General features: G+C 41.3%; 3 protein-coding genes across 3 annotated transcripts; 1 reads left to right on the top strand and 2 right to left on the bottom strand.

Annotated features, from left to right (window-relative positions):
- Positions 1-1,382: 1,382 nt before the first annotated feature.
- syt14a (synaptotagmin XIVa) lies at positions 1,383-28,691 on the top strand (the record flags this gene model as incomplete). The annotated part of the gene is made up of 11 exons (XM_084045940.1): positions 1,383-1,425; positions 13,219-13,371; positions 15,376-15,600; positions 18,650-18,951; positions 20,309-20,491; positions 21,300-21,473; positions 22,437-22,529; positions 22,792-22,984; positions 26,036-26,092; positions 28,124-28,239; positions 28,494-28,691. Exons 2-11 carry the CDS (start codon positions 13,272-13,274, stop codon positions 28,689-28,691), a joined length of 1,641 nt encoding a protein of 546 aa, XP_083902066.1. The 5' UTR covers positions 1,383-1,425; positions 13,219-13,271.
- A 16,168-nt stretch (positions 28,692-44,859) lies between these two features.
- LOC311035804 (H-2 class II histocompatibility antigen, E-S beta chain-like) lies at positions 44,860-50,621 on the bottom strand. Its single transcript, XM_084044262.1, has 7 exons — positions 50,501-50,621; positions 50,125-50,397; positions 49,586-49,799; positions 48,950-49,017; positions 47,657-47,770; positions 47,373-47,403; positions 44,860-45,425 (listed from the first exon to the last, which is right to left on the bottom strand). Exons 1-6 carry the CDS (start codon positions 50,559-50,561, stop codon positions 47,375-47,377), a joined length of 759 nt encoding a protein of 252 aa, XP_083900388.1. The 5' UTR covers positions 50,562-50,621; the 3' UTR covers positions 44,860-45,425; positions 47,373-47,374.
- Positions 50,622-56,183: 5,562 nt separating this feature from the next.
- Positions 56,184-60,588, bottom strand: LOC311035805 (H-2 class II histocompatibility antigen, A-U alpha chain-like). The gene is made up of 4 exons (XM_084044263.1): positions 60,503-60,588; positions 59,149-59,409; positions 56,918-57,199; positions 56,184-56,629 (listed from the first exon to the last, which is right to left on the bottom strand). The coding sequence occupies exons 1-4, from the start codon at positions 60,567-60,569 to the stop codon at positions 56,511-56,513; spliced, it is 729 nt and encodes a 242-aa protein (XP_083900389.1). The 5' UTR covers positions 60,570-60,588; the 3' UTR covers positions 56,184-56,510.
- Positions 60,589-61,507: the final 919 nt, after the last annotated feature.

Genomic DNA, 61,507 nt, shown 5'->3' with positions numbered 1-61,507 from the left:
GAAATCGGATATACTCAAGTAAAGTGTAAATACTATTTTTTTTAACTTAAGTACATGTACGTAAATGTACTTGTGTAGTTACTTTCCACCATTGGTGGTGTGTGTGTGTGTGTGTGTGTGTGTGTGTGTGTGTGTGTGTGTGTGTGTGTGTGTGTGTGTGTGTGTGTGCGTGTGTGCGTGTGCGCGCGTGCGTGCGTGTGTGTTGTATGCCATCCAGTGCATCAATGTACAAACACTCAAGAGTGCTACCAGATTGGTTTGGTTTAGCTTATGATGCCTTTGCTAACATCCCAAATACCCCCTGAATACCCCTGATGTCGTTTTGGTTGATCCCTGTCACAAGGAGGTTCTGATTCTGGAGGTGGGCTGTGTCTTTGATCTATACATGAACCAGGCTTACCAAGACAAGCACTCTAAGTACCAACCGCTACTGAGAATCATAACAAACCTTATGGGTACAGATGCAGATCCTCTGTACTCATATTTGGAAGCCTGGGCCATGTATATGAGCTGACCACGAGCGGCCTAGCAATCGCTGGCATGACAAAAAACTAAGAAATATTGCTCTGTTTCAGCTGTTATAGGCAGTTTGTCTGTGTGGAGGAGGAGGTGCCATGTGTATCCTTAATAGGGACCATGAACTATCAACCCTGTTATATTTGTTTCCCTGAAAATGAACTGTAATTTGTGGATTCAAATAAAGAATTAAAATGTGGGTCGGTGTGTGTGTGGGTGCGTGGGTGGGTGGGTGGGTGGGTGCGTGTGTGTGTGTGTGTGTGTGTGTGGGTGGGTGGGTGGGTGCGTGCGTGTGTTCATGCAACCTATAGTCACTTCTTTTGGGCCTGTTTTCATATCTTATCATAGCTTGTATCGCTCACAAAATCACATGGCAACACAGACAGCAGACTATGGTGGCCTGGATTTAGTGGGGCGTTAACTAGAGACTGTTTATGGAAAACTGGGACGAGCCCTGAAAATATGGTCCTGGCCTGCATGAGGGAACAGTCTGTTCCACCTTGACTTACTTTACACTAACTTACTGTAAACTTAATGTATGGGCTTAGTAAGCTTTCTTCTGAACAAGTGGTAGTAAAGTAAGGAGCCTTGGGAACAGCGATCCTGTCAAAATCTTTGCCTCTTTGAGATGTAGTGGAGAAGTAAAAGTACTGAAAATTTTAAATGCTCCAGTAAAGTAAAAATACCTCAAAGGTGTACTTAAGTACAGTACTTGAGTACATGTACTTAGTTACTTTACACGACTGCCAGAAAACAGCGACATTTAGAATCAGCGACTGCTAAAGGAGCGCTACAACAAATCACAGCACCCCGTCTTTAAGAACCATTGACTTACACATGTCATGCATTGTGTGTTTGCAGGCGGCGAGCGCAACTGTGGAGTGAATGAGCTGATCTGTGTCAGAAGAGGTAAGGACACGTCACACCTGTTTATTGTTCGTTATTATTACATTAGGCCTTATATTACATTTACAATGGCTTATTTTCAAAGTCAAACCCATTAAGACCTGAGAGGCCATTCTTTAAAAAAATCTAAATCCTTTTTTGAAAAAAAGATAAAAAAATATTTTTTTCACGATTTTTCAAAAATAGCAGATCTACAAGGTCGTAGCGCGGCACTCGGTGCCGCGCTATGAGCTTGTAGATCTGCTATTTTTGAATAGCCAAAGAAATCTAAAGTGACACAGTCGCCACGAAACGATGTTTCATTCATTTGGATTCCATAGAAGCCAGCATGTCTTCTGTGGAATCATGTCGTGCAGCGAAAAATAGCCGATCTACAAGCTCTCAATGCGTCGCGCTGCGACACATTGAGAGCTTGTTGATCGGCTATTTTTGGTTATTATTATTTTAGGTTTCATGACATGAAATTTCTATTACATTTTCTCCCCGTTTTTTTTTAAGGCTCAATTACACCCAAAAAAACAAACACTTATGAGCATTCAGTGGATTTTCTGTGGTCTGGGATTTTCTGAATAATTAGGCTCGGGAAAGTGCTATGATTGGCCCGTGGACTTTGACGTCACAGTCCATTAACCAATTAACACCTGAGGCGATTCTTAAAAAAAATCTAAATCCTAACAGTTTTTTGAAAAAAATGATAGAAAATATTTTTTTCATGATTTTTCAAAACTATGAGCTTGTATATCTGCTATTTTTGAATAGCCAAAGAAATCTAAAGTGACACAGATGCGTTCCAGGTCTAAATGGCTTAATAGGATACTTCAATGAGCCACAGTTTATTTTGCATTGGGGAGCCGCTATGCATCGACTCGTCCAACAAACACATCAAACTCCCAACTTGTCAGCAGTGTTGATTTCGTCGACTAAAACTATCACTAAAAATGTTCGTCGACTACTGTACCTTTTTTCACTGACGAAAACAACTAAACAAAAAAATAAAACTTAAGATTACATAAATTGACAATTTCGTCATCAAATAAAAACTAGACTAAAATGTTAGTGAGGGATCTAGTGGAGAAGAGATCCAGTAGAACTAAAAGTCATTTTATGTTTGGTTGCGCTCGGGTGTTGCGCTCTGAAAATAGCAGATCTACAAGCTCACAATGCGTTGCGCTGGGGACGCGGTCCCCAGATGACAGTGAAGTGACAATTTCAGGACTTTTAAGAGCTTTTTTAAATACCTCAAACAAAAAGGAAGAAAGAAAAGAAAAGACAGTTACTGCATCAAAAGTAATCAGCAGACTATACTATAAAAACTGGTTAAACATTGGCCAAATTGTCAAATAATATAAGAGTATAACACGTTGTGAGCTTGTAGATCGGCTATTTTCACAATAGTGATAGTTACTGTATCTGTGGAGCCCAGTCAAACTAATTGTAATGCCTCAACTTCTACTATTCCAAGTGCTTGTCAGGGTTGAGGGTCCCCAGTTCAAATATGATTATTTTGGGGGGTCCCAGTTCAAATATTATTATTTTGGGGGCTCACGGCCTGAAAAGGTCGAGAACATCTGCTCTAGGGCGGTGTTCTCCTCGTTGGCGGTGTTCTCTTCCTCCAGGGAGGTGTACTTCTCCTCTAGGATAAGGATGATAAGGATAATTCCTTTTAACAGGTCGTTCATGAAAGTCCTTGCGGTCTTGTTTCCAATGAGTGAGCAATTAGGGGTTAAGAGTCTTGCTCAGGGACACATTTCTTTTCATCGACACATATGCTGGCCTGGCCTGGAATTGAACCTGGGGCAACCAGGGCCTCTGGCTCCCTAGGCGGGCTCACTAACCACTCTGCTATGGCCGCCCCGGGGGAGGTGTACTTCTCCTCTAGCGAAGTGATCAGCTCCTCAGGCTGCTGTTGTCTTCGTCCATCAGGGCCGACTTCTCTGCCTCCAGGGCGGTGCATGATCAGCTCCTCCAGGGCACCGCTGTCGTCTTTCCTCAGAGTGTTCTACTGTTCCTCCCCCTCCTCCTCCCCCTCCTGCTCCTGCTCCTCCAGCGTGTTCCCCAGATGTTGCCCGATAAAGCCAGCCAACATCTGGAGAAGAGGCTGGCGGACCAGGAGGAGTACCTCCTCAGTGCTTCCATGTCTTATCGAATATGAAATGACAACATTAGATTGTGTCTGCGTTACTTACGTATGATATGAGGATATAGCTAGTAAATTAGAGTTACTGTCTACGCATGCTTCAGTGTAGAAACAAGTACTCTACGTGTTGTTGGTCATGGTTATATAGCCTAAATGACGTAAGCAAAGACGTAGAACAAACTGTTGCCCGACACTTGCCAGCCCCGCGTTGAGCTCTAGCCATAGACAGTGTTGCCAGATTCTGTGACAGAATCAGGTCTAGGAAAACTAGTCCAAAAGAAGGCACTATATGGGCCAACATGAGCACTTTAAAATATACATCAGCTATTTGAAAATAGCAGATCGGCTTTTTTCAAATAAAATCTGGCAACCCTGGCCATAGACTGTAAAAAATATGGACAGCGTTACGCCCATAGACTCTACAGACCATAAATGAAGCCTATTTTCCAGCGATTTCAAATCCACCATCTCGGAAATGTAATGCTATTGTTTTTGGGACCAGAGCGGGGGGTGGGGGAATTAATGTTATTGGTTGTGTAGCTTGTCAATCAAACCATCACAAGGTAGCCACGCCCCTCCTACTGCATACCCTACTTTATCATCCATTTAAAAATAAATGGGAGCATGATTTACCAAAACGCATATCATGGTGATTGAAAGAAGACTTTAAACTATAGCGACTGGAAGCATAATAGTATTTATGACAAGGTTTATTGAGGTAATAAAATCAAGTGTAAAGTTCGGCAAAAAACCCATCCGCTTGAATGGAGCCTAAATGCTTCTGACAGCAGCAGGGGTGAAACAGCGAGACCACAGGCCATTCATATGAACTGTCACTTCCTACACAGCCTCGATGTACAAGCCGGATGCTAGCACCTTGGTTCTAGCTCAACTTTGAGCTGGCAGGTGTCGTGCAGCGGTTTGTGCTACGTCTGTGCTGCTAATCTCTCAAAAACAGATTCTGCTGTCCGCTTGAATCTGTCGGGGGGGGGGGTTCGTCATAACGTGTACGCACTGGCCTACAAGTGGGCGTGCCTTCACATCAGGAAGCAGGCCGCGCTTTACCCAATCAAATGTAGTGGGCGGGATTTACTGTCTGTGCTCTCGCTTCCCACTGAAAACGAACCGAAACTGATTTAACAATAGCGTCCGCGGAGCAGACAAAACCACGGAAAGATATTCACATTTTAACTTGCTCTTTCATCATAGAAACAAGTGGGCTTACAACCAAAACCATCCATGTTCTCTGGGAGAAGTGGTGTTAGTGTTCTGTGTAGAAATATTGTTAGTGGGAATGAAAACATAAGCGCACCACCGGAAGTGGAGCGCTGAGGGCAGACCAAAAACCCCGGTTTCCTTGCGCACGGATGCTCCATTCAGCTCCCCCCAGAGTCAAGTGAAAGAGTAAAAATCACACCCTGTGTGAAGTGAGTGGTGCCTTTGATGAGCCCCGTATTGACCCCGTATTGATGTTGTCATCAATGTTTGTGGACAGACATAGAAAACAGACTAGAAAATGTGCTCCTCGGAGCACAAGTCTCCAGCACTTACCCTATCTTTAACCATAGTTTTCTAGAAATGTTCTGATTCTTAGATTAGAACATCTAAGGATTAGAACATGTTAGCTTGGCTAACATGTTCAATCAGCCAAGCTAACATGTCCAATGTTAGCTTGGCTGATGGCACTGATGTCACATGTAAACAATGTTTCGAAGTGACACACCTATTTATAGGGCTCTATTTCGTCATGTGTCTCGCTAGCCAATCAAAGCACACCCTTTCAACATATTGTCACGTGTCACGTGATGCTTGACCAATGTTAGCTTGGTGGACACACGGACATACATACATACATACATACATACATACATACATACTGTACATACATACGGACACACAGACAAAGCCACGTATAGGAGTGGTTGCCTTCGGCACCACTCAAAAAACAGCAGAGGGCGCTGTCTTTGTCTCCGCCAGGAGACTATGTTTTCGTTCTCGTCCTTCCGTGTGTCCACCAAGCTAACATTGGTCAAGCTTCACGTGACACGTGACAATATGTTGAAAGGGTGTGCTTTGATTGGCTAGCGAGACGCATGATGAAATAGAGACCTATAAATAGGTGTGTCACTTCAAAAGATCATTTATATCTTTTGAAGTGAGGTAAGACAGGATTAATCAGGAACAGTACTGGCGGAGACCTGCGCTCCGAGGAGCACATTTTCTAGTTCCCTTTTTATTTGGCGATGGGTTCCCAGATTGCGTCTGTGCTTACGTCACGGCCAATACTTTGGCCTATATAACCACAACTGGACCTGCATTACGCATAGATTTTAGCTACGTGATACAAGTTACTTTAGAAGCCTTGTAATTAGACTGTCTGTATCTGGGTATTCAGAAGGATATCTATATACTGAGATCCAGCGATTAAAGCTCGATGGCGGAGGAGAAGGAGAAGATCACGGCCCTCAAGCAGGAGAACCAGGCCCTGGACAATGAGAACGCCGCCCTGGAGATGGAGAACATGGACCTCGAGGAGGAGAACATCGCACTGGAAGAGGAGAACATTGTCCTCCAGGAGGAGAACATCGCCCTGGAAGAGGAGGTCGACGAGCTGAAGAAAACCATCACCGACCTCAAGGAACACCAGGAATGACGAGGAGCAGTAAACCCAGAGCTTTAAAGGACTAGTTCACCCCCCCCAAAAAATGCTTATTTTCCATCAATTACACACCCCGTGAAGCCTTGAATTCATGGAGATGTTTTTGTTTTTGTCGCATTCCTGACAGACCGGCGGAGTCTCCGGTATTGACTCAGGGCTGCGACAAAAACAAAAGAAATCTCCTTGAATTCAAGGCTTGGTGGGGTGTGTAATTGATAGAACATAAGTCATTGTTTGGGTGAACAGCAGATCTCTGTTAGCCTGACCCTCAGCCTGAACGTTCATTTGGTTTTACTCCATCATTCAGTCTGAAAGCCCACTCAGTGCAGCCACGCCCCCTGAGATGGGGGCGTGGCCAAAGTGGGACTCTTTGGATTTCAGGGGGTGGAGCCAGGCTAGATCTCTGTAAGACAGTGATTCTCAATCTTTTTTAATTTCAGGGACCCCCCCCCCTCTCAGTTTGACATGCATTATTGGGGCACAGACCCCCTATTTGATACCATTTTTTTATCCCTGGGACCCCATTGTACGCTCTCCGAGCTACAGACCCCCGTTAGGGTCCATCCGCACCCCTAGTGGTCCCCAGACTCGACGTTGAGAACCAGTGCGTTAGGCCACGGACACCCGTTATTTATTGATTCATTTTATCTCTTGGGACCTGTATGTAAAAGTGTGATTTTAACTCAGGTGTACAATATTTGTTTAGAGTTACAGACCCGTTTACTTAGTTGGAAATTGTATGAAATGCATTTTATTGGTTTTATTTTCCCGTATGTCTGATACCTGCATTTTTGTCGGTAAAGGACTACTTCCTTTTTTATATACTGTAGATGTTTTGAATATTTTACTAGAATTTTATAACGGAAGCCAGTGGGGGTTGGGTCTGGCTGAACCATACAGGCAGTTGTGTAACATAAGGCAGTGGTTCTCAAACATTTTAATTTCAAGGACCCCCAAATTGACCCTTATTAGCCCGCGGACCCCCATTTCAAAAGATATGCCAGGGACCCCCATAAGAGTAGATTTTTACGGCTCTAGCAGTGATTCTCAACCATTTTAATTTCAAGGACCCCCAGTTTGACATGCATTAGGGCTACGGACCCCCATTTAATGGCATTTCTATCACTTGGACCGCAATTTATATTGTAAAATCAATTTAACTCTGAGAGAGTACAAATGGAACCAAATGGACCCGTTAGGGTCCATTTGGTTCCATTTGTACACTCTCAGAGTTACAGACCCATAAGGGTCCATTTGGTGCCTAATCTATCATTTAGCTGGGGACCCCCTGGAACTCCCTCAAGGAACCCTGGGGGTCCCTGGACCCCACTTTGAGAACCAATGCCATAAGGACTTAGTTAAAGTACTGACATTTGGAAATACTCCAGTAAACTGGAATATTTCCAATTGTGTGTACTTTTACTACTCCACTACATCTCAGGCAATTATTGTACTTTTTTACTCCACTACAATTATTTGAAAACTTTAGTTACTAGTTACTTTGTAGATTTTGATTATTGTTACAAAACATACATTGCAATATTGCAAGTATTGATACTTTTACTTTACTTAAACATGTGAGTACTTCTACCATCACAGCTGGGCACATGAAGTCTGAGAGCCACGGCGTTTATCAACCATAACCCCATCTTTTATTACGTATCGTAGCTTTGTAGGAGGCAGGCTGTCTAGAAGAGGGTATCTCTGTGTGTGTGTTTGTCCGGGGCTGCAAACCGTTTTAACCTGGACCTGGAACGCATCTGTGTCACTTTAGATTTCTTTGGCTATTCAAAAATAGCAGATCTACAAGCTCATAGCGCGGCACCAAGTGCTGCGCTATGAGCTTGTAGATCTGCTATTTATAATTTAAATAATGTTAATGATTTTTTTCAGAAAACTGTTAGGATTTAGAAAACATTTTAAAGAATCGCCTCAGGTCTTAATGGGTTAACCGATAAGTGCCCACCATGCCTTTATTAAGTTATTTTTTCCGCTATTGTGTATTTTATTTTATAATGGAAGTCAAGTCAAGTTGGACTGGGCTGCATCCTCGCCCACATTTGGAAGTGGAGCTTATGCTTTCGCCCGTGTGTGTGTGCGTGCGTGCGTGCGTGTGTGTGTGTGTCTGGTGCGTACGTACGAACGCACGTACGCGTGCGTTGCGTGCTTGTCTACCCGCTGGACCAATCAGCATTCATCTTTTCATGTATACTGCCAGTAGGCCAAGAAAGACACTCCACCCCAGTTTGGCCTCATGGTGGCGCTATACCAGACCGCCTTACCTTTTGGCCTGGATTCCCTATTAGCTCATGATGCAGCTCACTATGTAACCAGCAGGTCATAATTCCATTTATTTTACTCTATTCTATGCATTTTATTTTTTTTAATTTCCTATGAGAATAGATATCCATCGCTACAGAATGAGATCATTTGCATAGTTCGGTTTTGGAAATACAACTTATAGAATAATTATTAATTATAATTACAGCAGCGAAGCCGAGAAAAAAACACCCTCAATCAGTAAGAATCCCCTGTATTCACACTTTGTTTTCTGAGTATTCGGACTGACAGTAACTCTTTCGTTGCACCATCAAAGCCAGGTGCTAAACTTGTCTCCATAGTCTGTCTCTGTCTGTTGTTGTCTCCGCCAGGAGACTATGTTTTCGTTCCCGTCCTTCCTTCCGTCCTTGGCAAGGTGGACATTATTTCATTCTCAGAAACTAAGTTGGATAATTCCATCAAAGACTTTGAGATTGAAATAAAGGGCTACAATGTCATCAGAAAAGACAGAAATCTCTACGGGGGTGGGGTTTGCATCTATGTAAGATCAGACATTATTTACGAGGTGATCCCAGATATGGATAAAAACCCCACAGAATCGGTCTGGGTCAAAATCTTATACCCACATGCAAAACCACTGATAATTGGCGCCATATACAGACCCCCAGATCAAAATGCATTTTATGACTTGATTGAGGAACATGTTGTGGGTTTAGGAAACACTGAGACGGTACTAATTGGTGACTTTAACACCTGTGTTCTGAAGGAAGACTCAGCTACCTTTAAGTCCCTCAGAAAGTTCTGTGACCTGCACAGCTTTACCCAGCTGATAAAGCATTTTACAAGGGTGGGCATTGCTTCTCAATCAATCATAGACCTAGTGTTGACGACGGACCAGTCCAGAATTTCCAAGAGCGGTGTTATTGAGTGCAGTTTAAGTGATCACAATATCATTTTCTGCACTCGGAAGATTCACGGACCTAGAGCTCATTGTCACAGGACAATCAGCTGCAGGTCCATGAAACACTACTCTAGTGATCTTCTAACAGCAGCTCTTGAAAAAATGGACTGGTCCCATGTCCTAAATTGCACCTCTGTGGAGGAGTCCTGGTCCTGTTTCAAAAAAGCTTTTTTGTGTGTACTTGATAACATCGCACCCACAAAGGTGGTGAGGGTCAAAGCAAGCACAGAACCTTGGATGAAGGGTGATATTTTGAATACCATCAAACTCAGGAACAAATGCTTCTCCGAGTTCAGAAAAAACAAAAGTGAGGAGCTACTTGAAAAGTGCAGAAAACTACGAAACGTAGTTACTAATTTGATCAGAAATGCCAAAAAGAATTTCTTAAATGAGAACATAGAGGCTAACAAAAGCCACCCACAAAAACTGTGGGAGGCACTAAAACAATTAGGCTGCAACGGAAAAATTCAGACAAAATCTACAAACATTTGCATTATTTCAAGTGGCTCGCTCACTACCGACAAGCAATTGGTAGCGGACTGTTTTAACAGTTTCTTCACCACAGTTGCAACCCAGTTGGTAAGCAAACTCCCTCAGCATTCAGGTCTGTATGGCCCCGACCACATTCAAGCTCACTATGAGAAACTAGGGGCTAAGAAAGATTCTTTCTCTTTCAAACCTGTTTTGACTGTTGATGTGCAAAAAAAACTCCTCGCCCTACAGCCAAACAAGGCCACCGGCCTTGACAACATCCCCACCAGATTCCTCAGAGACGCAGCGGTCTCCATTGCTCCCTTAGTAGCCCATATTACAAACTTATCCATAAGTCAGTGTCATGTCCCACAAGAATTCAAGTTGGCAAGAGTAATCCCTCTATTTAAAAAAGGAAGCAAACTAGATCCTGGCAACTATAGGCCTGTTTCCATCCTTTGTTCCATCTCAAAGGTTATAGAGCGATCAATCCAAGAACAAATCAACAGCTACCTCAGCGAGCGTAAGTTGTTGTTTGAATTCCAATCGGGCTTCAGAACATCCCACTCCACTGACACATGCCTACTGTACTTGACCGATCACATCAAACGTGAGGTAGACTCGGGCAAATACTGCGGCATGGTCATGCTGGACCTCCAAAAGGCATTTGACACTGTAAACCACGAAATTCTACTTGATAAGCTGAGGGCGATTGGTTTTGATTGCACATCACTAAATTGGATGAGATCTTACTTGGAGGGTAGAGAACAAGTGGTTGACATCAACGGAACCATGTCCTCATCCCTCCCGGTGAGCTGCGGGGTTCCTCAAGGCAGCATTCTAGGGCCGTTACTGTTTCTTCTATACATTAACGACATGAATGCTGCCTGTAACTGCAAACTGTTCCTGTTCGCTGATGACTCGGCACTCCTGATTTCGGGAGAGGACAAGTTGCAAGTCGAGGAAGCTCTCAGCTCTGAACTCTCAAAAATCCGTACCTGGCTTACCGATAACAAACTGTCACTACACCTTGGGAAAACCGAATCCATCCTATTTGGGACCAAACATTCCCTCAGTAAAATGAAGGTAAATGACTTCAAGGTCAAAGTCGATGACACAATCATCACTAGCAAAGAAGAGATTACCTATTTGGGATGTATTCTTGACAAACACCTGTCAGGTGAAAGCATGTCAACAAAGGTATTCAAAGGAGTAAACCAGAGAACCAGATTTATGGGCAGTGTTTCCTCCTTTGTCAACCCTCAGGCACTCAGGACCCTCTCGGGGGCCCTGATTCAGCCCCTTTTTGACTATGCTAGCTCCTCTTGGTACTCCAACACCTCAGTGTCACTGAAGACTAAGCTTCAAACCTCCCAAAACAAACTGATTCGACTACTTCTCGGACTGGGGCCCATGACCCACCTCTCTCCCACTCACTTTGCCAGCCTAGGCTGGCTCAGGGTGGAAGACAGGGTTATACAACTAAAAATGGGACTGGTCTTCAAAATTGTAAATGCAGATCTGCCCGAAATGCCCCCTATACCCGCATATCTGTATAAGTACCTCGAAAAAGTTAGTGACACCCACAGTCACAAAACTAGAGGGAGCGTAAACAATAATCTGGTAACACCCACCCATAAAACAAACATGGGCAAATTCTCCTTCTATAGCACTGCCACCAAGGAATGGAATAGTCTAACCCCATCCCTCAAAAAATGCAGTTCGCTGGGCTCATTCAAAACAGCCCTAAAAACTCATCTTTCTGGAGGCCTAAAGAGGAGCTAGTACCAGTTTCCCTGTAGACAGACGACCCCCCCCCCTCCCCCTTTTCTTGTACATACTTTTTATTTTATTTTCTAATGTTTTTTTTTTTTTTTTTTTGTATATATATTTTTTTGTACATAATGGTATTTCTTTCCCCCTCTGTATTCTTATGTTGATTATTGAATTGTTTGGTTGCTACTATATATGTCTATGAAATTAATTCAAGGACCCCAATGGAAACAAGCCCGCAAGGACTTTTTTGGCCGGACCTTTTAGACAAAAGTATTATAAATGTAACTGTGTTGTTTTACATTCTTTTTGCCTAATAAAAATTTCAATCAATCAATCAATCCGTGTGTCCACCAAGCTAACATTGGTCAAGCTTCACGTGACACGTGACAATATGTTGAAAGGGTGTGCTTTGATTGGCTAGCGAGACGGATGATGAAATAGAGACCTATAAATAGGTGTGTCACTTCAAAAGATCATTTATATCTTTTGAAGTGAGGTAAGACAGGATTAAACAGGAACAGTACTGGCGGAGACCTGTGCTCCGAAGAGCACATTTTCTAGTATTATCTTTTTTGAGTTACTCCTCCTACGTTTGGATCACTTTATAAAACCTGAAGAAGAGAACGTAACGTTTCCTCTGTCAGTTTAACTTGATTTTGTGTTTAATACATGTTTTATTTGGAGGTGACATACTGGACCAGACAAACAAAGGGAATAATGTTGGAAAGGTTACCCCATGGAAATGGAACACAGATTTTGGGGGCTCCCCATATGACAGTGAAGTAACCATTTAAGGACCTTTTTAATACCTGCAAAAAAGAAAAAAAGACCATTACTGCATCAAAAGTAGTCAACACACTATACTATAAAAACTGGTCAAACATTGGCCAAATTGTCAAATAATATAATACTAAATTTGAAAATAGCAGATCTACAAGCTCACAACGCCTCGCAATCTCAGAGGCAAATATTGTACTTTTACTCCACTACAATTATTTGAAACCTTTAACTAATAACTTTGTCGACTTTTATTATTATTACAATTACATTAACAACTTCAGCCCTATATACGTTTCGTCATTTGAAAATAGCAGATCTACAAGCTGCGATGCGACGACATTGTGACCTTGTTGATCTGCTTTTTTCAAAATATTTGTATATATACGAAAACTTGTGACATTCTGCATTATGAGTACTTTCACCGTTGGTACTTTAAGTACATTTTTATACCAATACTTTTGACCTTTAACTCAAGTACATTTTTAATTCCGGACTTTTACTTGTAAGAGTATTGATACTTTTACTTAAGTAAAACATTTGAGTACTTTTTCCACCACTGGATTTTACTGTGCCAAATTGGAGTTCCATGGTTTTCTTTTTGAACTGAATTCTGGGTATTGCAGTTTCTAAAAGACCACAGACAGACGCTGTAATAATTACCACTGTAGCTGCCAGGCTACTTAAATAACACACACAGTAAGTCTGTCGTTGATGTGTCTCCTTCTCCTACAGTCTCCCCAGAAGCTCTGGGCTTCCTTGCAGCGGTTGGAGTCCTCATCGTCCTCATGATCGTCCTGTTTGTTTACCTCAACAACAAGCTGGCACAGGAGAAATCTGCAAGCCTGCAGTGCCTTGATGACTTCAGGAACACCAAGGACACAGCAGGTGAACATGGATGTAAACATTTATCTGAGGGGTCGTGGTGATTGTGACAGAATGTTTTGATTTTGTTTTTAGTCACAGTGTTTTGAATCAAATTCCATTTAGTTTTAGTCATATTTTAGTCATCTGAAATGTTTTACTGTTAGTCTAGTTTTAGTCGACTAAATATACAATTATAGTCGACTAAATCTACGGTTGATTTAGTCGACTAAAATGTATTTTGGCGGTGCCTTGATGGCGTCGTAATGGCTGATTTTACACTTGGTTGCAGACGCGTTGTGAGCTTGTAGATCTGCTATTTTCAAGGCGCAACACCCGAGCGCAACCAAACATAAAATGACTTGTCTTTCAGTTCTATTGGATCTCTTCTCCACTAGATCCCTCACGAGCATTTTAGTCTAGTTTTTATTTGTTGACGAAATTGTCAATATATTTAGTCTTAGTTTTAGTCATCATAGCTTAGTTTATATTTAGCTTTTATTTAGTTTTCGTCAGTGAAAAAAGGTAGTCGACGAAATCAACACTGTGGAGGTGTGGTGAATTGTGGACAGAGTGGTCTTTTAGGGTGAATTGTGGACAGAGTGGTCTTTTAGGGTGGTTTTGGATGAGGACAGGGAGTCACACCGTTTGATGTCTTGTGGTAGGGGGGCGTTTCATCATTTCATGTGTGTGGTGAATTTGTAGGGTACGAGATCAGTGGAGCTCCCTATGGTGTTGTGCCTGTGGGCGTCTCTTACTCTTGTAAAGTAGTTTGACGGTTACATGGACACTGATCCCCTGAGCATCTTGAAGACAAGGCCCATAGCAGTGTTGATTTCGTCGACTAAGTTATGATGACTAAAACTAAGACTAAATATATTGAAACAAATAAAAACTAAACTAAAATGTTAGTGAAGGACTAGTGGAGAAGAGATCCAATAGAACTAAAATATCTACAAGCTCACAACGCGTCGCAGTTGTAGATCGGCTATTTTCAGCATGCAACCAAGTGTAAAATGAGCCATGAGACAGTAAACAGTGGGGCGTGTTCTCTCCTCCACGTCATCGGCGCCCATACCCTAGGTGGGGTTGGTGAAAGGGCCTACTCTGTGTGGAGTTTGCATGTTCTCCCCGTGTCTCCTAGGGTAGTTAATACCCTCACAAAAACATGTAGTAATCCTGGTCACTATACTGCCTCCCCCTGGTCAGCCGGGGCGCCTGATGGAGGAGAAGGGAACTGGTTGGAATAACGTGATCCTTCCACGCGCTATGTCCAACCAGGGAAACTCCCCCCTGTCGGGTGATAAGAAGCGGCCTGCTTGCTCCTCATGCATTGAAGGAGGCATGAGCTTCAGCTTGGGCTCTCCCTAGGCTGGCAGAGGGTAGGTAGTGCCCAGGATTACATAGGCAATTGGCACTGGGTGAAAAAATGTGGGTTACAAAATCGTGGGATAAAAATTATAAAAAAAATAAATAAAAAAAAAGTCAGTAAACAGTGAAACATTTCAGATGACTAAAATGAAAAATAAAGGGAATTTGATTCAAATATGACTAAAACTAAATCAAAATTTGCTGTCAAAATCAACACTAGCCCATAAAAAAAAATGAATTCCAATCCAACACATCAACCTACCATCAATCTATACACTAACTTCTTCAACAGGGGGTCCTCGGAGTTACTACAGGGGGTCCGCCAAATCTTTGTGTGATATGATTTTTTCTTTTACCTTAACCACTTGAACCCTAGCATCCCTTTTCTGAGGAGAAATTTAGCCAAAAATAGCAGATCTACAAGCTCACAACGCCTCGCACTACGAGGCGTTGTGAGCTTGTAAATCTGCTATTTTTGGCAAAGAGGAATAGGTGTAGAGAAAAAAAAAAAAAAAGAACAGTACGTAAACAAAAACAAGTTGAATCTAAAACACAATACAGGGGGTCCCTGCTTCATCTCTCTCTCAGCTAGGGGGTCCTTGGGCTGAAAACGTTGAAGACCCCTGCACTAACTAAATCATGTGGTTCTTGTTGTAGGGAGCGGAGCGGTGACGACAGAGAAGTCGTGCTCCAACGCGGAGCAGCCGGGGGGGGGCTCCTCGTCGTCCGACAGCGAGGAGGAGATGGTGGGTCAGTACCAGGACGCGGCGGCGGGGGTCCGCTCCTCCAGGTCCCTGGGGAGGAGCTGGGACACGCGGCCCATGTACAGCCCTCTGTCTGCCGTCTACGATGGCTACAGCAGCGAGGCCTCGGCCCAGGACGGTAAGGCCACCGTAATAGACTGGGCAAAACCTATAACAATTCGATAAAAGGGTGTACCAAAGTTTTCTCAATTGATTCTTATGTGTTTTTTCCCGTAGAATCCATTTCTGCTGTATACATTTTTGTATTGTGCATACTTAATGAGATAATTAGCACATTTGCTGCAATATACTGATTATCTAATTAATTATGCGCAATACAAAAATGCACTCGGCAGAAATGGATTCTACGGGAAAAAACACATAAGAATCAACTGAGAAAAGTTTGGTAAACCCTTTTATCAAATTGTTATAGGGGTTTCCCTGTTATAATTTCCCATGTGGCAAATAATTTGCCACATGGGCGAAAATAACAGGGAAAACCCTATAACAATTTGATAAAAGGGTTTACCAAACTTTTCTCAGTTGATTCTTATGTGTTCTGTTGCCTAAACACACAATTCTGTCTGCCTATTGCCAACTTATCCACACAAATGTATTGTACAACTATATCCGCCCATGTGTCAATTAGGCTGCTTATCCAATTAAAGGTATACGCGGGAGTTCAGAGGTAAATAAACACCAGCAGTACTTTTCCCTGACCACCAGGGGGTGACGCAGGAGGGAGTTCCATAGCGAGGTACTGAGGAAAGGGATGGTGCCCGAAAACAGGTTGCTTTATTGGGATACAATATGCGGAAATTCCCGCCCTGCTGGTTCTCTGAATTTTTATTTTTAAATAGGCTCTTTCATGATAAATTGACCACATATATGAAGTTAAACAACTAAATTCTATCCACACGCTATCTTAAAAGTAAATTCTGTGCCTCAAAAACGAAGTTTGAGAGCGTTTTAAAACCGAAAGTAAACGTTCATACGGACACGGACGCGCACGGACGCGCACATGCGTGCGTTAATTTACGTCCCGGACATAAACATAGAACACATAAACATTAGGGAAAATACGGATTTCAGAAGGAGGACTGTGTTTCAATGGAGGAAAACACCCCAGCATCATTATATAGTGGCTGATAGAGGGGAAAAAATGCAAAATATATATATATATATATATATTTTAAATTTAGGCTTAATGTTCCCTACAATACCTTTAAATATGCACAATACAAAAATGTATATTGCAGAAATGGATTCTACAGGAAAAAACAGATAAGAATCAACTGAGAAAAGTTTGGTACACCCTTTGTTATAGGGGTTGCCCTGTTATTTCCGCCCATGTATCAAATATGCTAATTATCTAATTAATTATGCACAATACAAAAATGTACATGGCAGAAATGGATTCTACAGGAAAAAACTGATAAGAATCAACTGAGAAAAGTTTGGTAAACCCTTTTATCGAATTGTTAGGTTTTGCCCAGTCTATAACGCTCCACATGTAGTTCCTCATCAAGAGCCATTTGTAGTTATCACGTTACTTAGCACCTAACTTGCAACATTGCAAATAGGCTATGTTAGATTTGAATTGTCACTTGGAAATAAAATAGGCGTGCATATCCATGATGTATGCCTTTATAAAATGTTATATTTTCACAGGGATTAATATGCATTTTGGAGTGGATACATGTCAGATGGTCAGACAATGCTTTATTTGAGACAATGATTATTTTGTACTTTAGCTATTTAAAAATAGCAGATCTACAAGCTCCTAGCGCGGTACTCGGAATTATTTGAAAAAATCTCAACAGTGTTTGAAAAAGTGTGAATACATTTAGATTTTTTTTTAACACAAATCTTCTATTTTGGGGGTCCCTGGCACAACATATTTTGAGATGGGGTTCCGTGGCCAAACACATATAATTTTGGGGGTCCTTGACATGAAAAAGTTTGAGAACCACTGGCGTAGAGTTCTACAAGAAAACAAGAGAGCAGGAGTTTGTCCTCCGATAGCAGTGGTAAAGTGTAAATGTAGATCTAGTTCAGTGGATAAGTTTGAAGTCCTACATGCATCTATCAGAGAGTTATCCAGGCCAGCAGAGGGTCAGATAGAACCGCCAGAAGCTCCTCTCCATTGTTCAACATTTTATTTATTATCCCGGAGGGGCGGTTTGTAGTCCAGTCAGCAGTAACCACATCACCCTCAGGCTTAAAATAAAATATAAATAATGAAAGCAACCTTAAAAAAGAATGCAAGTACTGTAAGTAAGTGGCCTTGAGATCTACACGCTGACAAGGTGTGGCCAAGCCTCTAGATCAGCTACTTAGATCTGCTTTTTTTGAAAAATCTTGACACAATTGTGGAAATCTTTAAATATATATATGTATCAGTGTTGGAAAGTAACTAAGTACATTTACTTAACTACTGTACTTAGGTAAAACTTTGAGGTATTTGTACTTTACTTGAGTATTTCCAATTGTCAGTACTTTTGCTTCTACTCCACTACATCTCAGAGGCAAATATTGTACTTTTACTCCACTACAATTATTTGAAAACTTTAGTTGCTATTTACTATGCAGATATAAATTATTACATTACAAAACGTACATTAACCACTTTAGTCCTATTTTATACATAGGCTATTAGAAAATATCCGATCTGCAAACTCACAACGCGTCGCATCGCGATGCGTTGTGAGCTTGTAGATCTGCTATAGCAGAGCTTGTAGATCTGCTATTTTCAAACATTTTAGCGCCCCTGGAACAACATATTTTTAGATGGGGGTCCGCTGCCAAATACATGTCATTTTGGACTTTTTCCTTGACATGGAAAAAGTTGACCACTGATATAGCAACATACTGTTATGATTTAGAAAACATGTTTAGATATGTATTTGGCCGCGGACCCCCATCTCAAAATGTTTTATTCCAGGGACCCCCCCCCCGGAGCAAAGATTAGAGATAAAAATATTATTTAAAAAACATATGTATTCAAAGATTTGCCCACATTTTCACGCTTTTCCAAAGATAGCAGATCTTCAAGCTTGTAGATCTGCTATTTTTGAATAGTCCAAAGTATAACATAATGGTTCAGGTGGTTACACTTTTAACGCTTTAAAAAAACAAAGGAAATGCTAGTATAAACACAACACTATGCTATGTTGCCATGACAACAGCCAGCTACATCCAGAGGATGAGACGCACCCCTCCGCTGGACGAGCTGCAGCCCCCTCCCTACCAGGACGAGGACAGCTCGCCACACATGTCCTGCTGCACGCCCTCCGACCTGGGGGGCAACGCCAAGTGCGGGGGCGGCGGCATGTCCCCCGCCGGCGGGGACAGCCCCCTGCTCCTCTACGCCTACGGAGACAAGTGTCCCAGCGACAGCAGCGGCATGCAGCAGGACATGGAGCGCTACCTGCACAAGGCCTACGAGGAGGATGCACCCAGCGACAGCACCGCCGTGCTCAGCGCCGAGGTATAAGACCTATCGCATTATTATTCACTTTATTCCTGGTGTTCTCCAGGGCGCCGCCATCGCCTCTTACCAGTGGTGTAAAGTAACTAAGTACATTTACTTAAGTGCTGTTCTTAAGTACACTTTTGAGGGATTTTTGGGGCGGTGTAACCGCCCCCTATAAGTGAGGTTTGGACACTGACCAATCCTGCACCGTGATTGGCCAATAGTCTACAACGCAGTCTACACCCCTAACCCTTCCACAGTCAATGCAAATATATACTTTTGCAAAGTCAGCCAATCACATTACAGCTAGTGTCATCACCACTAGCTGTAATGTAATTGGCTGACTTTGCAAATTCAGGACTGTGATTGGCTAGCGAAACACATGACACATGTGCAGCCCTATGAATAGCAGTATGGACTTAAAAAAAAAAGAACAGCACTAAGTGAGTCATGTTGTGATGACCACACACCGCCCATTTCACACTGGGTGTGATTTTTACTTTACTTTTACTTCTACTCCACTACATCTCAGAGGCAAATATTGTACTTTTACTCCACTACGATTATTTGAAAACTTTAGTTACTAGTTACTTTGTAGATATAAATTATGATATTATGAAACATACATTAACATCTTTAGTCCTATTTTATACCTAGGCTATTTGAAAATAGCCGATAGCCGGACCCCCAAAATGATATGTATTTGGCCACGGACCCCCATCTCAACATATTTTGTTCCAGAAGCAAATATTTGAGTAAAAACATTTCCCTTTAAAAATATACATAAATATTTGCACACATTTTCACGATTAAAAACAAAATGGCAGATCTACAAGCTCATAGTGCGGCACTTGGTGCCGCACTATGAGCTTGTAGATCTGCTATTTTTGAATAGCCCAAAGAAATCTTAAAATGACACAAGAAGCTTTCCTGGTCTTAATGGATCAACACTTATTTTAACAAAGAAATAATAACAATAATATTAACACATCGGGTGCCAGCATTTTATAATAACAGATTACGTTCGGTGCGGAAATCTCACCGTTGAGCTGTGCAGCGCTGTTTAAACTGTAGACTCCACGACGTGCAATCCATGAGAAAAAAAGCATGCCTCCATTTAGCCGATGGTCCTGGCTAACGCCTGGAACGATAACATCGCTCACGCGAGTAACAATGGCGGAGCGATCGTGCATACAAAATGAGTCATTTTCCCCAGCGTAAAAAGTTTCGGAGTTATAGGGGTTTTAGAGAAGGAGATAGAGCGGAAGCGGATGTGCGCCATGTTTTTTGACACGATGATGCATCTGGCCCATCAGACCGTGATCGGCACCCGATGTGTTAAGATTGCTGTGTTGTTGTTTTTTTCCTCCAGGGCATTTCAGCCAATGGCTGGGAGGCTCTGTTCCCTAAAGGCTACGAACCGGACCCGGACGCCAAGTACGGCACGCTGGACGTTCTGCTGGACTACGAGTCCAAAGACCAGCGTCTGGCCGTCACCATCACCGCCGTCACCGACATACCGGCGCTCAAACGCAACGGCAACTTCTCCTGGCAGGTCAGAGGGCTGGACAGTAACCAAAGTACATTTACTCAAGTACTGTACAAGTATTGTACCGTTTTGAGGTACTTTCCTTTTATTCTTATTTTCAATACTTTTACTTATTTACTCCATACGTCTCAGAGAGGCAAACATTGTACTTTTTTATTTATGTTTATTTAGTAGGATTTATAAGGACTGACGGAGTTGACGTGTCATGGTTGGGATACAGCAGATAGTATTATTATTTAGTGCAAATATGAAAAAATAAAAGCTTTCCCGTCTTTCTTTTAATCCGGAAGTGAGACAGGGGACCTTAGAATATAACAAAAACCTGTTTATGCCTGATTAAATTATGTTTTTGTAGAAATCTGAGGGAGTTGACAATGATCTTGGACACAACTTTAAAGGGCAAAAACTTTTACAAAAAAACAAAAGTACTTTCTTACACATGTTATCAATACACATGGTTAGTTTTTTTTAAATGCTTTTAACAAAAAAAAATTAAAACAATGTTTGAAGATGTGAATCCTTGTCTTAGACAAGGGTGTTTTCTGGCACAATGCAAGTATAGATGTAAAAAAAAAAGAAAGAAAACCAGACCACAACATTGTATAAATCTTATATAATTCATATATGAATAATTTAAGAATATATTTTCACCAGTTTCTTTTTTAAATTAGTGTGCTTAATAAATAATAATTTGAAATGTTTTGGTAGGACATGATTTGTCCCAATTCTCAACAATGGGTGATATAGCAACAAGAAACAGTGGTTCTCGAAAATAGTAGATCTACAAGCTCATCTGCTATTCCATGATGTGCAGGTGCACATGATCCTGTTGCCGGGCAGGAAGCAGCGGGCCAAGACGGGCATCCAGAAGGGCCCGTGTCCCATCTTCACCGAGACCTTCCGCTTCAGCCACGTGGAGGCCCAGACCATCGGAGACTACGCCATCCGCTTCCGTCTGTACAGCGTGCGCCGCATGAAGAAGGAGCAGGTAGATTTCAACTATATACAGTATATATACAGTATATATATATATATATATATATATATATATATATATATATATAGCAACAAAAAACTCTTAGGGTTTAGAACAGTGGTTCTCGAAAACAGCATATCTACAAGCTCGTCTGCTATTTTTGAACATTCTTTTGAGAAATATTGAAAGTGTTTTTTTTAAAACACAAATCTTCTCGAAAACACCATGCATTCAACTGCCAATAACTGGCTCGCATCCAGTTTAAAACCCAGGGCAGTGAAAGGAACAGCTCCTTCTTACCTCCGGGCTATGGTCGATGCCTACACCCCTGCACGACCACTTCGGTCTGCCACCTCGGGGCTGTCTTCAGGAAACACTACCCTTCCTCTTAGCCTTGCCTACTTGTTGTCAATTATTTGTACGAGCTCTTGCTTTATTGGATCTTGTTTATTTGATACACTTATTTGTTTTAGCTCTTGCTCATTTGATTTAGTCTCATCTGTTTATGAAAGTAGGTAGATGATATATTGCACTTTTACCTTAGCACTAGGTATACTCTTAGTTGCTTGTTTTAGAAGAGAACGCACTTAAGATTAGTCGTTTTCTTGCCTACCTACTGTATGTTGAATGCACTTATTGTAAGTCGCTTTGGATAGCGCCTGTTAGCCTGCTAAATGACCGTAATGTAATGTAATGTAATGTAATGTAATGTAATCTGCTATTTTTGAATAGCCAGAAAAATCAGAGAGCAGAGGCGATGATTGACAGGCAAAATCCCTCAACAGCGACACCCGCAGGCAAAGATTTATTTTTTCATTGCAGTTGAAAAGGCTTTAGAAATGTGAGAGAAAAACACCTGCCATGGATCACTGGAGTGGAATTTTTTGAAGGACCATGACCAAGACTTTTAATAAGTGGTAAAACTGAATGTCATGAAACCTTTAATGCCCATACATGGTACATTGTAACTTGTAGGTGCTGGGAGAGAAGGTGTTCTACCTGTCCAAGCTGCACCTGCAGGGCAGAATGTCCGTACCGGTCATCCTGGACCCGTGCTGTGCTCTGCCGGTGAGTAGATCCCTAAATTGATATACATTTGGCCGGCGGACCCCCATTTGAAAAATGTGTTGTGCCAGGGACCGCCAGAAGCAAAGATCTCAGTTAATCAGTTTCGCTTTCAAAACATTTTTTTTTAGCTAGGGGCTATCTAGTGGCTAGGGGCCTAGTATACAGCACTGTCGGACACCGGTCGACAGAGTATACTGTAGGGTTTAAATGACTGAATGTGAATCATTTGAAAAAGGTCTATGCTGCTGGTCAATGTTCTCAGGTGGGGAACTCTCAGGTCACGGTGTCGGACGTGTCGTGCAGCGAGGAGAGCGCCTCGTCCTTCCAGTCGGTCTACCAGAGCTCCACCCCGGAGGTCCTGCTGGGTCTGCTCTACAACGCCACCACGGGCCGGCTGTCTGTGGAGGTCATCAAAGGAAGCCACTTCAAACACCTGGCCACCAACAAGCCCCCACGTAAGTACTGAAAACACATCATATAGTATCTGTCCAGTTTACACCGGACGCAATGCAATGATGACCCGGAACGCAAAAAAAGCTCATAACTCATAATGTCTGTGCTTCTGGGGGGGTCCCTGGAACAACATATTTTGAGATGGGGGTCCGTGGCCAAATACATATAATTTTGGGGGTCCTTGACATGGAAAAAGTTGAAGCGCCACCAATATAGCAACACACTGTTAGGATTTAGAAAACATTTTTAGATACTGTATGTATTAGTTCCAGGGACCCCCCAGAAGCAAATATTTGAGTTACAAATGTTCGCTTTATTATGCATATTCAAAGATTTGCAAACATTTTCAAGATTTTTCAAAAATAGCAGGTATACAATCTTGTAGATCTGCTATTTTGTGAATAGCCAAAGAAATCTTAAAAATGTGTTCCCGGTCTTAAAGGGTTAAATGAGGTAATTTGGCCACGCTACACAAGCACCCACGGGGCGGCTGCAGGTTTTATGGAAAGCCGATAAGGTCGTAATTTTATCTAATCTCTCCTTAAAATGGCCAACGTGCGTTCATCAACGCTGCTGTAATCATCAGTATAGGCATTTATTAATACCTTGATATGATCTCCCAGTCCGGACATAATTTGTTGGCTTTTCATTGACATGTCAATAATTTTTATACCTCTCTTTAAACGAACCAGCTGGAATTGATTAATGAACGCCGTTGTGATCATGGGTGTGCAGCAGCGTTGATTTTTAGTCTATTTTAGTCACCTGAAATGTTTTAGTTTTTGTCTAGTTTTAGTCGACTGAATATCATAAAATTGTAGTCGACTAAATCTACAGTTGATTTAGTCGACTAGAATGTATTTTGGCGGTGCCTTGATGGCGTAGTAATGGCTGATTTTACACTTGGTTCCGTTCTGAAAATAGCCGATCTACAAGCTCACAACGCGTCGCGCTGCGACGCCTTGTGAGCTTGTAGATCTGCTATTTTCAGAGTGCAACACTTGAGCGCAACCAAACATAAAATGACATGTCTTTTAGTTCTACTGGATCTCTTCTCCTCTAGATCCCTCACTAACATTTTAGTCTAGTTTGTATTTGTTGTTAATGAAATTGTCAATATATTTAGTCTTAGTTTTAGTCATCATAGCTTAGTTTTTATTTAGTTTTCGTCAGTGAAAAAAGGTAGTCGACGAACAATTTTTGTTGACTACGGCACCCCCCCCCCCCCCTAAAAATAGCACCGTGGGTGTGTTAAATGCTGTCAGTCAGGACCACACCAAAGACTATTTAAAAAAATACTGCTATACTCATGAGAACCCAATAAGGTTTAAGCCATGGGTCTTCAACAGGGGGTCCGGGACCCCTAGGGGTCCTCAGAGTTACTACAAGGGGGCCGGCAAATGTTTGTGTGATAGGAACTTTTTTTTTACATTAACCACTTGAACCCTAGCATTCCTATTCTGTGGGGAACCTTAGCCGAAAATAGCAGATTTACAAGCTCGAAACACCTCGCATTGCGAGGCGTTGTTAGCTTGTAGGTCTGCTAGTTTTGGAAAAAAGGTTTGGTGTAGAGGGAAATAGGAGCAAACCAAGTACAGAGCCTAAGGTCCAGTTTACTATGTATTGAGGGCTTAAGTGGTTAAATGTAAAACAAAAATATATATATGACAGTTGCTGTCAAACGAGTCTATGAAGCTAGCTATGAAATCTATGCACAGGTTTAATCTGCAACACAATTTCATACATGTAGTAGGGGGTCCCTGTTTCATCTCTTTCTCAGCTAAGGGGTCCCTGGCCTGAAAAAAAACAACGTTGAAGGCCCTTGATTTAGGGCAAAAATCACAGAGCAAGTTCATTTAGTCACAGGTCTGTGAAACTGTCCCTGAAATAACTGTATAACAATGTATCCAATGAACATTTATTATACAGTATAAAGTGGTTTAAAAAAGGGTTAACTGATACATTGATGGTGATTCTGAGACCAAACCGGTTTGTTTGCATATTTGCACTTTTTCATGAATAACACAAAATGGATCAAGAGTATATATACTGTACTAGTGTGCAATTAACCCTTTTGATAAATGTATGATTTAACTTTTGATAAATAACGACTGGGTATGTGATTATAAATCCATGTGTATTGTACCTGTATACCTGACCTGTATACCTGTATACCTGTATAACTGTATACCTGTATACCTGTATACCTGTAGACCTGTATAACTGTATACCTGTATACCTGTATACCTGTATACCTGTAGACCTGTATAACTGTATACCTGTATACCTGTATACCTGTAGACCTGTATACACACGTCTGCTTTGCAATATTTAATTTGGATGATGCTTTGATTGCATTGTTGATCGCCCTTGACCCCAAATGTCAAATGACGATTCATGATTTCAAAAATACCCCCAAAATGTGTCATGTTGTATTTGATGACATTCAAACATGGCAGTTTGAACACTTATACTGTACCTCTGTGTCGCTGTGATGACCTTTCTATGCAGGACATGGTGTATGGAAGCCCATTTCTACCAAAAATGTGAAACTCTTTTCACAAGTTTTTCCCCCACAAACTGCCCATCTCATATTTGTAGGAGAAAAATCCCCTTATTCGGGCATTTTATCCTACGGTGAAATGGTCTTTCACATTTTTCTTCAAGTTCCCCTTTGTTGTGATCCCTGATCACGCATGCACACACGCACGCAACTCAGGCATGCAACGCAGGCACGCACACACGCACGCACACACACACGCAACTCAGGCATGCAACGCAGGCACGCACACACGCACGCACACACACACGCACACACACACGCAACTCAGGCATGCAACACAGTCGAGCACACAACGCAGTCACACACGCAACGAACGCACGCACACACGCACGCAACGCAGTCACGCAGCGCAAAACGCATTCAAAAAGAGCATCCTGTCGACACACTTGACCTTCTGACCCCTGTTCTCTCCCTGCTCGTTAGTGTATTGACGTCTGATTGGTCCATTGTATTTCCTCTCCTCCCTGCTTTCCTCCCTGTTGTCGGGCAGACGGGCTGTTCTGTTGTCTGAAGCATTTGATAGGTGGACAGGTTTATATTATCAGAGGTGAGTATTCAAACTGTTCCCGACACAGAACACGGCTGTCTTCCTGTCTGTCTGTCTGTCTGTCTGTCTGTCTGTCTCTCTGTCTCTCTGTCTCTCTCTTACAATGTATGCTTTTCGTGTAGAACGATGTGTCACGCGACCAAAGTGACGAAACGGAGGACCTTCGTGTTGTAGCTCTGAAAAAATGACATGACATCTAATTTATGTAACGCTTTTTTACAAACTCAAAGTCACATAACTTTATTATAACTAGTTAAAAGAGTAAAAATCATTGAAATTAAAAGGCAAAAGGGGGATGTGAATTAGGTGGGGGAATGCAAATCTGAAGAGGTGGGTTTTGAGGCTGGTTTTAAAACGGGGGCGCATTCAGGGGGCTGACACTTGTCACGGGCAGGATCGTGGCTTTGTCTTATTGGGGACCAAGACGTTTTGGGAAGATGAAGTTAACCCATTCAATCCGGGGACGCATCTACAAATGTCTTCTAATCTCCTAACAGTTTTTTGAAAAAACATAATTATGTTGCTACTGTATAATATCAGTGGTGCTCAAACTTTTTCATGTCAAGGACCCCCAAATGATATGTATTTGGCCGCCGACCCCCATCTAAAAAATATTTTGTTCAAAGGACCTCCCCAGAAGCCAAGATTTGAGGTACAAATGTTCGCTTTCAAAAATATATATATTTTCACGATTATTCAAAAAATAGCAGATCTGCTATTTTTTGAATAGCTAAAGAGATCTAAAAATGACACAGATGCGTTCCCGGTCTTAATGGCTATAAGCTCTGTTACCACAGAGATTACATTCGGTTCCTTGTGGCGACAACGTTGTCCGCAAGTCGCAGACGGTATGTGAATTATCCGAAACTCAGAGTGTCGAGACGCATCGTTCCAACACTTGTCGCTTAAGGCATGAAGTGACCTTTACCGTCTGCTTGTCTCTGACTGTAACGACTTCATTTTCAACTGACACACAGCCTTCACATTGTTCAGTTGAAAACACCTCATTCTTGTCGTGCAAAGTATACAGCCTTTGTTCTTAATAGTAAGGAGTGAGAGCACTTGGGAATTATGCCCATTATGAATGCTGTTCTCACTTCACTTTATATCAGATGCATTTGTGGCTTCCAGTTGATGTCTCTTTTTTGTGTGTGTGTGTGTGTGTGTGTGTGTGTGTGTGTGTGTGCATGCAAATAGAAGATGAATGATGTATTAGTGTTTGTATAGAGTACAGAAGTCCTGACGTCACTCGTTCATCCCCTGGTTCGTAAAGTCATTTCTCTATGGAGAATAACATTGGGTCATCATAGAATCGTCTCATATAAGAATTATGGTCCAAAAATAAACAAACTGTCCTGGCGATATTGTCAGGGAGGAGGTTCTGTATCGTTTATGATAGTCAGTCACTTATATTTGAAACAGTCTGTTTCTGGCAAAAATGTAACTAATTCGGTGGAAGTAACATTATCGTTTTCTCACCGTCAGTTGATGCTTCATATCCATAAGAGTCAAACCGCCGGGGTCATTAGTTTATTTTTGGAACACAGTTCTTATTTGACGCGATATTAAAGACGTCTCTGGGGATTCAGAACGGGGGTGGAAAACCGCGAACCAGGTAGGATGCGTAAATTACGTCAGACTTCGGTGCTCTATTAGTGTTTGTATTAGTGATGTATTAGTGCATTTTGATTCTCTTCATAATACTGGTGCTGGATTTTCATTTTGGGTTTTTGTGCAATGATTAAAGAATGCTTTTCAGAATAGTAACAATCAGCTATTAACGAGAGGAAATCAACTGGGGGTTTGTGTGTGTGTGTGTGTGTGTGTGTGTGTGTGTGTGTGTGTGTGTGTGTGTGTGTGTGTGTGTGTGTGTGCGTGTGCGCGTGTGTGCATAATAATAATAACAATAATAATGTGGTACTAATGGGTACCTTGTTACCTTGTTAATGTACCTTGTGTCATTCATTCATATTATTATTAACAATAGTACATTAAATGAGGTGACTTCTTCCTACGGTTGTTGTTCCTCAGACACGTACGTGAAGCTGACCTTGCTGAACGCTGTGGGTCAGGAGATGTCCAAATGCAAGACCTCAACGTGTCGGGGTCAGCCCAACCCCACCTACAAGGAGACCTTCGTGTTCCAGGTCCTGTCCGTCACCATCATCACATTTGACTACATTTGACTACATTTTAATTTCTCAAACAGTTTTGTGCCAAGGACCCGCAAAATGATACGTATTTGGCCGTGGACCCCCCCATCTGAAAATGTTTTGTGCCTGGGGCAGATATGAGAAATTAAACTTAAATGTATAAAGAAATAACTGACATATTTCAAATAATTAGCGATCAGACAGTTACGTAATAAACGTGACAGGCCTAACTCCTCCTCCTCCTATAGGTGGCGCTGTTCCAGCTGTCGGACGTGACGCTCATCCTGTCGGTGTTCAACAAGCGCAGCCTGCAGCGCAAGGAGCTGCTGGGCTGGATCTCCCTGGGCCTCAACAGCTCCGGGGAGGAGGAGCTCGCCCACTGGACACACATGAAGGAGTGCAAAGGACAGCAAGTGTGTCGGTGGCACAGTCTGCTGGAGTCCTAGGACCGACGGTCTGCTGGAGTCCTAGGACCGCTGGTCTGCTGGAGTCCTAGGACCGCTGGTCTGCTGGAGTCCTAGGACCGCTGGTCTGCTGGAGTCCTAGGACCGCTGGTCTGCTGGAGTCCTACGACCGACGGTCTACTACTGCTGGAGTTCAGACTTTGCAGAACGACCAGCGCCATGCGGGCCAAAGCACCCGAGTCGAACTTTTGGTACCCCCACTCTCCTCCAGGCGAACCTTTTGGTACCAGGCTCTCCCTATTGTCGAACCTGGGGAACCTTGGGTACCAGGCTCTCCAGTCGAACCTGGGGAACCTTGGGTACCAGGCTCTCCAGTCGAAACTGGGGAACCTTGGTTTAGTCATCTAACAAGGGAAACATGTCATTTCACGATGCGTATGATGTCATCCTTTCACGATGTCAACATTTAGTACCCAGGAGGTAGGGTACGTTTTTACCACAGTATAATGTCAGTCAATTTACGTCAGAAAAATGGGATTTGGGTTGAAAATTGGCAACGTTTACCTTTAAGTGAAGAAATACAGTGTGTAAAGGGGGAACGGACAACGCTCTCCCAGGTGGTGCACAAACTAGTCTCGCAAGCCAGACATCCCACAGTTTTCAAACGCTGAAAACGATGCCCACGCCTCTGTCTCGTCTTTGTAGTCGCATACATTTGTCCTATACTGTAAATCAAACTGTTTGAAGCATAATACATAGCTCGCTGCTTAGCAGAAATTACATATATTTTAAAATATATTTCTGTGAACGGAAATGACGAAACAGATGACAGCTCCCGTTCTGGACTTTCGGGAGGTGTAGTTCCAGTCGTAGCATTCGGAGATCGTGGAATAAGTTGTCTGGCTACGCGAGACCAATGCACAAACATGTGTGAATGTAAGTCGGTGGTTGTATTAGAGCAGGGGTCTTCAACAGGGGGTCCGGGGACCCCTAGGGGGTCCTCAGAGTTACTACAGGGGGTCCGCCAAATATTTATGTGCTATGATTATTTTTCTTTTACATTAACCACTTGAACCCTAGCATCCCTTTTCTGAGGAGAACTTCAGCCAAAAATAGCAGATCTACAAGCTCACAACGCCTCGCGCTGCGAGGCGTTGTGAGCTTGTTGATCGGCATTTTTTGGCAAAGAGGTATAAGTGTAGAGGGTAAAAAGAGCACACCAAGTAAACAAAAAAGTTTCATCTTAAACACAATTTTATACAATATAGAGTAGGGGGTCCCTGCTTCATCTCTCTCTCAGCTAGGGGGTCCTTGGCCTGAAAACGTTGAAGACCCCTGTATTATAGCACAAGTGGGCGTGCACATTGCACAGGCACGCAGGAGGACATTTAGGTGGCGCAAAGAAAGCCTATTTGGACGAGGGTCCAACGTACAGTACGTGTTTTTAAAGGGGATTATTCCTATAGAGCTGAGCAGGGGAAAATAACTCAGTACACTACCTCATATCTGAGGTAAATATGACGTCTTTTACGTCGTCAACACTGCCAAGGTGATTTATTTCACCGTTGCTTTCTATCTCAAGTCGAATCTTTCAGCCGTATCCCAACACTCAAACTTCCATCGTCCGCATCCCTCCATGTACAAAGCTCAAAGTTGTGAGCTTGTACATCGACTGTTTTCCGTTATTAGTCGTTTTAAGATGAAAGAGTATTTGAAGTGGTCAAACCAGCAATGGAATACAGACCCTAATGGTCTCGGATATTTCATAAAGGCAAAGATTATAAAGCTTCAATTCAACGGCTTGGCTGTATGTAGAACTGCAAGAAAAATCACAATTCTACGTATTGTGCTAATTGTTTAGGAAACGGTGTCCTTCCTTTTCCTTTTTTTTTACCTTTTCCAGCATGTTGAAACATCCACGCTGTTTCACAAATCACAGATTGATCTTGGCCTGTCTGAAGGTTTCCGTCATGAGATTTTATTCCATGCAGGCGGCTTGGAGAGCCTCCTCTCTCCTTGCTCTCGGCTCCTCCAAAAAAGCAAATTAACGATTTGGGACGCAAACGATTTCCGGGATCACGCTGTAGGACGGAAGATGCGAGGAGGCAGAGATTTGAGTCGTGGGATTTAGCTAAAGACGAAGTAGTGACACTGGCAACACAATTAAGCCCTTGCACTGTTGTAGTTAATGCTGGGATGAAGTTATATCGTAATCTCACGTCTATATCATTATATCACTATTTCTAGTTTTTTAAAATATGCCATATTCAATCATTGATGATGATCGATTTAGATATATGTTAAGTACATGTTTGAAGAAATGTCAACACTGCTTTGGAATGTTCCGCACTAGAATGAAGAAATTAGAAGATAATGTAGATCTTTAAGCATTGTCACCTTTCCCTTTTTGTCTGCTTTGGTAATACTAGAGCTGTGGCAAGACACAGAATTCCTTATTTATTTTGGTTTCATAACCCATTAAGACCTGAGGCCGATTCTACAAAATGCCAGTTTTTAAAAAGAAAAACCTATGTTGCTACTCAGTGGTTCTCAAACTTTTTCATGTCAAGGAGAATATATATGTTTCTAAAGTGAACATTTTTACTCAAATCTTCTCTTCTGGGGGTCCCTGGCACCAAACATTTTCAGATGAGGGTCGGCGGCCAAATGTATATCAATTTAGGGGGTCCTTGGCATGAAAAAGGTTGAAAACCACTGGTTGAGTTCATGATGATTGATGATAATTATTGTTCTGCCGGCGCTGCAAGTCTCCATCTGTGGATGAAGGTGATTGATTAGAAGTCATGATGACACTGGGTGGAAACCTTGTATGTCCAAAACTGTTATTTTTCAGGAAATGGGGAAAAAAATAACGCATAATAACGGATCCAACATAGTTATTATTTAGTCTCAAAAGCTCTTGTCGATACGTTTCCTTTTCAATGGTTCAATAATGATGTATAAAACCCGCTGAAAGCCACAAAAAGACGTGTTGTTCTACCCGACAACGCTATTTTTTGACATGTCAATAGAGGTGGAATTTTTCTACATTATTAAAAAAAATAGCTAAAGTTAACCGATCACCAAACCCACAATGTGATGCGTTGTGAGCTTGTACATCAGCTATTTGCGGTGCGAAACACTGTCAACTTGTGACAAAATCAGGGCATTCATTCTTGAAAAAAACAACAACAACATAAACATATGGAGAATACAGAGGTTTGTGCTTGACAGCAGACAGCGGCGGCAAGACATTTAAGCTGCAAGCTCTTTGAAACAACTCATATGTTTTGTTTATCTTTCTCCAGGTTTGAGCCAATGAATGAATACATTGTTTTTTTTGCTTTGCATTGTTGTTGCTGGTCTTTCAACGACTTTCTTTTCTTTCCTATTTGATGATTGAATGTCTTTTTTTATTTATTTCTGCACAACGTATTTTTATTATGCTGGTGGCATTTGGTGCCTTAATATTTGTCCTGTTAGCAGCCTGTCAGAGTGTGTTATTAAACCTAACGCAGTGCTTCTCAACCAGGCCTGGATCTGGGCCCACCCATCTGGGCCCACCCATCTGTCCACTTAACCCATTAAGACCTGAGGCCCCCATTCTACAAATGTCTTATATAATCCTAACAGTTAAAAAAACAAAAAAAAACATATGTTGCTACAGTATCAGTGGTTCTCAAACTTTTTCATGTCAAGGACCACCCAAAATGATATGTATTTTCCCGCGGACCCCCATCTCAAAATATCTTTGTTCCAGGGACCCCCCAGAATTCTTTCCTGGTTATTCTTAATGGGTTAACAATGGGTTAAGTGGGCCAGATCAGTCAATCGATTGTTTTCCCACTTGGATCGATGGAACCAACAATACAGCCTACTTTAAGTTGTTATTTATTGGTATCACTATTAAAGTGATATTTTTCTTCTTCATTTTAACAGAAAAACTACTAAATTAACTGGAGAAAAAAAGTTCCAATATTAATGCTACATTATCATTCTTAGTGTTTTGCCAATAGGCTCTATGCACAGCAGCCATATTATCACTTCCTTCACAGGTGTTACCAATGATACTAATGAAGGCTCTGTTCCATTTAGTGTAGCACAGTGGTTTCCACGACCCCCATAATCCTGAGATGGGGGTCAATGGACCCGTAAGGGTCCATTTGGTTCCATTTGTACACTCTCAGAGTTAGACACCCATAAGGGGGCATTTGGAAGCCCATGAGGGTCCCTGGATCCCAACTTTAGACCCACTGGTGTAGCACAGTGTTTCCAGTGCGAGCCAACATGCACACAATATCAGCAACCCTGACTCTGTTTGACCAGAATGGAACAGAGCCTTCATTAGTATCTGTAACGCCTAAATCCTATACTTAGGTGCTACTGTTAAGTGTAGTGTCATAAGTCCTATACTTCTGGCACTATACTGGTTGCCGAGGGAGTTCTGACGTGTGTTCCATATAAACTGATGTCCACAAGTGTCCGTTGAAGTTCATAACAAATTATATTTATTCTTAGTAGCTTCGTGCCAATCACTCTAGCATACAATAAATGAATACACTTAATACAACTCAAACATACACAGACCTACAGCTCTCATGAGACACAGTCGAAAACTGTTTGCCTCTGCCACTGGCAACACCTGCTGCTAATTAAAGCCCTGTTAAATACCTACAGTAGGCAACTTGGCCTTGACCAAGCCCTGCAGTGACATCATCAATTAACAAGCAATTATAACAAGCAATCATATACATGGCTCAAATGGCTCTTACAGTATCATTGGTAACACCTGTGAATGTCTTCATAATATGGCTGCTGTGAATAGAGCCAATTATTTGGAGGGCCACACTTGCAATACCCTTGCCGGCCCACCAGTGGGCCCCAGCCAGCCAGCAGGTTGAGAACCACTCAACCTTATGACCTTCAGGTTCTATTTGCTTTGTACAAATGTCTTAATTAACGTGACACTGACACAGATTTATATGTTTCTACTTGTTAATTAAAAGGGAAAAAATGTGTTCAGTGTTTTTTTTAATATATATATATATATTTCGGGGGCCCGGAAAGCTGGACTAGCGGTCGGGGCACGTAGGCTGCCCGGACCCGTGACAGAGTGTCGCAGGTTCAAATCCCGTTCCTGACGAGTGACGACCTTTGCTGCGTGGCGCTCTCTCCCCATTTCCTGTCAGTCTACTGTACTCTATCAAATACACATACAGGGTTAGGGTTAGGGTTAGGGTCTTAGAGAAGGGTTACCCTAACCCTAACCCTGTATTTATTATGCTGGGGCTTTTTCTGCCTTTATTGATGGTCCACAGTGAAGAGAGACAGGAAACGGGGAGATCTACAAGCTCTTGTGAGCTTGTAGATCGGCTATTTTCAAATGGCCAAAATATACTGTATGTACGGCTGAAGTGGTTAATGTATGTTTTGTAACAATAATCAAAATCTACAAAGTAACTGAAGTTTTCAAATAATTGTATTGGAGTAAGTATTGAAATTTGCACATGCTCCAGTATAGTAAAAATACCTCAAAATTGTACTTAAGTACAGTACTTGAGTAAATGCACTTTGTTACTTTCCACCACTGATTAGGACCAATTATATGAAGATAGGTTGAATATGGGTAAAGTTAAAGTAAAAGTACCAAAATAGCAATACAATAATGCTCTAAAGTATGTGCAACAAAATGGACAAAATAATCAGTATTAGTTGGTTCATCTGACTGATAATTGATATTGTTATACAGTATGACATCATTAGATTATTAACAGTGTTGGACAAAGTATTTAGCCTACTCAAGTAAATACTCAAGTATTCAAAAGTAAAAAAAGTTTTTCTGAAAGTGAAATATCCCTTTAAGTACGCTTTTGAGGTATTTCCAATGTTTTGTACTTTTACTTTTACTCCACTACATCTCAGAGGCAAATATTATAGGCGTACTTTTACTCCACTATAATTTTTTTGAAGACTTTAGTTAGTAGTTACGTAAATTTGAATAATTATTACAAAACATATAACCACTTTAGCTCTATTTAAACTTTGGCTATTTATTTTGAAAATAGCTGATTTACAAGTTCACAACTCGTCACATTGCATGCATTGTGAGCTTGTAGATCTGCTATTTTCAAAAATATTGTAATAGGCCTACTTTTTATACATAATGATACCTTGTGAAATGGGACTTTCTGCATACTGATTACTTTAACTTTTGGTACTTTTAAGTATATTTTGACGCCAATACTTTTGTACTTTTACTCACGTAGGCTACATTTACCCGGACTTTTAACTTGTAACAGAGTATTTCTAAATCGCAGTAGGCTATTGATACTTTTCTTAAGTAAAACATATATGAGTACTTTTCCCACATCTGCCAATCAGAATGCAGCTGGCTGCTTGTGGCGGCATTTTCAGTTGACGATGACGTAACGCTCGAGCGGTCAGGTCAGCGCGCGCCACCAGGCTCGTTCGCTGTTTGATGCAGAGAGACGACGTGGTTCTTACAGAAAGTAAAACATATCCTACTTCTGATAAATGATGAGTTATAATGAAGCATTTATGGCTATATACATATATAAAGCCTGTTTATTATGTGAGTTATTGCTATTGGGCTTCAGACGTCGTCTAACAGCTGAACGTTGATGAAGAAGGAGCCATTATAGAAGGAAGACAGACAACACAAGGTAAGAAACATCATTTTTACTTTTCTATTCTGGTTTTGCTAATAATATTTATTATATTAGCCTATAGCAGTGGTTCTCAAACTTGTTCATGTCAAGGACCCCCAAATTGACACTTATTAGCCCGCGGACCCCCATTGGAAAAGATATGCCAGGGACCCCGATAAGAGAAGATGCTTACAGCTCTATAGCAGTGATTCTCAACCATTTTAATTTCAAGAACCCCCAGTTTTAAGTGAATGTTAATTTGTAAGTGTACAAATGGACCCTAACCGGTCCATTTGGTTCCATTTGTACACTCTCAGAGTTACAGACCCGTAAGGGTCCATTTGGTTCCATTTGTACACTCTCAGAGTTACAGACCCGTAAGGGTCCATTTGGTTCCATTTGTACACTCTCAGAGTTACAGACCCGTAAGGGTCCATTTGGTTCCATTTGTACACTCTCAGAGTTACAGACCCGTAAGGGTCCATTTGGTTCCTAACTATCTATCATTTAGCTGGGGACCCCCTGGAACTCCCTCAAGGACCCATGGGGGTCCCCGGACACCACCTTGAGAACCATTTGGTCCATTTGGTTACATTTGTACACTCTCAGAGTTAAATTAACATTGATTTTACAATATAAATTGGGGTCCCAGAGATAGAAATGCCATTAAATGGGGATTCGTAGTCCTAATGCATGTCAAACTGGGGGTCCTTGAAATTAAAATGGTTGAGAATCACTGCTAGAGCCGTAAAAATCTACTTTTATGGGGGTCCCTGAGGCATATATTTTCAAGTCTGCGGGGTCCGTGGGCTAATAAGTGTCAGTTTGGGGGTCCTTGACATGAAAAAGTTTGAGAACCACTGGAGTGTGTTGGGGGGGTCACCTGTCTAAGGGAGAACTTTTACTTGTAACAGAGTATTTCTACAAATGGTGGTATTTGATACTTTTACTTAAGTAAAACATGTGAGTTCTTCCATCACTGGTAAATGATTGTAAACAGGATTAAAGGTGCAGATATGACTCAACTCATGACAACTGAAACAATAGTGTAGACTGCCACCTGCTGGTGAAGTTGATGAACTCACCCCCCCTGCTGGAGACAGGTGTTTGAGACAACAAGCCCTGTTCTGTTCTGTTTAGAAGTAAAACAGTCAGAAATAAACAACTATTAATGTTAAGGTTCCATCACATGTTAGTAGAGCAGAGAGGTCAGTGCTGTCAGCCAGTGGAAGCTGTTCAAACCACAGTAGAGAAGTTCATTAATGACAACCAACTGGTGTTTTCTGTCCTATTGATATGAGTGGAATTGTCCAGGACAGGTGAGTTAGTTAGCCTACAGTTAGCTGGTTAGCATGGACATTTATCCTACATGTTAGCCTACAGTTAGCTGGTTAGCGTGGACATTTAGTCCTACATGCAATGGACCTGAATTGTCTTAATTTCACTCCGCACTGTTATTTTCAGTGGTGGAATAAGTACTCAGATATATATACTTAAGTAAAAGTAGCAATACTGCAATATAAACATACTCTGTTACAAGTAAAAGGCCTGTGTTCAAAATGTTACTTGAGTTATTGAGTATTGGCATCAAAACATACTTAAAGTACCAAAAGTAAAATTACTAAAGTGTTTGAAAATAGCAGATCTACAAGCTCACAACGAGCGCTGTGAGCTTATTGTAAATTGGAAATACTCTAGTACAGTACTTGAGTACATGTACTTATTCACTTTCCACCACTGCATGTAAATAAGTGTATAGCGTTGCTCGGTGCTTCTCAAAGTGGGGTCCAGGGACCCCCAGGGGTCCCAGGGGGTCCTCAGCTAAAGTATTGATTGGATCAGGAAGGAACCAAATGGACCGTGACTTGGCCCATAAGGTTAAAGTTACAGACCCATAAGGGTCTGTAACTAAGGAGTGAATGCACCACAAGTGAGTGTGGTGCACATAGTGAGGGGTGAGGGGAACATATAGCAGGCCAAAAATAGCAGATCTACTGCTCCGAGGCGTTGCGAGCTTGTAGATCTGCTATTTTTGGCAAAGAGATTTGGTGTAGAGGGGGAAAAAAAATCTAATGTAATTTAATCTGCGACACAATTCTATCAGGTTTATATTTAATCTTTCAATGTATTTAGGCATACAGTATACACTAGTCCGGGCGTCGTTCTCAAAGTGGCGTCCGGGGACCCCCAGGGGTCCCTACAACATGCCTTATAAATAATGTTACATTATTATGACATTCTTTCTTGTTTTCTTTCTTTCAGATATCAAGGCTTATGGCGTTCCTCCCAACCCACTGCACATGAACACAACCCACTCCACAGGAACACAACCCACTGCACATGAACACAACCCCCTCCACAGGAACCTCATGAACCATGGATGAGTGAGTGAGAAGAGAGAACGTCCACGAGCGTTAGGCTGGCCCAGTCACTGCCTGACCCTGATGGCCATCACTCACACAACTGATGAAGACGGCTCATGGTAGGAACCGTGTTTGTTTTTGTATTTCTTTGCTGCTGCTTGTGTTGTACAGCAGAGGTCTTCAACAGGGGGTCCGGGACCCCTAGGGGGTCCTCAGAGTTACTACAGGGGGTCCGCCAAATCTTTGTGTGATGTTTACATTAACCACTTCAACCAAGCATCCCTATTCTGAGGAGAACTGTAGCCAGCGCGAGGCGTTGTGTGCTTGTAGATCTGCTATTTTCAGCAAAGTGGTTTAGTGTAGGGGGGAAAAAGAGCTGACTAAGTACTGGGTGAAAGGTCAGGTATACTAAGTATTGTTTAAGTGCATGGTTAAATGTCTGGACATACACATCAACATGAATCCAACATGACAGTGCTGTGAAACAAGTCTATGAAGCTGCCTCTGAAATCTATGGAAAAAAAAAATACAATATATAATGGGGGTCCCTGCTTTATCTCACTCTCAGCCAAGGGGTCCTTGGCCTGAAAACGTTGAAGACCCCTGTTGTACAGTATGCTGTGTATGTGAATGTGGTTCAAGCTGTGGTTCTCTTGCTGTCATGTTGGGGTCCCATGTTTCTGTCTCTGGATGGAATTGAAGGCTGATGATGTTGAATCTACACAGTGTGTCTGTTGTGTTGTTTCTGCTATAGAAGGTATAGTGAGTTTGTGTGAGTTTGCTGTTTCCTTTAAAGTTAAAGCTAGAGGTCTGGTGTTTCACATGACAGCCTACACATCATGTCTGTTGTGTTGAGGCTGATGTTGAAGTTATAACTGTGAGTTGTAACATGGTACAGTGTGTGTGTGTGTGTGTGTGTGTGTGTGTGTGTGTGTGTGTGTGTGTGTGTGTGTGTGTGTGTGTGTGTGTGTGTGTGTGTGTGTGTGTGTGTGTGTGTGTGTGTGTGTGTGTGCGTGCGTGCGTGCGTGCGTGCGTGCGTGCGTGCGTGCGTGCGTGCGTGCGTGTGAGGTTGCTGCTGTATTTCCTTTCAAGTTAGAAGTTTTGAGCTCTGACATTTTTATTGACCTTTATTTAATCAGGGAAGAGTAAGGATGCAAGGACGCCCTGAGTACGACATGATCACAACATGTGCAAAACAAACAACACACTTTTAAATAAAGTGCAATATAATGAACAATATAAAAAAGCATCATAATGCAGTTACATAAGGTACACACAAAGCAGGTGCAGTCCTTATGTAATGCATCCTAAATGTCTCTATAAAGAAAGACCCAGTTTCAGAGTTTGTTCCATTGGTCTGGGGCATAAAAGATAAAAGCAGTCTTTCCTTGTTCACTATTCATTTGTGGAGTGACGAGTGTAATGTGTGTCTGTGAGCGTGTTACTGTAGATGTCCCGTAGTGTTGGTTCTAAAAATGAAGATAAATACAGTGGGAGCTTGTTGCCACACAGGGCCTTAGGAAGAAATAAAACACAATGTTGTTCTATACCAGGGGTCTTCAACAGGGGGTCCTGGACCCCTAGGGCATTGGTTCTCAAAGTGGGGTCCGGGGACCCCCAGGGGTCCTTGAGGGAATTCCAGGGGGTCCCCAGCTAAATGATAGATTAGGCACCAAATGGACCCTTATGGGTCTGTAACTCAGAGAGTGTACAAATGGAACCAAATGGACCCTAACGGGTCCATTTGGTTCCATTTGTACACTCTCAGAGTTACATTGACATATATTTTACAATATAAATTGCGGTCGAAGTGATAGAAATGCCATTAAATGGGGGTCTGTAGCCCTAATGCATGTCAAACTGGGGGTCCTTGAAATTAAAATGGTTGAGAATCACTGCTAGAGCCGTAAAAAATCATCTCTTATGGGGGTCCCTGGCATATCTTTTGAAATGGGGGTCCGCGGGCTAATAAGTGTCAATTTGGGGGTCCTTGACATGAAAAAGTTTGAGAACCACTGCCCTAGGGGGTCCTCAGAGTTACTACAGGGGGTCCGCCAAATCTTTGTGTGATAGGATTTTTTATTTTACCTTAACCACTTGAACCCTAGCATCCCTTTTCTGAGGAGAACTTTAGCCAAAAATAGCCGATCTACAAGCGAGGCGTTGTGAGCTTGTAGATCTGCTATTTTTGGCAAAGAGGTATAGGTGTAGAGGGGGGGAAAAAAGCATACTACGTACGTAAACAAAAAATGTTGAATCTGCAACACAATTTGATACGATGTAGAGGGGGTCCCTGCTTCACCTCTCTCTCCCAGCTAGGGGGCCCTTGAGTTGAAAACATTGAAGACCCCTGTTCTATACGAATGGAGAGAGAAGGCCGGCCCAGTTTGTCATAACATGACATCCTTCAATTCAAAGGCTGATGTGAATTTGTAGTATGTGTGTTGTGTTGTGTTGTGTTGTGTTGTGTTGTGTTGTGTTGTGACAGGGTGGCTGTATTGGTTCATATAACTGGCTTGTTGGCAACACTTCTGTCTATATAGGCCCATTCCTCATGGGTAATGTTAAATGGTGCATTTATATAGCGCTTTTATCCAAAGCGCTTTACATAGATTGTGCATTCATTCACCCATTCACATTACATTTTTACATTACATTACAGTCATTTAGCAGACGCTTTTATCCAAAGCGACTTACAATAAGTGCATTCAACATAGGTAGGGAACAAAACTACTAATCACCAGAAGTCTGAAGTGCATTTCCCGTAAAAACAAGCAACCAAGAGTATACCTAGCGCTAAGGTGAAAGTGCATTATATCAGCTACCTACTTTCTTAAACAGATGAGACAAAATAGCAAAATCAAGTGAGCACGAGCTAATACAAAAAGTGTATCGACTAAACAAGATCCAATAAAACAGTACAACAATACAACAATAGTTCGTACAACTTCACACATTCACACACACATGGAGGAGGAAACCATGCAAGGCACCAACCTGCTCATCGGGAGCAATAGGCTCTATGCACAGCAGCCATATTGGAAAGAAATTGGGCCTCTTCTTACTTCCTTCACAGGTGTTACCAATGATACTAATGAAGGCTCTGTTCCATTCTGGTCAGGGTGCTGATATCGTGCATGTTGGCTCACTAGAAACACTCCATTTTGGTTCCCAAATGGCCCCTTATGGTGGGTGTGTAACTCTGAGAGTGTACAAATGGAACCAAATGGACCCGCAAGGGTCCATTTGGTTCCATTTGTACACTCTCAGAGCTATGGGGGTCCTTGAAAATAAGACAACCACTATGCCACACTAAATGGAACAGAGCCTTAATTAGTATCATTGGTAACAACTGTGAAGGAAGTAAGGAAGGGGCCCAATTCATTCCCAATATGGCTGCTGTGCATAGAGCCTATTAGGGGTTCAGTGTCTTGCTCAAAGACACTTCGACACTAACTCTGGGGGAGCCCGGGATCGGACTGGGAACCTCGCAGTTCCTATCCGTCCGAGCCACTGGCACACCATGGGTCTTTCTTTCTTTCTTTCTTTCTTTCTCTTTCTTTCTTTCTTTCTTTCTTTCTTTCTTTCTTTCTTTCTTTCTTTCTTTCTTTCTTTCTGTCTCTACAGCCTGTAGACTCCTATCAAGGGGTACACTTGTATAAAGCAGAGGTTTTCAAAAGGTGGTCAGTGGACCACGGTATTGCATGTGTTACTTCCTTAAGTGTTCATGGCACTTACAGTAGTCTGAATATGGACTATTTAAGTTGATCTGGATGAGGGCATCTGGTAAATGTCGGAAACATGCACTCTTATTCTCATGTATATGGTGTTTTCTTTGTTTCTGAATCATAATGTGGCTGTGAGAAATTTGTTGAGGTTTGATTAATGAATGCATGGTCATGCATTCATTAATGTAGTAAACTGAGTATGTTTTTCATTGTCCCGTTCTATTTTGGAGAAACTCATACAGCACAACTGTTGGTATTTGTGTGTTAAAATTATATATAGATATTTATATATATATATATATATATATATTTGTAATTATATAACATAGGAATATTTTCTTTTCAATGATTGAGTATAGAAAATTGATTTGTTGTTTATTTATTTTTCGATTTCCAAATGCAAGAAGGGTAGGCACAATAAGCTATTAGCTTCAGCCTACACCTTTTCGGTCAGGCAGTTTTCTTCTGCTTTGTCTTCGTTTTCTTTTTGATTGTTTTGTTCTTGATTGTTTTGTCTTTTGTAGTATGAAAAGCCATATACGTGTATGATTTTGTTGACCGAAATAAACTTTAACTAACTAATATCATTCTAAGTGGTCATTTGAGTGATCCACACACTCTGACTCTGTGAAGAGGCTCATGTACAGTATGAAACACGGTCTCTTGTGAAGTCTTGGATGAGTTGTCAGGCAGAATTCCCAGAGCTTACGATTAGTCTTATTATTTTTATACCCTTTGCAACCATGTATGGCTGTGAGATTAGTTTTCCCACGCTGGCTCACATGAAGAAGAATGAGTACAGAGCTAGGTTGGAGCCATACAATAATGGTCCTAACTAGGGATGGAGCTTGAAAACCGGGTCCAACCTGGTTCTGAATGAACCGAGACCCGGGTAATCAATAAGCTTTGGGCTTGTCGAGCCTGTTATCGGGTACAGCGGCCCATGACGTCATGTCTAAACAATCAAAACAAGAGGCGATCAAGAAATAAACGTAATCGCCCATGCTGCCACGAACATATTACACATATTACACATATTGAGAACCACTGGTGTAGAGCAGTGGTTTTCAACCAGTGGTCCGGGGACCACCAGTGGTCCTTGAGGGAGTAGCAGGGGGTCCCCAGCGAAATGAGTTAACATAGCGTCACAATCATTTTAACCGCTTAGCTTTGGGCTATTCAAAAACAGCAGATCTACAAGCTCATAGCGCGGCACCGAGTGCCGCGCTATGAGCTTGTAGATCTGCTGTTTTTGAAAAACCTTGAAAAAGTGTGCATATCGTTGAATATTTATATTTTTTGAAAGCAAAAATTAACTGATATCTTTGCTTTTGGCGGTCCCTCCCTGGCACAAAACATTTTCAAGTGGTGGTCCGCAGCCAAATGTATAACAATTTAGGGGTCCCTGGCATGAAAAAGGTTGAGAACCACTGGTGTAGAGGACATCATGAGAGCAGAGGATGTGGTCACAGGGTCACCTGTGTGTCACTTTTAACCACAATATACATGTATGTATGTCTGTCTGCATAGAACACCTGTCTCTCTGCATCTCTCTGTACAAACATAATGGTTACAATGTAACACAGTGTTTACCGTTAGTTTATTTATAATGACACATTACATCCAAAACAAGCCATTTAAAACCAACATCTACCAGATAAACTATAAATCACTCATGATTACATACAGTATGTGACCTAACGCAGCAATACAAGATGGTCTTTGCTAAATGTTTGCATTTTAGTTCATGTAAATAGATGAGATATCTCCTGTATAGATTAACACAGTAGCTTTGGAAGTATAGTTTATATACTGTAATGAATGGGCATATGAAAACTGTTTAGTTCTGAGGAATAATCTTTTGAAAAAAATGTGTTCAACAAATGAATAATGGTGGATTTATGCCTACATTTAACTAGAATCATATCATATTCATACAAATATGAAACAGCATTAACCCTTTAAGACCTGGAACGCATCTGTGTCACTTTTTGATTTGAGCTAAAAAGCATTGTTTTACACTTTGGCTATTTTAGAAAAAAATTGAAAATGTGTGCAAATCTTTGAATATACATTGTTTTAAAGTGAACATTTTTAACTCTATTCTTTGCTTCTGGGGGGTCCCTGGAACAACATATTTTGAGATGGGGGTCGGCGGCCAAATACATATCATTTTGGGGGTCCTTGATATGAACAAGTCTGAGAACCACCGACATAGTAACATACGTTTTTTCTAAAAAAGGATTTAGAAGACATTTTGTAGAATCGGAACCTCAGGTCTGTCTCTAATGGGTTAAAAGATAACTTTACATGTAAACTCTGATTTGATGGTTAATTGGTACGTTTTAGTTGAGTTCATCCAATAATTCTATCCTGTTTCTTCATCAGTCTGAAATGTTAAAACATTAACAGCTGCTCTCTCCCTGTTGTTTTACAAGGATTGTGATTAAATATAACACATTATCATTGGGTATATCGAAGGTTCTTTTGTGCTCAATAAACTCTAGCCAAGCGCCATCCCAGAGTTCATTGTGTTGGACGTTAACCCCTGAGAAACAATGGATTAATAAAAGCGACTTGCGTTTCAGTTGTGACTTTTAGGTGAATGATAGAATATATTTAGAATCTGTGTTGAACTCGTTTTTGTTGCTCTCCTGTAGAGTACAGCTGTGGGAAGACCATTTAGTTTGCTGTGTTGGTTCACATATTGTCAATGATTATATATAAATGATTAATTATTATAAACGCTTGCATGTTATGATTGCAACTCAAACTGTCACATGATATAAAATGATGAGATACATATAAGTGGTTTATGCTAAAGACCTTTTTTCACAAACATTTAGGTATATGAAGCCAGCCGTCGAGTAGTTCAGTTACCCAGTTGTCCAGAACCGCCCATCCAACCAATATGACCATATATGGGCATTGCAATATATGAGCATATACTGATGACATCAGGGATCTCCATTTATGGGCATGACAGGGACAATGACTGGGCATGAAAGGGACACGGGTAGACGGACAGAGACATCTCCATATATGGGCACAATAGGGACACAGAGAGACGGGTACAACAGGTACTCTGACAAAGCCCTCGACACCATGACTCAGACTTCTACGACGCACCGCCGATCCAAGCGTCCAAACTCTAGATGTGAGGGCCACGTAGCGGCCCAAACCTCTAGTGCATTGGTTCTCAAAGTGGGGTCCGGGGACCCCCAGGGGTCCATGAGGGAGTCACAGGGGGTCCCCAGCTAAATGATAGATAGTTAGGAACCAAATGGACCCTTATGGGTTTGTAACTCTGAGAGTGTACAAATGGAACCAAATGGACCCTAACAGGTCCATTTGGTTCCATTTATACACTCTTAGAGTTAAATTAACATTGATTTTACAATGCAAATTATGGTCCCAGAGATAGATATGTCATTAAATGGGGGTCCCTAGCCCTAATGCATGTCAAACTGGGGGTCCTTAAAAATTTTAAATGGTTGAGAATCACTGCTAGAGCCGTAAAAATCTTCTCTTATGGGGGTGCCTGGCATATCTTTTCATATTGGGGTCCGTGGGCTTACAAGTGTAAATTTGGGGGTCCTTGACATGAAAAAGTTTGAGAACCACTGATTTAGTGATATGAATAATTGTTACATATGAATAATTTGTGCTAAATTAAAAGATAGGCCTAAGACATTTTCCACAAACATTTAGATGGTACTATAACCAATAACGTCAGGGAAGACATTTTCATTCACCTCTGATTCTGTCGTTGACATATCTTTCACTGACACACATTTCTCTAACTATAACATTTGATTTGACGAAACGTCGCAAAATGCAAAACACACACAAGAATCACCATTAGCCTTGGCTAGCCAGTTAGCATGTTGTTTAAAAAGACACATCTGTGAAAAAGGTTCTTTAACTCATCATTGTGCTGCTGCATGTGTGACATGTATCTAAAAGCACACTCCTCTCTCTCCACCAGGGGGCAGCACTGACTGGCTGGCTGCATCTCTGAAAAGACAAGCATTCAGTTAGAATGAATGACACATTGTTCTGTGAAATCAATGACAATCAGTGGTGTAAAGTAACTAAGTACATTTACTCAAGTACTGTACTTAAGTACAATTTTTACTTTACTGGAGTATTTCCCATTTTCAGTACTTTTACTTCTACTCCACTACATCTCAGAGGAAAATATTGTACTTTTACTCCACTACATTTACTTGAAAACTTTAGTCACTGGTTACTTTTCAGATATAAATGATGATATAATGAAACCTACATTAACCACTTTAGCCCTATTTTATACATAGGCTATTTGAAAATAGCAGATCTACAAGCTCACAACGCGTCGCATCGCGACGCGTTGTGAGCTTGTAGATCTGCTATTTTCAAATATTTAGTACTTTTACTTTTGGTACTTCAAGTACATTTTGAGGCCAATACTTTTGTACTTTTACTCAAGTGCATTAGTATTAGTAGTAGTACACAAGTACAAGCACATGTTTTTATATTGCAGTATTGGTACTTTTACTTAAGTAAAGAATTTGAGTACTTTTTCCACCACTGGCCATTTTTAACCCCATTAACTCAGTGGTCTGACTGTTGCAACTGTGATGTTGAAAAAACCCTTAATCTGAATCACAACAAACAGACAGGGCCTGGTGTGTTTAGTTTTATTTGGCTATGTAAACATGATGGATAATCTGGTTACTTTCATTTAATGAATGTCTTTAAACACCACAGTCTGAACTCTTTTGCGTTCACTAGTTTGATAATAATGTATAATACATAATGTGCTGTGATGGTGGAAAATGGACCGATCAAATCTTTTTGAACAAATCCTTTCAGTGTGTGATATGTAGGCCTACTGGGTCAGTCTGTTGAACCGTACTGACTTCTCATCATATCAGACTGTGTTTACACCCCACTGCTTCACCTTCATCTTTATTGTCACATCACATGGTTTACAGGTGTGGAAAAATGGGTGAAATTATTGTTTTTAGTCCCTGTTACTGTTCTGACTCACTGTGACTCACTGCATTCTGCCTGCTAGTGCTGCCATGATAGACAGGGCCCCACAGGAACAGATTAACCCCCACACGGGGCCCCTGAGCCCATCATCTATTAGCCCCCCTCCACCCGGTGCTACCCACATGAACAGATAGTCAGGTGGGCCCAACACAACACATAACCCACTAACCCACTAACCCACACAGCTCTGGTTTTAAGGCCATGTGTGGGGCAAGAAAGCAGCACGATTTTATCATACAGGGTTTGTACATTTACTTACAAGTACAGTATGTATAGGCTACATGTATTTGTTATATAATAATAACCTTAACTTGCACAATCTCTCAGACATGCTGCACCAACAGTTCACTGCTTGTACCATATGATGAGGAAACAAACTCACAGGAAATCCCCGCCCTTAGCTTTCACATTTAATCTTACAGTTCAGTTATTTTATGCATCATTTCCTCCACCTCTGAAAGCTTTTTGCAGATTCATCAGATTTCATATAGACGCTTATAGACACTTTGTTTTCTTTCTGCAAACATAATGCATGTTTTCATCAATCACTTTATAACTGACCTCCCTATGTTGGGCACGTCATATAGACTCAATATACCAAAAATAACAAAGCAGATATACAAGCTCACAACGCATCGCATCGCAATGTGTTGTGAGCTTGTAGATCTGCCATTTTGGATATTTTTTTATCAGACTTAAATGGTCACTATTTTGCCCTATTCACCCTCTAGTTTTTATTTAATTTTAATTAAATGGCGCCTCAGATGATAGGTGCAAAGCAGACACTCAGAGAATGACAGACAAGCTCGACAGCCAATGAATGAGCGAGGACAGATTGAATCAGATTTACAGGACCAGTAGATATACTTGTAAAAGAAGTGGAAGTGAATGTGGATGTTGTGGGAGCAGTCTAAAGATTCTCACCTTCAGTTGGTCGTTGGCACCGGAATATGACCTGAAGAAGAGATGAAACATTATGAAGAGATTATCATTACAAGATAAGACAGGCGGACGGGCGGGCGGGCGGGCGGGCGGGCGGGTGGCCACACAGACAGACAGACAGACAGACAGACAGACAGACAGACAGACAGACAGACAGACAGTAATTAAACTCAACCTAGCATCACCACATCAGTCTAATTAAACATCTGAACTGACCTTGTTTCTTCCATTGGTAGAAGATTAATTAATTAAACATTATAAATCACCTCGTTTCCTCCACTGGTTGCGGATGAATCCAGTCAGGAAGAAGACCAGACCCAGAACCAGACCAGAAGCTCCGATGGCCAGCTTGTTCTTCACTGACTCTGGCATGGAGTCATCTGACAAGAACCAAACACATGTTATATTATATCATATCATATTATATTATATTATATGATCACAGTAGATTAAATCATGGAGTCATCTGACCATAAGAACCAAACACAATTATATATCGTCACTGTTGTTGATCAGAAACCTCTTATCTCTCACAGCGTCACACAAAAGCATCAAAAGTATCAGATAACAAGCTTGTAGATCTGATACTTTTCATGCTTTTGAATTTGATCAGCTCCCAGTACAACAGTACTAGACTGTGTGTGTGTGTGTGTGTGTGTGTGTGTGTGTGTGTGTGTGTGTGTGTGTGTGTGTGTGTGTGTGTGTGTGTGTGTGTGTGTGTGTGTGTGTGTGTGTGTGTGTGTGTGTGTGTGTGTGTGTGTGTGTGTGTGTGTGTGTGTGTGTGCGCGCGCGCGTGCGTGCGGGCGGTGTGTGGTTGGCTCAGACAGCTACAGTCTTGTCGTTGCAGCTTTCACTTCCTCTCTTCTGTGCTAGGTATAGTGGCCGTCAAACTCTACTTCTAAATACTTTCACTTTAAATGAAAGAGAGCAGGGTGTTCCTGAAAAAGAGAATTAATTCTCAGTGAACTACCCTGGGTAAATAAAGGACACAGTCTGGACTAGAGTAAACTTTACCAGGTTAAGTTACTTCTAGAGTAACTTAACATGGTACTTGAGCCATGACATAAATGCCCCAGTCTAAGGTTTTCACATCCAGAACTGTTATTGGGCCACAGCACTTCATATTAATATATGTTGCACTCCATTAGCCCTGACTCACTGTGACACACTGGATTAATAACACAACTATCTGTTACTGAAAGTTGGTTGACTGACTGATCAACCCACAAAATAAAAACAGCAGCGACAGCAATCCTGAGAGGAACACTTTTCTAAACTACTTCCCTGAGTCGAATCTCTACTTGGAACACTTTGTTCAAGTCAAAGACATTGGCTGCCATGTTGTTTGTGTCCAAAGTTGCCATTGATAGTGTGTGTGTGTGTGTGTGTGTGTGTGTGTGTGTGTGTGTGTGGGGGTCACACAATTGTAAGGGAAATAGTATTTGAAAAATAAATATATTCTGTACACAGTAGTGTGTCAATAAAGTGTGAGTGACTTTAAACAGTACAGTAATCAGATTACAGTAGAGTACAGTATAGAGTAGAGTACAGTAACTGACCCCAGTCCACCATTAGAGGAGCCATCAGGCTGGGGTGTTCCACCATGCACGTGATCTTCTCTCCTGATCTGTAACACACACACACACGCAATCACGCACGCACGCAAGCACGCACGCACGCACGCACGCATGTTTTCATATACGTGTCTTTACTAATATTGTGAAGTATATGAACTCCACTATAAATGATGCCTCTAAGATGCACCAACTTGTTTCTATGTTTAGATGTCTATTAGGTTAGGTGTGTACCTGGATGTGTACTCCAGGTAGGAGTGGTACTGGTAGTACCAGTAGAGGTGTGTATTTCTATGTATAGGTGTCTGTTAGGTGTGTACCTGGATGTGTACTCCAGGTAGGAGTGGTACTGGTAGTACCAGTAGAGGTGTGTATTTCTATGTATAGGTGTCTGTTAGGTGTGTACCTGGATGTGTACTCCAGGTAGGAGTGGTACTGGTAGTACCAGTAGAGGTGTGTATTTCTATGTATAGGTGTGTGTTAGGTGTGTACCTGGGTGTGTACTCCAGGTAGGAGTGGTACTGGTAGTACCAGTAGAGGTGTGTATTTCTATGTATAGGTGTGTGTTAGGTGTGTACCTGGGTGTGTATTTCTATGTATAGGTGTGTGTTATGTGTGTACCTGGGTGTGTACTCCAGGAAGGAGTGGTACTGGTAGTACCAGTCTCCATCAGGCAGCACATGACTAGTGGACACCACAGAGGTCGTAGGTCGTCCGTCTCTCAGCCATGTGACCAGGATGGGTTTAGGATAGAAGCTGTAGGAGCTGCACTGCAGCATGGCTGGGTGTTCACCACCAGGGGGCTCCACTGAGGTCAGCATCACAGAGGGCTCCACTGGTAACAATAATGATGATGGTGATGATTATAGTATTATTATTATTATAATTATTATTCCTTATTTGGTTCTATGGGGTCAGAAATGTTGGAAGGATCCAGAGAGACGTTTAATTATTTAACATCAAATAACAAATAACATCAAATGTCTACATTTCAGTAAAATATGTTTTTAAAGTTCACTTAAAACACCGATAGGAATGTTTTATATCCATTAGGAGATCAATGTTAACATCATTAATTATGTGTGAATAGTGATGGTTTATTATTATGATTTAATGTTATAGTTATAGGTGTTTATAGTGCTGTTCTGAGATTAGCTCACCTGTCTTAACCAGAATAGCGGGGTAGTAGCTCCCAACATTGGTTTTACAGAATCTCTCTAGCTCTCCTCTCATCATAGCCACTAGTCCAGGTCGATTGTTCCAGCCCTTTGCATTCCTTACACCGTACTCAGTGTATCCAACAAACTTCCCCACCCTACTGTCCCACCTGGTGAACTCTTGTTTATTGAAATAATTTGATCTGATGAACTGTATGTCCTTCAGCTCACTGGAGTTAAACACACACTCATCAGTCCACAAGTACAGGAATCCATCTGGGAATTAAAAAGTAGAAATCTAATACATTCATGTTTCTATTAACTCTAATGACAACACAGACTGAATGTGTGAATTATGAAGTAATTAAATAAAGTGTACCTGCTCCTTGGAAACAGATGAAACACAATGAAACACAGAGCCAGAGATTAGTTGAAGTCATGATGAGTTGGGATGTTTCAGAGTTTAGATGAAGTGTTGACGAGTTGAGATGTTGCAGAGTTTAGTTGAGGTGTTGACGAGTTGAGATGTTTCAGAGTTTAGTTGACAAACTGAACACTGACTCACTTCTCCAACAGTCTCTACTCTACAACAACCAATGAATAAACACTATTCACAATCATCACTTGTTGCCAGGCAGACGATAAACCAAAACTACAACAAAAAAGCATAAACATGTTGATTAGTTGCAACCCAGAGACTGAGTTGTGAGTTGAGATTCTGTTGTGGAAATGAAGACTGAGTTGACACTGAGTTGACGCAATATGTAGATTTTTGGGAATGTATAATATAGTTTTATGTTTGAGTTAATGTTAATTGTATTGTTATTAACTAGATGTTTGGGCCGCTTCGCGGCCCTCACATCTAGGCCTGATGTGTTGAAGGAGTTGGTTCTCTGGTGTATATGGAATCTGAAGAACTCTTGAAGAGTAATTTAGTCAGTGGTTGAGTTTGCATTAACCTTCATGATGGGATTATCAAGGCTGAATCCAGCATCTCCATGTGGCAACATCAAGGGATAGGCAGCTGGGTCATACATAGGGTGGGTGGGGTTCATGGATGTGTGTAGTCTGTCTGTGGTTAGGTGCATCAGATGTTGTTTTGTACAGTACAATGTCCCTACGCTCTATCTCTATCTGATCTCCTGGTGCCTCAATAACCACGTCATTAGGGTTAAGGTGACATTTCTTTGCCCCCTCTGAGCTTTTGGCCTTGAACACCATTTTGAGTTCCTTACTTGGGTTTGCATTGAAGATTTCAGCACCGGTTTGAAAGGACTTTACTAAAAGATTGACTGTATTTAACTCATCTTGAATCAAGGTCAGTGGCCCTCATTTATCAACGCGGTGCAGACCAAATAATGGGCGTACGGCGAGATCACCGCAACTTTCGGCATTTATCAATATATCCTGACGTTGGCTTCATCCTGCCATGCGCTGAGATCTCACATCTGGTCGAGACCAGTTGTTGACATTGACTGCGCCCGTTTATTCTATTCTAGACCTGTGGAGCAGCATTGTCTGACTGTCTGACACGCATCTGGACACATAATCCACTCCTAAATGTATATCTACACTAATAAATAATCCCTGTGAAAATATAACATTTTATAAAGTAATTTAAACAAATTGCTTTAACAGTCATTCGGTTAAGCTTGCAGATCTGGCTGCATTGGCTATTTGAGAATAGCAGATCTACAAGCTCACAACGGGTCGCATTGCGACGCGTTGTGAGCTTGTAGATCTGCTATTTTCAAAATATACAAGCGCTTCTGCGAGAGTATTTTCGGGAGCCCCGACCATCTTTTCATGGACAGTGAGGTCTACAAACTTACAGTAGCTTGTCCTATGTTATGGAGTTATGTCATAGAGAGTTATGTAGGCTACACAACCTGGCTGAGTTAAGGATATAAACCCGACGATCAAATCTCTTATTAACAGGCAGCACGGGATCACTGCCGCCCGCCCAAGTCTCACGGGGAATATCCTACATGACTGCTTGCGCACTGCTCCGTATGGGGTAAATAAATGAATATACAAACGTATTCCATTCATGGCGATGTGATTGGTATCATAATGTCATTCATGTAGGCTACAAGCCTATGTGACAAAGATTGTACCGCTACGGGGGTGGGTGGGTGGGTGTGTGTGTGTGTGTGTGAGAGAGAGAGAGCGGGGTAAACTCTCTTATTGGCTTTTCATTATGTGTTTGGTCGTATTGTGGTTCTTCATGTCGTAAATTCGGGGCGTTTTGAGAATATTTAAGGGCGTGTTATTTAAATTGAATTAATTTCATTATCTTGGTCAAAGACAAAGATTTGTGAGAATTTGCAGATGGAGTAATGTGGTACATATGACCACTCATCTAGAATGGCCTTGGTCCTTCTCCTTTGAACTCCACTATCTTACCAGTGACGTTCTTGGAAGCCATCCTCCTATAATTTGACAGACCTCTGTGGCCATCGTGTCAGCAGAACTGTGTGCCCGGTTCTCCTCACTGCCTGGAGCAATTGATCTGAATTTGCACATAGTCATTAACCATTACCATCTGAACTCAACTGCGAAGCCCTTTTTCCAATTTAATCTAATCTCAGCTTATTATTAGCGTTTATGTGTCAAACAATGGGAGAGCAGGGTTGCCAGGTTTCGCGCTAGAAACAAGCAACAAGGTCTATGAAAAGAAGGCCAAACGAAGCGCCTTCACACATATACAATGCCTCTTGGAAAACAGCCGATCTACAAGCTCACAACGTGTCCCCACACCCACCTGCACTTTCACAACCAACGCGACAGGACGCGCAATAATAACCTCACGTTTGCAACTACTTTCGCCTGCGCACTTCACCGGGTATGGTCTAGACTCTAGTTGATACTAAGCCTTGTACTGCCTGATGTTGTCCATGAATTGCCTGGATTGGTGAGAGTCCCTGTTAAACAGAGATTGGAGTTTGATTCTTCCATACTGGCAACAGGCACCGAAGGACTTGTTACCAACAGGACCTTTTGATGTTTCCAAAGGGAACATGACAGAATAGCATGAATTGCAGACGCTATCCATAGTTGGTGTGTGAAAGTCAACTATTTGTGTGAGTTGGTGTGGAAGTGTCCAGGCTCTTCTGAAGTTTTTTCTTTTGTGGTCCTTTTACAGCGCGTTGTGTATAAATGTTCTTTTGCGCGAAGCAAGCATTTGCGCTCGGCGTCTCGGGTCCGAAAGCCTAGGGATGTTTTTTTTTTTTGGCATGGCTTTGTAGATGACGGTGGAAGTTGTGGTGGAAGTATTGTTTATTGCAAACAACATGTGAAATGTGTGTCCTCCGCCAGTATGTTTCCACAGATTCCCTGAATAATGTAGTGAGCTCTCCTCTGTACTGTGTAGTGTAGTGGAGTCGTTGTGTCCCGTGTATGGCCATATATGACAACTGATTTATTAGGGCCTGATGCCATGATGACAGACAGTCCATATTTGGCAGTGGTAGCTGCATTGAAAAGTCCTTATATGGTTATGACTGATCATGGTGATCACAGTAGGGTGGGATCTTAACGGCCAAAACAAAGCTGCTGCGGCCAAAAAGAAGGAAAGCTGCTGTGGCTAAAATGTTAAAATGTAGTTTTATATTAATTGTGCAATATGTAAGTACATTGAAGGCGGGGAAAGTAGCCTAAATATTAGCCAGAGCACTGATCAACAGTCTGTGGCAAGTTTGGAGGCAAGTGGAGCGATCGTACGTACTTTTACCCCGGACAAACTCTTGGAGGTCATTTCAATTATAGTAGTAGGATGTGAAGTGGCTTGTTATAGTAGTCAGACAATTTTTTGAGGTTCTTTAGTGGCGTAGTTAGGGTGTTTGTATGGCTCTCGGCCTGACCACAGGCTAATTAAAGTGCCCAATGCTATGTAAAGACCTTAAAAGTATAAAACCGACTACGCCACCTTTTTTCTATAGAGGTGTTGGTCCTCTGATCTCAAACTTAAGGCTAAAATATCAAAACGGGCTACACAGGTTCATGGAAGCATTGGCAACAATACTGAAGCCAGGCAGTGTTGAAGTTAGAACATTTATGAATGCCCAATAAAATACAAAAGATCATTGAAAAAACAACACTAACCAAAATCTAAAATGTATCCAAACAAACAATAAAAACAAGCAGCAGCAGCGTGCGTGCCTTCTTTCCAAGCTGCCCTCAACAAGGAACTATGGTACTATTTTTGTGGTAATATGGTATACATTATGGTATTAATTTTTATTTTTATGTTTGATTATGGCTAATGCAATAAAACATGGAGGAGCATGTTTAAGATGTGTCTCCTGGAATGTCAAAGGGATAAATGGCCCAGTTAAGAGGGGCAGAGTATTTTCACACTTAAAACACCTTAAAACTGAAATTGCTTTTGTCATCTTATTAACTCTCTCAGTGCCAATGAAATAAAAAAAATATGTTCATACTGTGCCAGCATTTCTTTTTTTTTTCAAAGTAAGAAAAAAAGTGCTTAGGAAGCGAGATACAGCCCTTTTCAGTTATAAGTTAAACAAAGAGTGGATGGAGCTGCAAATCTTCAGATAATAATATCTTGGGTTCTGAATTAAAAAAAAAAAAAAAAAAAGAAAACTTGGGATTCTCGTTCTGGCACTGAAGGCATTCAGAAAAAACTCGGGATATCTTGTTGTGTGGCACTGAGAGAGTTAATAAGGACCATCACAGGTTAAAAGGTGTCATGGGTTGGCCAATCCTTTCACTCTAACTTCAGTAGTAGATCAAAGGGAACAGCAATTTTAATACATAAAAAAGTACAATTTCACCCTACTAATGTTTTAGCTGACCCTAATGGCTGGTTTGTAATTGTTTCAGGCTCTCTTAATAATGTTGCTGTTGTCCTTGTTAATCTATATTATGCTCCTAATTGGGATGATGACGCATTTATTGGAAGAGTAATATCACTCTTGCCAGACATAAACTCTTACCGCCTAATTTCGGGGGCAGATCTTAATTGCGCAATATCCCCACTGATGGATAAATCTCACCCAAAACAGGAAGCCCCCTCTAAAATGGCCAAAGCAATTACATCATTCATGAGTCAAATAGGAAGCACAGACCTTCTTCTTCAGCCTAATGAAAAACATATATTGATGTGTTTTTTATATTTTTAATATTGATAATAATTTTTTATATTGATAATAATTTTCCCTCTGCAATTAATAATATTGAATACTCGGCTATAGTGATCTGATCACGCATCATTGCTACTTGACCTCTCAGTAACATTTCCCCAGAAATAACGGCCTTCCTGGAGGTTGAATTGTGTGATGATGGGTTCTGTGATACTATTTCTAAAGCAATTGATGATTTTCTTATTTTTAATAACTGAACATACATCCCGTCTTTACTTTGGGAGACATTAAAGGTGGTTGTTCAAGGGGATATTATATCCTATTCTGCAAGGCAAAATGAATTGAAAAGGGAAAAACCGGAACAACTCTTGGAAAGCATACAGAAGCTGGACAGCATACTGTCAATGTCAAGGTCCCCTGAATTAGATAAAGAAAGGCAAAATCTTGAGGCAAACTATAATTTACTCTCACCTACAGTGACTGAAAAATTACTGTTAATGGGCAAGACCACTTTGGTAGAGGTTCGGGTTGTGTAGTTACCTCGCCATGATGTAACTCCAAAGGTGGGCAAGAAATCAAAAATAATTGCTCCATTGATTAGAAATTGATCATTCAAAATTATATTGTACGGTAAAACAGCTCTCAAAGTCACTCTTTTAGCACAAAAACGAACGCAAACAAAGTTGATTCAGACAATATAGAACATCACCAAACCCAGTACTGTTTTTTTTTTAAATAAAAATGTAAACTTCCTGTTGATTTTGCCATTTTTAATAAGTAGAAAACACGGACTGGATCTATGGATCTGGATCCAGATCTTCAAATGGTAAAATCAACAGGAAGTTGACATTTTTATTAAAAAAACAAACAGTACTGGGTTTGGGGATGCTCTATATTGTCTGAATCAACTTTGTTTGGGTTAACTTACGTGCTAAAAGAGTGACTTTGAGAGCTGTTTCACCGTACAATGTAAGTCAATGAGGAGTATATTTTGAATTATCAATTTCTAATCAATGGAGCAATTCTTTTTGATTTCTTGTCCACCTTTGGAGTTACATCATGGCGAGGTAAATACACAACCCAAACCTCTACCAAAGTGGTCTTACCCTTTAAGACGGCGTGGGCTTTTTTATAAGCACGGTGAGATGGCAGGATGTATTCTGGCACAATCAAATCAAGAGTCAATCATCTTCTCAGGAAATTAAACAAATAAGGACCCCATCGGGTGAGCTGGCTATAAATGAACACAATATTGACAAGAGTTTCAGCGTTCTCTTAGTTGCATCAATTTCCTTTGATGAGGAGGAAGGTTCCCATGGCAACCCCCAGCAGACCCAGGGTCAGCCCCACCCCACAGAACACATCTGGACCCACACCGGGCTGATGTTGAGTCTGATCCACATCTGGAGAGAGAGACACACACACACACACACACACACACACACACACACACACACACACACACACACACACACACACACACACACACACACACACACACACACACACACACATATTGAATTACATGTTTATCACACTTCAACATAAGCCAGGATCTTTCTTTATCTGCAGTCTTCTGGTAACATGGCATTGGTCTAACAGCTCTTTATTCTGAAGCACTGATGGTCCACTTGGGTGCATTATTACTAACCTTAATCCTGACCCTAAACTCACAGTAATTCTGTTCTTACCCCACAGTCTGGTCTCAGGGTCAGTCAGTGATTGGTGGTTGACTGTACAGCTGTAGATGTCTCCCTGCTCTGGTCTGAACTTCAGAGTGGAGATCTGGGTGAAGGTCACGTCATTGTTGAAGTAGGGGACGCTGGTAGTGATGTTAGTGGTGATGTTGAGGTTGTTTCTGGTCCATGTGACGGTCACTGGAGCAGGATAGAAACCAGTCACAAGACAGATGATAGAGTTGTCCACTCCCAGTACAACATGGTCTCTGGGGTAGATGGAGCTGCGAGGTTCTTCTGTAGACACATAAAACACACAAAGACACAGAGATGTTAAATACATCATCTAGCAGATCCAAGGTCAGCTCCAAACTACACAACACAGCAGGACCCATACTGAGCTGGTCTTCGATCTGATCTAAATCTGTAGTTGTTTAGGGAGACCTATGAAACACTGACAAAGTCTACTGAAGATGAATGCATGGACAGGTTTTTTTCTAAATCCTCTTGAGACATGAGTCTAGATATGTCTATGTCTAAGTGATAGTAGGCTGACTTTGTAATTGTGTTAATGTGGCTGTTTAAATTCAGTTGTGAGTCCATGACTACTACTAGCCCCAAAGGGGCTAGTCTACTACAAGATCTTTGGCCTGGTTTGTGGTTTTTAACATTACCAATTGAAGTTGAGCATTGACATTTTCCTTGGGTCCAAAAAACAATGACTTCAGTCAGTGATTGTATTGGAATATAGTCCCACCCAGCACGAGTTCAAAACTTTTAATCCCTATCCGAGTGGATCAGATTTGGATTTTGTGTTGTTCAAAACAAAACAATAAAACAGGATTGGATCACGTTGATATCCAATCAGATCAGGACATCAAATCTAAGCTTTAATCTGGATCAAATCTTCAAAACGGATATTTCAAAATTAAAACATAGGATTGGGATCAATCAGTTTGATAACAAAATATTATCAGGATTACCTTGACCCCTCTGGAGAGGTGGATTTATAGTTTGATTGATTGCATTTTTTTTTAGGCAAAAAAAAAGTAAAACATCACAATTACATTTATAATACTTTTGTCTAAAAGGTCCGTCCAAAAAAGTCCTTGCAGACTTGTTTCCGTTGGGGTCCTTGGTATTCATTTCATAGACTAAGTAGTAGATTACCAGAGCAGATAATTTAAACATGGTTCAATATAAATAAAGGTAAAGTTTGTAAATTGAAATACTGTTGTAGCCTACATGGTGTGCAGGAGTGCAACCTTTATCGTTGCCTCTCATTGGGCCCTTCTTATCTTTAAGTCTCCCTCATGGCTGAACATTACTATACCGTCTTTCTCCTATGTTCTTCATATCCACTAAGTGGACATACGGTACAGTTAGGATTAAAACACTCATATTCAGGAATGGATGTGGTCATCTTGAAAAGTCTGAATCTGGACCAGGTTGATCCTATCCTGTAGCGTCTGGATTGTCTGATCCTGGATCACAAAATATAGGATTTCAAAATGTAATCCGATCAGATGGGATCAAAAGTTTTGAACTCGTGGAGGAGGTCAACTATTTCAATCCCTATTTTGTGATCAATGATCAGACAATCCAACCACAATTTCTCTATTCAATTTCAAAGCAGCAAGATTTAAAATATATCAGACAAAAATGTAAATACAAATAGAAAATAGAAAAATATAGACATTTCTGCCGCTGTGTTTAAGTGGATGTCACTGAAGACCTTAAATCCCAAAATATCTATCTGTCTGTCTGTCTGTCTGTCTGTCTGTCTGTCTGTCTGTCTGTCTGTGTATATATATATATATATATATATATATATATATATATATATATATATATATATATATATATATATATATATATATATATATATATATATATATGGAGAACACTCCATCTACGTGATGGCCTCCAAGTACTATGATAATAGGTAATGGGTAAGATATGAATAATAACCTTACACTCTCTTTATATTGTGACAATAAGATACAAATAATTAAGATAACAGTTCTAATTATTCATACATATGATTAAATGGTCATAAAATATGTTGAAAAGTACTGTAATAGTTATAGTTGTGTTAACACATTCCCTGCCATTGTCATTTAAAATCCACCCGTTTACCACCATTGACAGAGATCTCCGTCATTAAAAAAAAAATGCTTAAAAATGCTGGCAGAAGCTACCTGCCAATATTAGAAAGCCCATGGCAGTGAATTATAGTTCTGTACCATGTTCCACTGGTGGGTTCTTGTAGGCAGAGCGAGTGATCTCCAGGCTGACTTTGCAGATCTTCTGATTCTCCACAGCTGCTTGATACATTCCTTCTAGGAAGGTGATTGGTTCTGTAAACTTAGGCAGAGACTCCTCCCCCTTCCCTTTGTTGAAGTCAGCATACCAGACCACCTCTCCATCCAGACCCTGCATCCTCTCTTTATCTGTGTTTTTATCTGTGCCTGAACAGCCAGTGACAACAATAACCTTATGTGTGACTGGGAAGAAAACAAAGATGATATTGAATTAAATCAAATTAACAAAGTTCTTCAAAATGAAAATGACAGCTAGTGTACAGCTTGCAGGCCGATAAACATTGTGGAGGACGAGGATCTGCGGGAAATAATAGAGCACTGAAGTCCTGACGTCACTGCTGCTAGAGGGCGCTGTTCCGCTGGTTCATGGCTTTATTTTTTGTGTTGAAATCCCTATTGAGGAATCTTAGATCGCCTCATATAAGAACTGTGTTCGAAAAATAAACACACCACCGGTGATTTTACTCATATGGATATGAAGCATCGACATTGACTGGAGGGGGAAATGTACACATTTATCCAAGTGGACTTAGCGCAGTGGAGTAAATCAAAATAATTTCCGTCTTGTGGAAATATTTTATTTTCTGCCCAAAAAGTGTATTACAGTATACATAGAAGGTGGGGTGCTGAGAGGCTTCCCACCTCCGAGAATAGACTTTCAACAACACAAAACAGCCTTTGTTTCGGTAAGTAGCGAAGTGGTTTTGACTTTTCACTGCAGTTGGAGCCCTCGCAGAGCAGTGGAATTCCTTATAACGCCCTTGTACAGGGCGTTAGAGAGAACTCACGCTCTGGACCAGGGCTAAGCACAGCCCACCAAATGCAGCAGAGCTTGAGCAGCTGCAAGTTGCACTTGGACAAAAGAAAGAGTCGCTGTCACAGGACGTGTCAACTAGATGGAACAGCACCCTGGAGATGATCAGGTGTGTTCTGAGAAATCAAGAACCACTGAGAGATGCCCTGCATGGCCCAACATACAACCAAGGTCACTATGCCAAAATCAGCTGAGCTGAAGAAATTGCAGAAGTTGTAGACAGTGCTGGAGCCCTCCTGCCCCCCTGAATTATTACTACTCTCATTTATTGTGTGTGCGTGTGCGTGTGCGTGTGCGTGTGCGTGTGCGTGTGCGTGTGCGTGTGTGTGTGTGTGCGTGTGTGTGTGAGTGAGTCCTCAGCCCTTGTGTGGGTGAATGTGTTACATAACGTTTATATAATAACAAAGTATATATTTATAAAAAGTATATATTTATATAATAACATAAATATGATCTACTCACCACCTGGGATGGCTTTGACATGAAGCACAGAGGAGAGGATGAGGAGGGTGGCTGGAATCTTCATCATCGCTGATTCAATCTGAACTGAACAAATAGATCAACAGATCAGAATCACAATGATCACAATAAGCAGATCAATAATCAGATCAATAATCAGGTGTTGACGTCAAGAGAAGCTCTGAGGACTGACAGAGAATGGAGGGTTTGTTCTGCACTTTAGAAGAAGCAGCCAATCAGATTAAAGATACGGTGTTGCATCGTCTGTGTCTAGGAAGACACCCTTCTAGATTGTTGAAGAGAAACATAATAAGTAATGCATAAATAAACACGATCTGTGCTTATGTCATTGTTTGTTATTGTTTTTTTGTTTTTTCTCATTTGCCAAGCTTATCATTATCTTTCACTGTTGTATTAGACAGTTGTAACTATTTCTTTGTGGTCAAAGAAATGAATTAATTTGCCTATTTTTTATCTCTATGCTTTTTCATAAAGTGCGCCTAGTTCTGCCAGTTATATTTGTAACCATACATATATTCTACTGACATGTATACATTTTTTTTATATATTATAGTTTTACATTCATATGTATTTATGTAATATTCATGCTATTGATAATGTGTCACAAAAAATAAAAATAGTAACAGAATAATCGACGTTGGTGTACAACGTCGAATAGTGGCTTTGATAATCGAATATTCGACTATTCTGTGAATGCCCTAGAGTGTGAGTGTGTGTGTGTGTGTGTGTGTGTGTGTGTGTGTGTGTGTGTGTGTGTGTGTGTGTGTGTGTGTGTGTGTGTGTGTGTGTGTGTGTGTGTGTGTGTGTGTGTGTGTGTGTGTGTGTGTGTGTGTGTGTGTGAAGCATTATGAGAAGCAGTGTCTGTTGCTTTGTCTTCAGTGATCATGTGGTCATGTGATCAAAGAAGAAGTGTGTGTGTGTGTGTGTGTGGGGGGGGGGGGGTATGGAACTCACCACCAAAGCTTCCTATTGGAAATTCCCCAAACT

Source organism: Gymnoscopelus microlampas, assembly GCF_963454915.1.
Source record: "Gymnoscopelus microlampas genome assembly, chromosome: 20".
NCBI classification, from domain to species: domain Eukaryota; kingdom Metazoa; phylum Chordata; class Actinopteri; order Myctophiformes; family Myctophidae; genus Gymnoscopelus; species Gymnoscopelus microlampas.
This window is presented reverse-complemented; position numbering and strand designations above follow the sequence as displayed.

Excerpts from the sequence above, each read along its gene's own strand:
- LOC311035804 (XM_084044262.1), bottom strand. The coding sequence starts at position 50,561 with ATGACTTCAACTAATCTCTGGCTCTGTGTTTCATTGTGTTTCATCTGT. Across the intron at positions 49,800-50,124 it reads CGCTATTCTGGTTAAGACAG|TGGAGCCCTCTGTGATGCTG; the intron begins GTGAGCTAATCT and ends TATTGTTACCAG. Across the intron at positions 47,771-48,949 it reads TCCTCTAATGGTGGACTGGG|ATGACTCCATGCCAGAGTCA; the intron begins GTCAGTTACTGT and ends GGTTCTTGTCAG.
- LOC311035805 (XM_084044263.1), bottom strand. The coding sequence starts at position 60,569 with ATGATGAAGATTCCAGCCACCCTCCTCATCCTCTCCTCTGTGCTTCAT. Across the intron at positions 57,200-59,148 it reads GAACCCACCAGTGGAACATG|AAGAACCTCGCAGCTCCATC; the intron begins GTACAGAACTAT and ends ATGTGTCTACAG. Across the intron at positions 56,630-56,917 it reads CCCTGAGACCAGACTGTGGG|ATGTGGATCAGACTCAACAT; the intron begins GTAAGAACAGAA and ends CTCTCTCTCCAG.